Consider the following 72,089-nt stretch of genomic DNA (forward strand, 5'->3'; position numbering starts at 1 on the left):
GGAGCTCCTGAATCCAGCTGATCTTGAAGCTAGAGAGTGATGCCAGGACTCCTCAGACACAGGAGCCACCAACTTCTGTTAGAAGTTAGTGAGAATGCAGACAAACGCTTTTCTCATCCAGGTTCACAGACCATTGTCCTGGTTCCTACCTGTATGTAGTGTAACTGCCTCCTAGGGCTTTTTAGGGCTTGGATTCACATCTGAATTCTGCTGCCGATGATCTGGGTGACACAGGGTGAGTCGGTTTTCCCCTCTGAGACTGAGTTTACTCATTTGCAAATTGAGAGAATTGGTCCACAGCCTCCCCAGATTCAGGGGTTCCATAGTCCTGGGCAGACTCAATAAATGAAGGGGCTAATCTGCTACAATGGCAGGAATGAGCACTAAGGGAAAGGACACATGGCCATTCACAGCTGATGCTCCATAGAGGGACCAGCAGACCTGGCACGGCCTTCTCAGCCAGCCTCTTCCCAGCACACCCTGCCCCAGCCCCAGGGTCAACCATTCAAAGCACATGATTTTGGCCAGCAGCAGCTGCAGGAGCTCTGACTGATGGCGGTAGAAATTCAGAGCCTGCTACCGGTTACAGAGGGCCAGGATCTCTTCCTATGTCCTCCAGGAAGGCTTCTTCTCTGTAATCTGAATGGCCTTTGGAGGTAAGTGACTCTGGGGAGAGAGGGTGAGAGTGACCCAGAGGACCCAACAGTTTCTTCCAGGGCCCAGCTGGGCAACTCCCTACACACCTGCTTTTATGCTTTTCCACTCCCCATACAGCAGTGGCGGACATGTAAGGAGGGCTTACTTTGTGCCCATCATTAGCATACACATCGTAAACACATCATCTCCCTGCATCTCCCTTGCCCCAGCCCAAGAAGCAAGGCACTATTACTATTCCCATTTGACAGAACTATAACCTGGATCTGCCTGCCACAGGCCAAGGCCTGTATCCCCAACTACTGACCATGCTGCCTCTGCCATTCACAGATATACAAACCCCAGTCAATGTGGGACCCTCATATGCAGTGTGGAGACCTCCCCTGCCTCAGCCTATTCTCTGGCATGCTACAAGAGACTAAGGTATGAAGAGAACCAACAGAGACTGCTAGATAACCCTCACGAACCAGGACTCCTGGACCAGTGGGCAGGCTAATGTGCCCAATCACCCTCTGTTCCCACATGCTAGGGAACTAGGACTGGAGTGGTTAACACCACCACTGGGTGCCCACTCCACTTAGGATAAAGTATTAAGTCCATGTCACAGCCAAGGGGCCCCGTGTGGTCTGATACCCTACCCTCCTACCACTGTGCAACCTTAGTTTTCTGTCACAATCCCAGTGCTGTTCTGAGAGGCATGTTGTCTGTGTGTGTGTGTGTTTATCAGTTTGATTGAGATACAACTCGCATACCATGTGATTCCTCTTTTAAAGTACACAATTCAATGATTTTTTTTTGTATTCTCAGAGTTGTACAAACATCCTCATGACTGATTTTAGAACCATTGCAGCATGACAATGAGAAACCAAAGAGAAACCTGGTACCCATTAGCAGTCACTCAAAGGTCAGGTTTTTTAACTTGGGTCTCCACCCTTCACCTCTGGGTTGTAGCCAGGATCAGACACAACTCATACAAGAGGCTGAGAGGTTTGCCTGTATGATGGATTTTCCTTCATGACTGATGCTGGACCTGTCTCTAGAGTTCTATGGTTCTAGTTCATCCTGTCTGAAGGCAAAACTTGCGTAACCATCAATGTCCAGTGTCAGACAACAGCCAGTCTTGAAAGATGAAAAAACCAAGAATTTGAACAACTTCACTCTGTGTTATACACGATGGGGCACAAGGAGTTACATCATGCCCAGGAGAGGTGGACAACAGGCCACACCTTCATGGTCCAGGGTGGCATAGACAGTCCTGGTACCACTTACAAAGCTCTGTTCTCCCTCCTTTCCTGGGAAGAAAAACGAATATGGCTACTCTGGGCTATAGTTAAGTCAGGTCTACACTGGTAAGAACTTCAGATCTTCCCCATAAATAGGTAAGTACCTAGAAAATGAAATTAAATTTCAAATATTAATTTAAAACCCACGATTTGGTATCCAGGAGAAGATAGGAAGATAACAATGATTATTGAAATTCAAAGAGGAAGTTACACAGGCCAAAGTCTCACGCAAATATAGGGAATTCCTCAGCCAAACATCAGACTGGCCATCCAACACCCAGGTAGGGGACAGGTATACAGAGTTTCTCAGAGAGTTTGGGGCACAGCCAGATACTGGTGCAGGCCAGGGATTTCCACATCACCCTGCTTAATTACTCCTGTGTGGAGCTCTCATATCCTTTGCTTTGCCTTCTGCTGTTGGCACAAGGATCTAGTGTAACAGATCTCCCCTGCCACTTCTGCTCAGCTATAAAGCAACAATAGGTTCAGGGGGCTACAGGCTTGTAATGCCAGGACAGGAAGTGATCACTGAGATCAGCGATTTTATAGATGAGGAAACTAAGTAGCTAGCTCAGGGTGACACACTGGGTTGGTGGCAGGACCCATACTGATGAACCCAGCTGTTCGAGGCCCCAAATGGAACTTCTTCTAGGCCATGATGCAGAAAGAAAATTCCAAGTAGCAAGGTCATAGCTATGCATACCTCTTCTGCAACAAAGTCCATGGAATCACATGTGATTCGGCCTTGCTTTCTATCCTGAAAACCCAAGAAATGGGGGAGAGGAAGGAGAATCAGCAAGACTGCTCCTGCGATTCTGTATTTGAAGCCTCCTGCATACCTGGACCACTGGGAGAGGCAAGAAGATATAGAAGCCTCCTGCCAGCGGGCCCCTCATGTCCACCTCTGCTCTAAAGCTCAAACCCAGCATGATACTTGGGAACAGCATTGACAATGGCCGAGAGAGCTGGGGGTGGGGAGGGGAAGGAGAGGATGAAGAGTGGAGAGAGAAAAGAGAGAGGGAAAGGAAGACAACAAATGGGCAAGTATAGAGCAAAAAAAAAGATGGATAAAGGGAATGAATAGCTGAAGCCAGGCTTTATTACGTGCCTCTAAGACGACACACATGGTGAATCTTCCTTATCTTACTGCATTTCAATATCAAGACAAAGGAGGCATTATTAGGCCTCATTGGAACTTGAGGGGTTAAGAACTTGCTCAAGATCCTTGCCTAAAGTCTGGAAGGAGGAGATGTTAAGAGGTCTTAGAAGTGAACTAATCTTCCCTGTCTTTAACAGATGCAGGAGGGATGTGAAGAAAGCGGACATAAAGGGACAGGGAGAAGGGAAATATATGTAGGGGCAAAGGAAAGGGACAAACAAGGTCCTGCCACCATGCCACCATCCTGGGTCACACCAGGATCCCTCTATTTATCTCTCCAGGTGTACGTCATATCCTTCCCTAGCGCCAACTCAGATCCCCGTCCTCTCTTCCAATGTACAGTTTGTGCATTGTGTGTGCTTCTCAGGAAGGCCAATGAAGGAAAGCAGTGGTGCTCAGAAAGATCCAGATTCACATACTCTGATGACAACTGGTGTGTGGCTCTCCCCCGCAACCCTACACAACAGACACCCAGCTCTCTGCCTGGTGGCCATCTGACCTGTGCAGGCTGCCTCTAGGGGCTCTGGTGTCCTGAAGTCCACCCTGACTGGGCAATATCATTAGGCCTAGCCTCACATGCCACAGCTGGTAAGCCTCACTCTGGTCTTCAGCTTCCAGCTGCCTGCGCACCAAACCCAAGTCTGGTAACCAAAGATTCCTGGCCACCAGGGTCCATCGCTTCTTCATCACATGACACCATGAGTCAGAATATCCTTCCTGAGAGTTAACCCTAGGTTACAACTCTACTCCATCGCTTCCCACCTCATGGCCCAACCAAGGGCAGAATCTGCTGCAGGCATGTTTGCTTTGGCCAGCACAGTGTCTTTCAAACATATTAATTTCAATGTCTTTAGATACGGCATAACCTTCCTTTCCTTGGGCCCTCAGGCAGAATCTACTCCTTGCTGTATCTTAAACTCAGCCATACATAGTTAAATTACCTGCTGGTCCATCACAAACCAATCTAAGACCAATTTCCCTTCCTCCATCCCCACCCCCATTCCCCTCTACTTCAGAAACAACTTAGGGAAATTTCATGGAGAGAATCACTGGATGCAGGGGGAGTGGGAGGCAGGGGTTGTATCTAGGCCCTCTTGGTGCAATAGAAAAATGAGCAGAGACTGTCCAGGTATTGGCTGGGCAACCTATGGAGCCCTGAACAGCAATGAAGACACTTTTGATGATCTAGAATAAGTTAACATAATGGTGATCAACTTTTCTGAGCTACAAGGGCTTTGTGATCTACCGTTGGAATAAAATATTTGAAACTGGCATCTTCTAAAAAATCTATAAAGCATGGTCACCAGAGTAGGTAGGACCCTGAAAATATTCTTTTCTGCTTAAGTTTTTTAGGGGACAGGAAATAAGGTGGAGAAGATGAAAGTGCTACGTATTCAGAACCCCCTGTATGTTGTGATGCCTGGATTTGTCTGTTTTGATCACCGTTGGAAGGGAAATGGCTTTTTCCCCACTCCTGCCATTGCTTTTCACATGGAGGTAATTTGCTAGAAGAACACTGCCTAGCTCCTCTCCTTCCACACTGAGGAGTGACTGAAACACCTTCATGAATTTGGAAGGAGAAATTGGCCATGAACATCTCTTCTTCTTCACTCTGAGCCCACCTTCTGCTCTGCCCTCCTCTGCCATGGGTTTAGGGCAGAAAGGCCTGATACTGCAGTGGAGACCTGCCCTGGTCTGCCACTGTCTGCAACTGTGTGTGTAAAGATGTCTAATTCTGGGCTTCAGTATTAGTTAACCCTCTTGTTGGATGACACTCGTCACCTCCAGTATATTCTCATCATTAATAAAAGTGGCATTTGGGTCTCCCATCTGCTTTATCTTTGGTCTTCTCAGTTAGTTCAGAACTCGGAATGGGAAGTAGGTTGTATATTTGGGCCCCCTTAAACCCTCAAAGTCCTGCTAAACCCTGCTGCTTACATCCCAGATGGAGAAGTTGGGTGCTTTCTGTGAGCAGTCTCAATGATCTGGTATTTCCAGAATCCCCTGAGGCCTTGGTGGAACATTTTACACACTCGGATCATCACAGTGATATCCACTGTGAGCTTGTGAAGTCCCAGGGGAAAGAGAGCAAACAAGCTAAGTGGAAACTCTGTTTTCAACAGTCAACAGCAAGCTGGGTGGAGCTGAACAAGGTGATACATAACAGGACTAAATGCAGTGGTATGCTGGAACAGTGGTAACATGTTCAGGAAGTTTGTATTTTCAAGCCTGTTAAAATCATGGCGGCAGCTTGATCTTGCCATTGTGGGAGTGCTTGTGCCATGGAAACTGGCAGCTACTACAAACGGGGCACCTCCCCAGGAGGCAGTTAAAACATTCACCGGAGCAGGTCTAGTTAAAAGTCAAGGCCTTCACTTCAGTTCACAAAGTAAGGTGCCCAAAGAATGGCAGGCAGTGAGGGGCGATGTAGAGGGCCTGAATTTTAGAGTCGGATGGACCTGAGGGAAAAATGGTCAGAGAGATCATCGTTGCTGGCTTCGAAATGAGAGGAAGGCGGCTGTTAGCCAAGCAACGTGGGTGGTCTCTAGAAGCTAGAAAAGCCAAAGCAATGGACTATTCTCAGGACCCTAAAGAAAGAAATGCAGTCCTGCTGATGCCCGGTTTTAGCCCACAGAGACCCTTGCCAGATTTCTCCCTTCCCTAAGATTAATAAATTTGTTTTGTTTTGAACCACTGAATCGCAGCAATATGTTAAAGTAGCACTAGCATCCTAAAAGAATACCTAATCCAAGATGGGCCATCCAATCTTTTCCCTCGGAATTTGGAATTAGGCCTGAGAGCAAATCAGCCTCTCCCAGGGCTCCTGACACTCGTCAGCAGTTCCTTCTTCAGGACCTGCCAAGAATAAGACACCTTATATCTGTTCATGGTTCTCGATTTGGCAAATGGCACAACTTGCCCCTTTGTCTTTCAAGGGTAAGACCATAAATCCTTTTCCAATCATTCAGTTATATTAACAATGAATAGCTTCCTCAGAGGCAAGGTAAGAGCTCCTCTCCACTTCTCATAGCCTACACAGCCACTGCTGGAAACCTGGTTCTGATAAAAACTCATCCTCAGGATCTCCCGTGTCACAATGGATGATTCTACATGGAAGGGTCTCTGCTCACAAGCAGTTCATAATATGGCAGAGAAGGAAAGTATTTTCACAGCTATAGGAGAAAGTCTTACTATAAAAAAGCTATAAAGATGTACAAAGAAAGGGCAGGACCAGTTCAGAGAGCCCAAGATGTGGCTGAAACGTGAAATGCACAGGAGATGTGGTTGGAAATGAGGATGGGCTGGCAGAGGTAATAAACACTTCCCCCATGAGCCAAACTGAGCTTGAAGACTGCTTTATTTTACCCACATGGTATCTGGTTTAAAATATTGTTAAAACTTAATTGTCTTCTCTTTACATGGGGAATGGACTCTCCAACTCACTAAAGTCCTGACCTCACAGAATTCTGTTACCTGTCTGCCATGTTACCTATTTGCAACACCCAGTACTGAATCTATATGGCCTCTTCTAGGTATAAAATACTTTAACTATCATCACTGGTTACAAAATGGTGGCCCACCGGCCATATCTAGCAAGGAGAACTGAGAGAAATTATAATAATCTGCTTTTTCCACTTGTAAGCATTTTACTGATATTCAGAGACACCACTCATAACTAACTACTCTGCTATAGAACTTTATTTTAGAAATCTATGTTAAAAAGTGACTCACATATGACCCAGCAATTCCATTTCTGGGAATTGACCTGCAGAAAACAAAATCACTAATTTGCAAGACGAGGGCACTCTTCTGCTTATCATAGCACTATTTACAATAATAGCCAGGTTATGGAAGCACCTAAGTGTACATCCATAGCTGAGTGGATAAAGAAGATGCGGGACATATACAATGGAACATTACTCAGCCATAGAAAAGAGTGAAATCTTGCCATTTGTGACAACATGGACAGACCTAGGGGATATTATGTTAAGTGAAGTAAGGCAGACAGAGAAAAGCAAATACTGCAAGCTCAGTTATATATGGAATCTGAAAAACAAGAGAGATGAGCAAACAAAACAGAAATAGACTCAGACACGGAGAACATACTGCTGGTTGCCACAGGGGAGAGACTTGAGGGGGCGGAGCATGAAATAAGTGAAGGGGGAAAGTATCAGTGAGCATGTTTGATATCTTGATCTGCATTCTGTGTAGACTTCACTTGGAGAAATGTATTTGCTAATCGTTTTCCAATCACTTTGGTGGGCTCTGTGGTGGATGGTTACATGAATATATACACATGTCAAATTTCAGCATGCTGTACACTAAGATTTGTGAATTTTATTCTATGAACCTCAGTGAAAAATGAACTTCAGTAAAAAAATGTATTTAAGAAGTGACTCTATTGAAGCTCCCTTCCCGATAACCAGGAAAGGTTTTTGGGACTTGCTGGGCCTCACCACAAAAGCAGTGACCTGAGTCACATGAGTGGACAAGAATTAAAGGTCTCAAGTGAGTCATCCTCTGATCATGAGGACGATACTGATATTGTTTATTGACTGCCCATATTTGTGTTTATGACAAGATCTGGTAAATAGAGATATTTCATTTAGGTCAGTACAATCATATTCATAGGCATCACTGGGAATTTTGAAGCATAAACAGGAAGATCATTCAATTAAAAGAAAAAAAATCATGTCAACCAATGTTTTACTGTAATGAGCACATGAACAGCATGGTAGTGAAATATTCTTCTTAGTATAATTAAAATTTATCTTCATCATATTTAACCTTACTTGCTCCGAGTTGATATTAAGTAATTCTGTTTATTCAAGTGCATGTTTCTGTGTAGACTCCACTTGGAGAAATATATTTTCTAATCATTTTCCAATCACTTTGGCAGGCACTGTGGACCGTAAGATAACATGATCTTAATGAGAACAAACTTGAAATACCACCTATAAAACAAACTTGGAAGCCCAAGTGTACAGAAACAGGAACAGTAGTGAAGACAGAGATACACAAGAGAATGAGGTACACAAGAGTGAAAAACCATGGTCTCATATTTGCTGTTGTCATGAAATTATATACATAGCTTGCTTGTCAAAACCAGGTTTTTCCATATGAATAATACAATTGCATGACTGTTGTTCCAGCAAAAAATGATGAAAGAAAATAAATGGAGGGGAGGGAGAGAGGGAGGGGTGTGATAGAAGGAAGGAGAAAAGAAAAATCACTTGGGAAGATCTGTTTCATTGAGAGGAAATCCATTTCACCCCATGAAATAAATGGGAACTTCCAAATAACTTGGAATTTGGGCCCAGCTTTCACCAAGTAAGAAATGGATAAAGGGAATATGGTCTATATGTATAAGACAGAGAAGAAAGCTTTTACAATTGAGTAACTTAAATTGCACAGAGAAGTTGAAGTCAGAGAAATGAAAATTCAGGAATTATATAGATCCTAGGCATTTTTGGCAGAACGGGGAGGGAAGATGGAGGAAGTTGATGTATCCATACATGCGTGAAATCCTGTGAGCTGTGGCAATGTTATGCTCTAAGGTGTATCCATAAATTTCACATGGAGAATGTACAGAGCATCATGTACAGTGGATTCCCACTCATGAAAATAGAGAAAGAAACAAGCATTACAATTGTGTTATACTCTGTTATTCATGAAGAAGAACAGAGGAAAACTGATGAGAAATGGAATCTGCCTCCCTTGCTTGCAGAACTTTGCAGATCCTCTTCCTGTGTTCTCAATTTCTTGCATATTCTAATCAGATATTCAAATGCAATTTTTTAAATTTTGGTATCATTAATCTACAATTACATGAATAACATTATGTTTACTAGACTCCCCCCATCACCAAGTCCCCCCGACAAACCCCACTACAGTCAGTGTCCATCTGCATACTAAGATGCTGTAAAATCACTGCTTGTCTTCTCTGTGTTGCACAGCCCTCCCCGTACCTCCCACATTATACATGCTAATTGTAATGCCCTCTTTCTTTTTCCCCACTCTTATCCCTCCCTTTCCACCCATAGTCCCTTTCCCTTTGGTAACTGTTAGTCCATTCTTGGGTTCTGTGATTCTGCTGCTGTTTTGTTCCTTCAGTTTTCCTTTGTTCTTATACTCCACATATGAGTGAAATCATTTTGTACTTGTCTTTCTCTGCATGGCTTATTTCACTGAGCATAATACCTTCTAGCTCCATCCATGTTGTTGCAAATGGTAGGATCTGCTTTTCTTTCTTATGACTGAGTTCACACACCTCAACAAACAAAAAGCAAATAATCCAATTAAAAAATGGGCAGAGGAGCTGAATAGACAGTTCTCTAAAGAAGAAATTCAGATGGTCAACAGACACATGAAAAGATGCTCCACATCGCTTGTCATCAGAGAAAGGCAAATTAAAATCACAATGAGATATCACCTCACACCAGTAGGGCTCGCCATCATCAAAAAGACAAACAACAACAAATGTTGGTGAGATTGTGGAGAAAGGGGAACCCTCCTATACTGCTGGTGGGAATGCAAATTAGTTCAACCATTGTGGAAAGCAGTATGGAGGTTCCTCAAAAAGCTCAAAATAGAAATACCATTTGACCCAGGAATTCCACTTCTAGGAATTTACCCCAAGAATGCAGCACTCCAGTTTGAAAAAGACAGATGCACCCCTATGTTTAGCACTGCAGTACTTACAATAGCCAAGATATGGAAGCAACTTAGTGTCCATCAGTAGATGAATGGATAAAGAATGCAATTTTTGTACCAATTCTGCTATTCTTTATTTACTTTCCCCTTAGCAACAGTCCTGGGAATGATGATCAAGGGATGGGTTTAAAATGTAAATCATCAGCTAGAACATATTCCATTGTTTGAAAATATCATCAAAGCCACATCAGAACATATATGTTCTTTTAAACCCACGTGGTTTTATTTATTGTTTCTGTTTTGTTTTCAGAAATCAAGATTGGATCACATTTGCATTCCCATTTCACTCTGACTCACACTGAATCACATTTCACGTTGGCAAGTGAAAATGGAATGGGGGATATTGTTGACTCAGGACCAAACACATCCTCACTCCAAAACAACTTAAACTTTACACTCTGCTAACGCACGATCTCTCCAGCAGCTGTGTAACTGAATTCTGATGACTGCAGCATTGCAGGTTCTCAAAAACCCAGCAGCATTTGTGACTGTGATTTCCCTTTAGCAATCCCCATGAACAAGCACCGTTACTCCTTGACAGCACCAATCACAATTTTTGACAAATAAGTTGGCTGTCCTTAGCCTTGCGGGTTTGTCTTCACAGGCCCCCTGCACTGTGGAGCCCTGTGGAACAGAAGTTCAGTGTATCCTGAACCTGCACCTCTCCTAACACATCTTGAACAAAAGCTTGTTTAACCTGACCAGGACCTTTGCTTCATTTCTTTGTGAAGCAAGGCTTCTCCTGGGGCTCACGACTGGGTCATGTCTCCGCAGGGGTGCCCTGAAGTCTGTCCAGGCTGGAGCGCTGCTGGACAGCAGCGGAGGTCAGGGAGCGTCATCGCCGATAAGGGAGCCACGCTGCCCTTGGCAGCCCATCCACTGGATTAGGGCCCGTGCGCGGCCCTCGCGAGCCCATGGCAAAGCACGGGAGGCTCTGGCTCAGAGAAGGGGGCCTTGGGAGCGGCTGCACACAAAGGGAAAGTCAGCTGGCGACTAGGCCAACTGGGTTCATGAGTCAGACTGGGCTGCACGACCAGGCCTAACCTGTCCCTTACACCCCAGTGGGGGAGCCCAGGGATGGCCCATCACAGGCCCCACACAGGGGATGCGCCGGGGTGGCCCCTGGGCCCAAGGCCTTCTGCATGGTTTCCTCTCATTTTTCCCCAGAGACAATACATATGCTCTTAAGATCTTTGCAGGCACCGAAAGCGCCAAACAGGTCCATCAGAAAATTTCCCTCCCGTTTACAAAAAGTACTAAAACCGTTATTGTTTTTAGGCAGACTACGCCTCCCAGAAGACCTTGTATGGTAGAAGAGTGGCAGGAGGATAAGGTGGAGTTGCCATTCCAGCTAGGAGGAAGTCAGGTAGTTGCACGGGTCAAACCTGCTCTGGGAGATCCTCACTGGCTTGGAACCAGTAGATCTCAGCTGGTCTGGCCATACGCCAGGCACGGTCGCAGAGGTAGATTAGGAAAGTACAGAGCCAAGTGACTGACGGTAAGGCCTCAGACTAGACTACCAAGAAAGACCACATGAGGATCCATGCTAGCAGGGGAAACAGCAGGCCTTGCTGAGTTACAGCCTAAAAAATTGCCCCCTTAACATTTCTGGTGTAGACAGTCACTGAAGTAGGGGATTTGGCTTCCTGGACAGGAAGCCTGGCCCTCTCTTCTCCCCTTTGTAGGCGCCCCCCACCTCGACCCATGTGCTGAGTGAGTGTGGCTGACCAGATCTGACCCCAGGGCCTGACCTAACCTCCCTCCGATCAGGTAAGCTCATGTTTCCTCCCCCTGGCACTATAAAGGAAGCAGGAGCTGGGGTAGCTGGGGATGAGGAATTCCCAACAAACGCTTAAAATCAAATACTGAAAATTCCTTCTCCACTGGCAGATGCAAAACCAGAGAGCCCAGTATCCGATGGAGCCAGAATGTCTTCAAACATAAGTCTCACAACTCCAGATTTCAGAACATATTGCAAGGTTACAGAAATCAAAAAGCAAGTTGCTGTTATCGTAAATACAGACAATGGAACACGAGAACATAATAGCAAGTTCAAATAAACCCTCACAAATATGGCCAGATTATGTTCCTCCAAGGTGATAAGACCATTCAATGGTGGAAAGAAATTAACAGTCTACTCAGCAAATAGTCTAAAAGAATGGTGCTGGGCCTACTCTTACACCACATGCAAAAATCATGTCAAATCGGATCAATGACCTACATGGAAGAGTTGAAACTGTAAAACTCCTGGAAAAAGGCAGGGGAAAAATTCTTGGTGATACTGGATTTGGCAACAGTTTTCTGCATATGAGATAAAAGGTATTGGCAAGAAATGCAAAAATATACAAAACGGCACTATTATCATGCTCAAAAACTTGAGTACATCAAAAATCATAATAAACAGTGAAATGACAACCTGAAGAATGGGAGAAAATACTCGCAAATCATAAATCTGGTAAGGTGTTAATATCCAGATTATATAAATAATTCTGACAGCTCAACAAGAACAAATAAAACAACTTAAAAAACAGGCAAAGACCCAAACAGAAATACCTTCAAAGATGACATTTTAAAAAATCAAAACACAGAAAGTGGTTCCTTCTCAACAATCATTAGGGAAATATAAACCAGAACTATGTGGAGATATCGACTCATGTTAGGATGCCTATCACTTAATAAAGAGGAAGAATATAGTTGGCAAGGATATGGCAAAATTGGAACCCTCCTACACTGCTGGTGGGAATGTCATATGGTGCAGCTGCTGGGGAAAACAGTATGACAGCTGAAAATAGAATAATCATATAATACAGCAATTTCACTTCCTGTCCAAAAGGACTGAAGGCAGGTTTTGAGGTGATATTTGTTCAGCCATGTTCATTGCAGTATTACTCACGGTGTGTGTGTGTGTGTTTGTATTGTGGAAAGGAAATTCTGAAATATGGTGCAATATGAATGAACCTTAGCACATTATACTAAATGAAGTAAAACACACACACACACAGTATGATTCCCCTTGCATGTGGTACTTAGAGTAATCAAAATCATAGAGACAGAGAGTAAAAGAGTGGTCACCAGGGAATGCAGGGAAAGGGAATGGAGAGTTATTCTGTAATGGGTATAGAGTTTCTTTGTAAACAAGGTGAAAAGAGTTCTAGAAATCCATAGTGGTAGTGACAGCTCATTATCAACATATTTAATAACTATGAATGTACATTTGAATTTTCTGTGCATTAAAAAAATTAAATTATTTTGAATAATAAGTCTTATTTTGTATTTTTAAAATGTTGGGTGTTGTTTTACCACAATAGGAAGTTGGAAAAATAGATAAATGTTTATGAAAACTATGCAAATATGTACACAGACCTATGAGTTGAGATTTTGGAAGAGACCTCCTGATGATATTTTGAGTCTAATTCCTCTGAAGCCTTCAATTTGCTTTAAGGAGACTTTTATGAAGTTTTGGAGATTAGTTATGACACACACACACACGCGCGTGCGCAGAAAAATGAGTTTGCAAAAGGAGAAAAGGTTAGGTGTTTGTTTTTAAAAATTGAGATCACACAGTGCCACAAATGGGGTGGTGACTGACACAAACTCCAGACTCATTTTCCAGGCCCAGATCACCTGCTGAAAAACCAGGACTTCTAGGGGAAGAACAGAGAGAGAAGTGCAGGCAGAATGTGTGGAAGGCGTATGTCTCTATACATGACAGGCAAAAAAGCCACGAGTTTCCACCAATTTCTGCTCTCAGTGAAGCTCTTCGCATGTGCTCTCTTACCCCTAAATTCAGGATAGGCACCAGGTATCTAGCAACAGGTATCTAGTCACCAGGAGCTAGCAACAAAGGCGAGGAATCAGGGTGTAGCCGATGCTGAAGAAATGAATCTCAAGACCACAGACTGGTTGCCTCACAGACCACTGTGCCAAGGAAAAGGCTACATAGTATTAATATCTCTGACTCCAGAAATCTCTACCTGGAGGGTCTTGGCAAACATAACAGGTGAACTTCTCAGGGACATTTTCTTCCAGAAATCCCATGCAGACCCCATGCTGCCAGCACTGACATTCTTCACACAGGTAGAATTAAAGAAGCAATAAAAATTAAATTCAGAACGTATCCTCCATCCAAATATAAGTCCTACCTGTGAGGAGAGGGAACAGTGGAGAATTACCACTCCCAGCTGACTTACCATGAGCTGAGAAGCGAATCCTCGCCTACAACTGTGATGGCCAGTGACAGCCACTAGGCACGTGTGACTCTACATTCAAATTAGTGAATTAAATTAGAAAGACTTTAGAAGAAGATTAACAGACCTGAGTTTGAATTCTGGCTCACAATATTAGCTGTGGGGGTTTGCACAGATCATTTCTCAACCTGGGTTTAGGTGTTGCTTTCTGCATAATGGAATACTAGTCCAAGGATCATGTGGGATGCCTGAAAAGAACAATGGGTCATGTATAAAAGCTCCTACCTCAGAGCCTGGCACATAGCTTTCACATATTAAGAGGCTACCACACTACGAACAGGCAAGCTAATTCCCTCTGATGTTGTTGTCCTGCAGTAACCATGTGCTAGCACTTTGCATTTATTCTCCCAAAACCTTAACACTGGTCACGCAGCTGAAGAGAGGCAAAGGTAGTTCAGAACACAAGCCTGGCTATGTGCAAAGCTAGTTCTTTAACCCCTAGGCTCCACTGCCTTCCCTGGTTAAGGGGATGGGGAGAAGAGGGGCAGGTGCCAGAGAGAAAAAGAAAGGAGCGGACACGAGGGGGCACTGGGAGACATGTATGGATGGCCTGAGGATAGTAAGCCTCAGGGCAAAGAGTGCAAAGCACCCTTGCTTTAACCCACATGCAGTAGAGAATGGAGAGGAAAAGCAGATAAAGGAGATACTGGGTTACTTCAAGCAATTCCAAACTAGGGCCCTAAAATGGTGTCTCTGGAAGGTGCACAGTGAGCTTCCCAACATGGCCCTGAGGGTAGACCAGCAGCCTCGCCACAAAAGATTAAAAGTCCAAAGCTCACACAGTCCTTAGCCACTTGGAGTCAGGCCCTGCTGGCACCAAGAGGGTTTGTGTGGCAGGTATTAACCCTCAAGGAGGCTAATCACATCAGACCCAGTAAGGACAGAGCTGCTGGAGAGACTTCTGATAAAATCTGATCCAAATTCCTTAATACACAGATGAGGAAAATAAGACTCAGAAGGAGAGTAAAAGGCGCATACCAACAAAGGCAGCTGGCAGCAAAACAATGCCCTGAGAATTAAGAATGAAAGTCTGTCTCATGAATGAATCTGTGTCCGGAGAACTGGGATTCACCAAAATTGAACCAAATACAGGTAAATTGAAAATTTTAAAGTAATTAATTTTCATGCGGGTCTGGCTAAAATGCACAGATCATTTTTAAAGAGTTTAAATTCAGAAAAGTCCAGAAATGATAAAATATCTAAGGGCAAATCTAAGACTATCTAAGCATAAAATATCTAATACAAAAGAACGAAGAGTAAGAATGAAACATACAAGACCTCTATGAAGAAAATATTAAAACACTATTTGAAGGAAATAGAAACTTGAGTCTTTTGGTAAATGTACCTTATTCCTGGACAGCTAAGAGACATTATAAGGATGTTGTTTTTCCTTAGGTTAACATATAAAAATAGCACAGTTCCAATAAAATAAAAAATAGCTTTAGAACTAAACAGAAGTTGATTCTTTAATAGCCAGGAAAGAGGTCTAAGTACATGTGAGTATAAAGTAAATAATGGTGGAAATAAGTTAATAAAGGTGACATGTCAATAGGGGGGTAGAGTATTGGGACAGCTGGGTAGCCATAGTGCTCACCTTGTTCCAGGATAAATTTCAAATGGATCAGATATTTGTCTACTTTACAAAACATAAAGAAACTGCAAAAGTACAGAAGTAGCCATAAGAGAATTTTAAAGTAAATATTTATGAATTCCAAAGAGGAAACATCTGTTATTCAAGTCCAAGAATCTATTAAAGTATTTGAAACTTTGATAAATTTGATATCATAAAAAGCAGTAAAACAATTCAAAATACAGATGACAAAGTGGGTCAAATATTTGTAACTGCTCTCACAAGCAATATGAAACATATCTCCAAAAAGCCTTTATAAATGAAGAGGAATGACAAACTATCCCACATAAAAATTAATAAAAGTCATGAACAGGCAGGTTGAAGGAAATACACTAATTCTTAAAAGATCTTCACATCAACCACCAAAAGAATCAATTGATGTAAAGTTACCTGAATTAAGATAAATTAATGTGAAATGAAACCAGGTTAATAATCTGTATACACATTCTCTAGGTTTTAGAATTCCATGTTAAGTACCAATGCTTTATACTTACACGGATTCTCTGGTTTTATAATAAAAGTGTAATTATATTTTTTACCATGAGAGTATTATTGCCATAAAAATCTGTTAACAGAACGTAATTCATTTATATATGCATGTACATATATTAATCCCAAAGTATTAGTAGAGGTTATACCCAGGTGAAATAATCTGGCTAACTCTTGTTTTGTTCTTTGTGATTTTCTGCATTTCCCAAGTACTACAATAATTAAAACTTTTTCGTTGATTAAAGAGCAAATTAGAAAATAGCAATATTAATAGGCTATTTTTTCATTTATCTGAAGAGAAAAGGTAAAAGTGGTTGCTGTTACCCCCTTCATGCTGACAAGGGTGCCCGTAAGGGTATTCCTTAGTGCAGCCTGCACTGAGGGATTCCAGAATGTCTACGAAAAACAGCTATTCTTGTCAAATATAAATGCACATATCCTGTGACCAAGAAATTTCACTTCCAAAGGTCGGTCCTGCAGGTATTCTTACATAAAATTATTCAATACATTACTGTTAAGATTAGAAAAGATCTGCATGTCCACCTGCAGGGGAAAGGTTAAATAAATGATGATCCACCTATTATTCAGCCAGAAAGAAAAGAACAGGGAAGAGTGTTTGAAAATGAGATGGGTTTCAAGTTATATATTTTTAAATGAAGAAAACTCATTGAAAATAGTACATATAAAAGAACATTTTTTTAAGATGGTTGCACAGCACTGTGAATGTACTCCATGTCAATAGACTTAAAAAATGGTTATTAAAGTGGTGAATTTTACATTATGTACATTTTACCAAAACACCAGGAAAACAATGGAGAGAATATATATATATATATATATATTTTTTTTTTTCCCTATGACACTAACCTGAGTCCTTTTCTTCACAACATACTGAAGACCGTCAGTGGGCTTCTCTCATCTAAGAATGACTGCAAACCCTAAACATCAGGAGAACCTTAATAATCACAACTCACAGGAATATGAAGAAAAGCAGGCAAATCCATGCTGAATATACTAAAAACATCTCATGCAGGAATAATTTAAAATCTAAGCTAAGCAAGCCTACGAGTTATACACATCAACAAAATACTGAGTCCCAATTTTTAAAAAAATTCAAAACTTATTGAGGACAAAACATTGCCATGATGAGAGGCTGGCAAACCAACTTCTTAGTCTCAAAAATCCAACTTTAGAACTTTGTGACTCCAGAACTTTAATGCAACCCAAATTTAAAAGACACATATGAAATGTCATATATAAAATGAGCATTTGCTGATAGTCAATTTTTATTTTGGGTGAGGACACGGTGAATATAAATGTGGAAAGAAAAGAAAATGGAACATCAAGTTAGACATGAACCTGTAATTTCCAAACTTTAAAATAAATTAACTTGCTGCAACAATTTTAAACAGTATAATATGATGGACTGGAACATCACATATTTTAATCATAATATTGGATCACCTTCCAAGCAAGACAAAAAGGCAGAGGATATGAGCTGAAGTTTGCTGTTTCATTACAGAAATAAAAGTAAAAGACTAACATGCAATAATACTGATCTCTGCGTGTGTGTGTGTGTGTTTGTGCACACATGTGTGTGAATAAACTTCAGAATTGGAAATACTGTGTAGCACACTGGCAGGGCTGCCTGTTTCCAGGGTAACAGTGAGTGTGGGATCAGCCACAGGGAGGACCCCACCTGCCTCTGGCATGAGTCCTGGGCTGTACACCAGGTCACCACTGAGGATGGTGAGGCAGCAACAGGAAGCCTTGTTCAGGAGCTGCTTGGCCCTGGGGAAGCAAATTTCAGAACCCAGAAGAGGAACCAGTGAGGCTGGCGACCCTCCAGCTGCCCGGAATCCATGCCCGATCACCACAGCCTGCAGCTGAGAACCATTCCTGTGGCAGCAGAGGTATGTGAAAATTCAAAGAAGTACCTAAAAGCAGCCATAATAGTTAGCTAAATGGGACATGTCATTTTACAAATGCAGGTGTATAAAGTAAGGCTGTTTATTAAGTCTGACAATAGTCAGTGAAATGAAAATAACAAAGTCTCATCATTTTTTCCATCTCTGAAACTAAACAGCACCAAATCCCAGTTAAAGCAGGGAGAAAGCTCCAGCGTTGGTGGTAGATAAGAATTTCTTTGCAGCTGGAAGGGGGCATCATGCTAGAATTTTAAACAGTAGAATATGATGGACTGGAACATCATGTATTTTAATCATAATATTGGGACACCTTCCAAGCAAGACAAAAAGGCAGAGGATATTAGTTGAACTTTGATGTTTTATTACAGAAATAAAAGTAATATCAAAATTACTGTTTCAAAGCCATATAAGTACTTAATAAGCTCATTAAACTTTAAGTACATTACAAAACTGTATAAAATATTTTACTTTATCAGTCTTCTTTTCTTGGACTTCCTACTTATCCTGAAAATTAATTCTCCATTTATATGTGCAGTTCCTTTATTCCTGGCCTACAGTGAGCTGACAGCACACTCAGGCAGTCATCACCTCTTGCTGCCTCATGTACACCCTGAGGCCTGCTCCCTGTCTCTCATCTGTCCACCTGCAGCCTGACAAGCCAAAAACTCTAGAGACCAAGTCATCTCTGAAATGAAAGGGCTTCTGGAGACTTTACAGATGCAGTCAGATAAGGACAGTCCCAGGCTGAATGTTCAGCTTCACCAGCAGGAACACAAGGTAACAGAATCATACATACCACATTGGGAACTGCTCCCACCTCCCCATTAAATGAGGAAACCATACAAGGAAGAAAGGGAACAGTTAACTATTAGACAAGTGAATGAAGCAGATGTGACTGTTCTTATAAAAATTATTCAACATCTTAAGTGCTCATTGAAACAAGCTAAATTTATTTCCTAAGGAACCATATGATAAGGAAAATTCTGACATGTTGTAACTGCAGGGGAAAATCCCAGGGAAAAATGCCATTGAAACTGAAATCAGTCAAAAGGAGAAATAAAATGGGAGAAACTCATTTATTTCTTACAAGGTGTTCACTTCGGCTCCCCTGTGTCTCTCATGATGGGTCTGCAGGAGAAGACCCCACCCAACCTCTTTAGTGCAGATAAGCCCTCTCTTGCCCTTGTAAATTACCTATTCATAAGGAAGTGGACTTCTTCTCTCCACCCCTTGGAAACCCCTATTGTATGGATATGCATTAAAGCCAGGAAGAGATTCTGGAAATATTGCAATTGTGCCCTCAGCCCACCCTTCCAGAAATCTCTCCTTTCAATCTACTCATTCCCCATCTTCTGCAATGTCCTCTGTGTGAGAAACTGTAGCAGTGTAACCAGACCAATAACATACAATAGCAACCGAAAAAAATCATAATTCTCAAGTCAGAGCACTCAGCTAGGTTCCAAGTCCATAAGGGCATAGCTCACCCACTCCATAGGCAGTCAGCAGATTAACAGCTAGGGAGTTCAGAGCAATCATCATGCAGCAGGTGCATTGAGGGGGTGTATCCAGGCCTCAGGGACTATAGAATAAAATAACCTTTGGGGCACTAAGATACATAGTTTAATGACACCAGCATACCCAAGTCTTTCCCATCAGGTAGGGTGCATGCAAGAGAGTTGTCCCATGAGAGGACAGTTGGCAGGAATGGATCTCGTCCTGGTCCAGTATATTTGACATTCGCTCACCTACCGTGGGAGTTACAGATGGATCAATATGTAGTGCTACAGGAGTTGCATGCACTGGCCATAAAGATAAAACATAATTTCCCTGTAGGATGTTCTTACCTCCTGTACAGTGTGGTTAGACTGCTGTGATCTTTGGGGGCCTCTCTGCTGTTACTCCAGGAACACACGTGAGGCCAGCTTCCAGGTCATTTCTCCAAGGTGACAGAAGGGCCAGCCACTGCTGGTCTATGTGGCAAAATGTTCACGGCCACATCCACTTAACAGTGACTCCGGGGTTTACTTCATGTTGTGATGGCAACAGGAAGTTGCTCTGCTGGCCATATCGTGGGCTCAGTAACTCTTCTTTAGTTTGCACATACAGCTGTACAGGAGATTCCTAACAACCATGCTCACAAAACAGTAGGCAAAGTCAAGACTTCTTTAAGCATTTTTTCTTGAAATATTTAACAGATAACATTAACTTCAATGACTTTAGGTAATCTTAGGCAGCTGATAACCATAAGAACATGTCCATTTCACATTAATTTCAATTAGCATTAATGCTTAATATCTTTTATTAAAATTTTCTAGAAGTTTTAGAATGCCCAATTTTTACAAGCACTTGTCTTTAAATCCATTTTTATTAATACCATCCGGAGGTAAAAAAATATTTCTCATTCACACACTTAGACCCACAAACATACAGATTGAGACACAATGCCTACAGTTAGCAACACTTACACAAAAGAACATATACACAGATAGACAAACTGACACAAAGTTTTGAGTTGTTAATATTCAACTGCCTTCTTTCCTTTTAGCTTACTTGTTTAGAGATACCTTAAAATCTGGAGGCTTTTAAACTAGTTGAGCAGCACCTATTCTAAAAGGATTATATTGGGCTGCATTTTCTCCAAGTCCTCTTCTCTGCCTGGAGTTAATCTTTCATCATAATGGGAGGCAGAGGCCAGCGTCACTCGAGATTTTGTTACAGAGATTAGCAGTGTCATCTGTCTATTAGATATGGCATCTAACAATGTCAAAGTGTAAGGTGTCAAGCGACCATAGTCTTTGCAAACAGTCTTTAATTCTTTTAATACTTTATATGGGATGGGCTCCCATGATACACTTTCATCATCAAATTCTCTTCCAAAAATAAATGGGTAACATAAATTCTATGTCTTCTTCTTGTTCTGCTTCCTTTTAAGGCAGCCCTTACTCCAGTAGGAGTCTTCTGATCAAATCTGTGCTGTTTAACTTCTAAAACCTCTTTGATTAAATTCCACAATACAATGGCTTCTGTAGGGATCTTCTCACATCCGTGGCTTGCGTAATGTTCCCTTATATCTTCCCCAACCGTCTGCCAGGTTGTGAGACTCACTGTGCCTTGGTCAGGAAACCAAGGACAACATTCTTGGACAAAATCTAAGAATGTTGCTAATTGTCCATTGCTGACTTTTATTCCTCTACCTACAAGCATGTGCATTAAAACTTCAATAAAGAGTCCTCTTTCTTTAGGCTCTGTATGGCCCATATCTTGTGGATTTCTTTCCTGTTGCACTGAAACTTCAACAGAGTCCTCTTTCTTTAAACTCAGTATGGCCCGTAGCTTCCGAGTTCCTTGCCCTTTCTCACTTTGTCTCATTGTACAAAGGGGTGTGCAGCACCCTTGCACAAGATCCTATCCATCACCGTAATGAATCTCACTTCTCGAGCCCCACGTTGGGCACCAATTGCCGGAGGCCAGCTCCAGTGAAGGGGTGTGAAGCCCAAAAGAATGAGACAGGTTCGGCGCCTGGAAAGACAGGACACAGAGTCAGATGGACGTTTTCTCTCAACAAAGTGCCTATGACAACTTTATTTATACCATTTTGCACAATGATATGTTAACTTTTTATTATTCTGTTGATTAATTAGTATAGGCAGTTGGTTAATAAGTATAGGCAAGCTATTTTCTTTCTTCTAATTCTAATCTGGTCATGACTGGACAAGCGTTAGACAGGTAATTGTTTTACTGTTCTTTGAATGAAACTTTTCCTATCAACATGCACTCTATCGTGTTTTACGTTTCTATGCAGCGCAGTTTCTAAGTAGTGCATGTGACTTTAGGGGAGTGAAGTATGTAGCAGCGACTATGGAGTCTATCAGCTCGGGGTGAAATACAGGTCACCTAGTGCCACAGTTAGCTAGGATTCTTTCTCACAAAAATATTCTTAGAGGTTTTAATAAATTTATAGCCAATCTAAATTCATAAACTCATATTTTCACCTTATACCCCTTTATAGGGCACAGTAGGCAGCAAACTAAATTTCCCCTTCTACATTGCTATTCTGTGTGGATACCGAAATCTCCCTGACATATGCTACCCAGGTCTCCATGACTCCACTCCTGCGTGGTGAACAATGCAAGGGCGTTCATATCATAGAGACTGTTTCTGTTTTAACTACAGATCTTAAAACTATGGATGATTATTCATTTCAGTTTTATACTTTATATGTGTATCTAATAAAATGTGATTGTATTAGGCAAATGCAAGGTATAGATAGAAAGCATGATTTAGAACTGTAAGAAGGCACGTGTAGATGAACAAAGTTTGTGCCTGCAGACCAGGTCTTAATCCAAGCTGAACAAGGGCAACAAAACATCCACAGGTGTAGAAGATTTCTCTCAAAACTTGGGGGTGGTGGTGAGGTTCTAAGCCTCACCTCTGTTGGTCCCCAATTTCTCACCTGATGGTTCCCCTGCGACTGTGCCTATCTTCGGTTGTTCCTCCCTTGAGGAATCTTACCTGTCTCTTTCTAACTAGCCCTCTTACGTGGCCATACAGGGAAATGTTAAGCTGGTAAGTGACAGAGAAGTAATATTCTTTGAAAATGTTAGTTTTTCATTCTTTGCAAATTCATGTTCTCTGGCTTCTATGCCCAGCAGTTGTTCTGAAGTATCTTTACTTCCTGGAAAATTACAGTATTTGAGTATCTCACATATAAGGCACAAAGCTTAGTAAATGGCTGTAATTAAGAAAGGAGAAAAACAAGCTGTAGGAGTGGCAGAGGGAAGAAAACATGAGAGGATTAATTAAGTGTCAACAGGGTTATTCCATTCAACATTATCTCGTAACTCTATTTCTAGGAAACTTTCCATCACTAGTTTCACTAGCATTGTAAATAAGGGGGGCATTCTCAGTGGAAATGGGGTGGACAATGTTTGACTAACTGACAGCAGGTTTCGGTACTTTATGCTAAGATCACCATTTGGCCCCTGCGCATTCCATTCTTCAGGAGCTCGGTCCTGAAAAGCTCCTGGGAAACTTATGTTCTCATCCTTTCCACACTGCTCAGCAAAGGTTAGTTAACCCTTTGCAACAATGCAAGCAACACACAAAGCCAATAGTATAATGGAGAAAAACAAAATCAAGGTGGGTAATAGGGGGAGATAGCTGCGAAGGCCCCTGCCTTATGGGGGTCTTCTTCCAGCCTGAGTTTTGCTATGCAGCTTGAGTAGCATGGCTCCCGGCAGTCTCTGCGTCATTTTTGCCAATTATTATAAACACCTCAGTATGAATTCCCGGAGTTGGATGTGCTGGACTATGCTAGGCCCATTTCAACTCTTTAAAGTCATTGTCAAATTATGTTCCATTAATGATTTGCAAATTAATATGCTCAAAATAATCAGGGATTCTAGGCATCTTATTCTTACATAAAATTTTTAGAACACCAGTTAGCACCCAATGCATTCACAGAACGCTTAAATGTACCTTTTAGACCAGGACAGTGTTTAAATACTAGCCCTTCATAAACCGCGTCTCTTCCCATCTGTTTATTTTTTACTCTCTGGTGTTCCTGGGGTGTCTTCATGATGCCTCTATGCCGTTCTCAGTAAAGCTGAGCGTAAGCACTTCTTCGTCAAAATGACGGGCCTCCTTATTAGTATTTGGGTATGGTCTCTGGGCATATTCCTAGCCAGAAGCAGATTCTGGCGCGTGTGGGAATTTGACAGCACCATTGCTCCCGTTGTGTTCATTGGATTCGGGATGCTATTTTCAAAATGCAAACATCGTTTAGCTGTGCATGGAGAGCAGTCTCAATGGGAGCTGCATCCTTTCGGGTGAAATTCGGTATGGGTGGGACCCGATACTGGGTGGCGAATAGCATGGTGTCACTCGCCCTTACTTTGTTCTCTGAGGCATTTTGGGTGCACCGATCAGTGACACACACCCAGAATTCAGCCAATTTTATTACAAAATCACCACCTCCTTTCTTTTCTTCAGCGGCAGTGGTGGATATCACTGCAGTGACCTGGAATTTCTATGTGGATTTTTATGGTCAAACCACCCTTGACTTTCCACCTAGTTTTCCAGTTAAAAAAGAAATGCTAGTAAATAAACTCTTCACCTATGTGCTCCTACTAAGAATCACAATGGTCATCCTCTCACTAAAAGTGCCACCTATTCTTGTGTAACAAATGTTCAGCAAAATGGTCAAATCGAGTGAACCCATGACTAACCCGAATGTTCAGAGGAAGTCTGAATGGGCTGCTCTTCGCAGTTGCTGGCATTTGTTTTTGTGAAGGAACTCCTTATGTACACATCACACTGTATCATCTGCTCATTGAAAATAAAACGTATTTGGGTTTCCACGGTACATCTGAAGCTTATTGTCTCCTCTGCTGTTCTATTCAGAAACCAATTCCTTTCCTTGAAGCTTTTCAGTTCCTGAAATCTAGGCAGATATGTCATGTACATACACTGTCAAAAATCAAAGGCAGAAAAAAAACACTGCTATGGCACAAGCACACATGTACAGCATCAGTGAGCGTGGCCAACTCTAAGCTGAGCCAGTGGCTATCAGAGAGCTCAGATGTGTGCACAGGAAGCCAATATGCTTAAAGCTTAGAGATCTTGAAGATAATAATTGGTTGGTTACAGCAGGGTTTCCTCACTCAGCAGTATTGATGTTTTGGGCTGGGTTCTGTGGGGAGGGGGGCTGCGCTGGGCACCATAGAATGGTAAGTGGCATCTGCGGGCTCTTATCCTCAAATGCCAGTGGGGGTTCTCTACCCCAGTTGAGACTGAAAAATGTCTCCAGAAATTTTCCAGTGTCCATGGGTACATGTGCAACCAGTAGGTCAGAGGTAGGTACCAACGCTCGCTGACAGATGCCATGGCATGTTGAGACAATTTTAAGGCAGAAGATTTATAAAATAAAACTGCACACTCAACAGACCCTAGCATCCATCTGCCTGCGACTTTGGATTCTTTGAACTCAAATGTCTATTGGGGTGATTTGCCTGCCTTTCCCTGGGCACCTTTGGCAAGATCAGTAAAAATGAAATTGCTGAGATCTAAAATGCCATGACAGTACTGGATATCTAGACAAGACTGTGCTGTTGAGAGACTTAGGAAAGTTGGAGGATAAATCTGCAAAAATTGCCTGAAAAACAGCACAAAGGCAAACGGCATGAAGGAAACAGTGGTATAGCCCTGAGGAGGCAAGGAGATGAATGTGAGAAGGCCCCATATGAGTCTCAAGGCATTTCAGTGGCATAAAAATAGATTGTGAAGAAGGCAGTACTGAAAGGAGGTTGAAAAATTTCAATAATTAGGGAAAGTCTTAGATGGAAATAGTACATTGAGTCTTGAGCAGGATAAATAAAAATAGAATCACACCTAGACATATGATACTGAAAAGGCAGAAATTTCAGACACAAATTCCTAAAAGAGTCCAGGGAGAAAACTGAAATTAATGATGAAGGATGTACATTCAACCAGTGAGCCCCAGCCTTTTAAACAAAGAGCAAAAACAGTTAAATAGGATCCTCAACATACTGACCGAAAGTAGTGGTCATCCAGTAGTTTTCTATCCACAAAACCATCAGTCAAGAACGATGACAAAATGAACATAAAGAGCTTATGAAAGGAGAGTCTTTAGGAACAAAGTAATTGGACCCAGAAAGGAGGACTTGGATTGAGAATCAGTAATAAACAAAGAAATTGGTAGACACATGGGTCATCTACCTTTGCATTGATTAGAGCTCTGAACTCTGTCTATACCCTGGAGTTCACAGACATGTAAGGTAAGGGATGAAAATTTTGGGCTAGAACTTTTTAATGTCCTTGTGTATTCTGAGTCATTGATTAACTTTGGATTATAAGCGTGTTCTATATGTTAGAATGTTAAGGGTAGCCACTAAAAAAAAAAGGCCAGAAGGTGAAAAATGAGAGGAAGGACTGCATACAAAGAAACAAAAGTGAAAATTTTCAGAGGTAACATGATTATGTAGAATATCCAAGAAAAGACTACATGGTCATGATTCCATGTATAGGGATTTTTCTAGGGAGGGCAACAGTATGGAGAAAGAAATAAAGCAGTGGTTTTCTTGTGCTGAGGCAGGAGTGGAAATGCTGGCAAGTGGGCAATGGGGAACATTGTGGGCAGACAGGTATGTTCCAAAACTGCGTTGTGGTCATGGTACTACAATTACATACATTTACTAAAAATGCTTCAAACTCTATACCTTAAATGAGTGAATATTATGGTATACAAAGTGTATCTCAGCAGAGATGTTTAAAAATAAATCCAACTGCATTCCTATATACCAGGGACAACTTTTTAAAAATGTGATTTAAAATAAATGCTATTTACAAGACTTATAAACAAACTCCAAGAAGGAACAAGTGGTTACCAAAGGGGAGAGGTGGGAAGGATGGGTGGGGAGGAAGGGAGAAGGGGATTGAGGGGCATTATGATTGGCACACATGGTGTGGGGGGGAAACCATGGGGAAGACAGTGTAGCACAGAGAGACAAGTAGTGACTCAGTGGTGTCTTACTACACTGATGGATGGTGACAGCAATGGGGTATGGGGAGACTTGATATGTGTGAATGTAGTAACGACGTTGTTTTTTCATGTGGAAACTTTATAATAGTGCATATCGGTGATACCTTAATTTAAAAAATTCATTACAACAAAAAATATGCTATTTACAATGGTAAGAAAACCAACAGTGGTCAAAGGAATAAATCTGAGTGGAAGATGTGCGAGACTCTCAAGGGGAAAGAAAAGAATTTCATTTAAGACTTTTAAAATGAGATTAACTTTGTGAAAGACAAGTAAGTTAATAAAGACATAGACACTGTTCATGGATGAGATGACTCAATATTATTAAGTCGGCAATTCTCCATTTAATGTACTGCCATCCAGAAATGCTCAGGAGTTTTCTGTTCTTTGGGGAGCATGAGTTGCTGTAACAAAAGATGAAACGACAGTGACTTCCCACAGTGTAGTTGTATTTCTGCCTCAGGTTGTGTCCTGCAAGCTATGACTCGGAGACTCCAGTCCCTTCCATTTTGTAGCCACTTTTCCTCAACAGGTAGATGGTGAGTTGTCAGGGCCTGTTTGTCTCAATCTGAAGTGAAAGGCATGTGGAACATCACTCAGGGGGCACTTCAGAGGCTGGCCAGGCAGTGGGGTGCAGTACGTCTGCTCTCTTAACAGTGACTAGTCCCAGCCACATGGCTGGGAAATTTGGCTCTGGGACATGCGTAGGAGAGAAGAAAACCAGATCGTGGGGGACACACAGCCGTGTCCGCTGCACTTTCTCATGAACCTTGATGAGCTGCTATTCCCAGGCTCCTCCTGAGCTGTGCAGTATGGACTTCTTCTGGACAGTCATTCCATGAGAACTTCAGAGCTCAGGGAATATAGACTTCCACTCCAGAAGTCACAAAAATCAGTCAGGGCTCATATGTATAGTTTGTGGTAGAAAATGGAAGTCACACCTTAATGTTACCAATGAGGTGTATCGATCAGAGCCATCATTATATACACTCTGTAGGCCTTTGTGTGACTTACAAACTCCTCAACCTGCCTGCACGGCCACCGCACCCCAGGCCAGAATCTAACGTGTTGCCTGCTGGCAGGTGCCTGAAATGGGAAAGGTAGCAGAGCCAACAGTGTGACACTCAGCATCTTCAACAGCCCCTTACAGTTTGACCTCGGCTTGGTATTTACCTCAGTCCCCCAGGCACTCCACCTGTAAACGTGGAGCAGTACCTGAGGAGGAGTAGTTGTCCTCAGCACGTCGACACTAAGAGGCATAAACCGGGCTAGGTTCTTCAACATGCCCAGTAAACACTCCGTGCATGGTAGTCATGTGGCCGCCTATTCCTTCAGCTCTGTTACTGGAACTTACACACGGGCCCCACTTGATAGATGCCTGGCAGTTCTCACTGATTCTCTCTTAAGAACAATGGTACCCAAACATGCTTTTCTTTCACTTTGTGGCCCACTCATAGGTGCCTTGCTGGGTCACAGGACTCTATTCTACAAGTCTAAATGGGTTCCAGCCCAGGGCGTGGGCCACAATACCTTTTTTTGTCACTTCTAAGAAAATGTTGACAGGCCATCAGCTGAAGGCAGAGAAGTGTCAAGTTGGTTTTCAGAAAGATAAAGAAGCAAATCCTTAAATCTGAGAACCGGTAAGCTTAATGTCAATAACTATAAAATTCCAGGAAATGACAAAGGTATAATTTGTGAATTCATAGGATGATGGCAATCTTCAGTGGCCAGCACGAATTTCCTAGGAACAATCTAGCTAATCCAGTGTCCCCTTTCCCTCAGGTTAAGGGCTGCTCAGGTTGTCATGACAGACAGAATGGGCTGCAAGGCCTTCTGACATGTGTGACTGAACCTTTGGGGAGAAGGAGGGAGGTCCGGCTCTCACAGAGCAAAGGCTAAGAACTTCGGGTGGCGTCACAAAGTGTACCCCAGGTGGACCAATGCAGGTCAGGGAGGTCGTTCTTCACCCTACAAACCAGGCTGCCAGCTGGGCCCAAAGAAAGCCCCCACGGTCAGAGCTGAGGGAGGCATGATGAAGGCTGTGAAGTGGGTGTCCATGGCTGTGAGGCTGATTCTAGAGCCTCCTTGCTTCAGACAGAACCTTCCCATTTGGGGGCATGTTTCCCTGGTTTCTCCTTGAGAGCCCTTTGGATCCTTGACAGGAATGGGTCTGACTGAAGCCACTGAAATAAAGCTGGGTTTGTACAGATGCTAAAGTCACTGCTCTTCCAACTTTGGATCCTGCGAGCAGGAGGGTGGGATCATCCCAAAATGGTGAGGTATGGGAGAGATGTCTAGACTCTCCTTGCAGAGAAGAGAAAGCAGCTTGAGTTTGTCTGAGTGGCAGTTTTCAACTAGGATCATTCTGTCCCCCAGGGGACATCTGGAAATGTCTGGGCACATTTTAGGTTGTCACAACTTAGGGAGTACAGTCCTGCTGCCATTAGTGAGTAGCAGCCAGCGATGTTGCTAAACAGCCTACTGTGTGCATGTTTGCCTGAGCACAAAGAATCATGCAGCCCCAAATGTGCACAGTGCCCATCTGACAAACACCTCTCACCTCTGTAAGCATAGCATGGGAACACTGTCTCACACTTACATTTTCAAGTTAAAAACAAAAACTATTTTACTTGGTTTTGAAATGGGAAAAGGGTGGAGGGATGAATTTTTTTCAGCTGCTCTTTAATAGTGAGCATCAACAATTTAACTGGTGAGGCCAGTCTGTGGTGGGAAAACAAAGGGGACAGGAGAGACAGAAGTGCAGTTTTGCAAAGAAGAGGAAAACTACTCCTGTGCTGCAAACATTCTTAAGAAAGCTGGAGGTTCACGGTCATTTCGAAACACGTCTACTTTACCCACAGGCTCTTTTCTGGAAAGTCCGGCTTTGAAGGAAGGGAGGCTGGTTTTCTAGCCAGTCTGTTCGCATAAGGTTGCCACACGATCACAAGAGACCTCTGGGCAAGAGGAAATACCGCCCACCCACCCCTGAAGGTGGCACCGCCCTATTCCCAGCTGCGGATATGGGCTGGGGGCCGGTTTCCCATTGCAGAGTTGAGGACTCGGGCCGCAGCCCTCTGCACGGGGGCAAGGGCCACGTGGGCACGGGCATCAAGGTGCTGAGCCCACGAGGCATTTGCGCTTGTCTCCTCCGGGGCTTCCCTGGCCGAGGCTTGGTCCACAGGGCTGGCTGCGAGCCCCAGAGAGCCGGCCACACGGCCATGTGCGGGGAGGCGGGCCGCCAGATCGGCGGACCACACGGGGCCAGGCACATGCGGCCACCCGTGTCTATGATAAGGAAAGCATTTAACAGTTACAGGGTCAGCGATCCAGTCCGGTGGTCCCCTCTGCTTCTCAAAAGAAACACTCAAACAACTCCCAGTCCCTTCTCCTTCATCCTGAAACTCCTTTTTCACACTGCTTGCTGCCTGTGTCATAGAAATGTTACAGATACGGAAGCAGAAAAGTATCAGTTGCTCCCCTTGTCTTTGTTTGGGGCTCAGACCTTGGAGATTACTCCCCTCTGAGCCTGCTGGTGTGAAATAAAACTCAGCTCTGAAAGACTTCTGAGTGCCGCTAAGTTCTTCCCTCAGGGATCCAGTCCAGGTTTTCAGGTTTTCCTTCATATTTGGCTCCCTAACCAGGAATCCCAACCATGCTGGCCCATTGTTGCCACCGGCTTGGGGCAAACGTGGGCCGGTGATGGAACAGGGGACTGCAATGGAGAAGGCGCACCCTACCTGATCTTTTCTCAGTCCCCCACCCGGTCGCCATGGGCCAGCCCCACTCTGCTGTTCCTGCTGGACTCAAGCAGGCTTGGCATGTGGGGACCTGGTTCTGACATCAAATCCGGGAAGGCCCCAGGGCCCTTGAGCCAGCCAGTCCCACCCACTGGGGTGGAAGGGGAGCCTGATCACCTCCCTGGAGACTTCTCCGAAGTCTAACAGGTAGACTTTCCAAGGGGGTCAATGTTTAAACTAGTGTGTGTGTGCGTGTGTGCATGTGTGTGTGTGTGTGTGTGTGTGTGTTTGCAGACCCCTGAAGTCATTCAGTGTGCACTGAATCTGTGATTCCATGGTCTGCACTACAGCCTCTGAATGGGCCCTCATCCACATTCATGGTCGGCCATCACAGCATTTTGGTGACTCAGCTTCAGCTGACCTGGCCTGGGACTTATACTGTTCAAGGCTGACCAAAGTTTCCAAAAAGAAACTTTCTGATTGGTCTCCTTCCTAGAGGAGGCACCTGTCCTCTGTCTGCTGTTGTGGTACCATTACACTGACGTGTCTTGGGGTCAGAGTACAGCCAACCCACAGTTCTTGACACCATGATCAAAATTTCAGGAAGGGATTTTCAGGAGACTTCGCAGTAAAATTAACTCCTGGAACGTTAAAAACCCTGTGTGAATCCAAATGACCCACTTTTAGTGTGGGGTCTCCTCCAGAAGGAACCCTAGATGTCCCAATAATCTGCTGAGTGAGGTGGGTCATCACTGGAGACCTAGGTCATCCTGACCAGTTCCCACATAACGACTCCTGGTTAGGAGTTGCCCAGACTCTTCCCCCTTGGTTGCAATTCTCTTGCAAAAGGCAGAGACAAGGTACGGTCTTAGTCACCTCAACAAAGCAGCACACAAAGGATCAACAAAAGCCTGAGCCTCTGCAAATTCCTGCTGGTGATCCAGAGGAAGAGCTAATGTTGCTCCCACCTTATACACCACCAACTCTGGCAGCACTCAGTACCCAGTTCTGTATATTCCACCCCTTCTGTCTCCATGCCAACTCCAGAATCAGTGGACCCACTCACCCTGGAACTGCAGCCAGCTGAACCCTTGACTGGGAGCAGGCACCCTACAGATGCCAGTGCAAGAGATGAGGGATCCTGAGAGGTGAGATAAGAATGGGACCACTGAGCCAGGCCAGTCCATGCTTTACTATCAACCCTTTTCCATGACAGACCTCCTCAGCTGGGAACACAACATCCTGTCATCCTTGGAGAAGCCATAAGCCCTGGTTGATCTCATGGAATCCCTCTTCCAAACTCATCAGCTGATCTGGGAAGACTGCCAGCAGCTTTCCCGCACCCTGTACAACATGGAAGAGAGGAGACAGATTACAAAAGGGGCTCACCAAAACCTGAATTAGCACACACCAGCCAGGGGCCTAGATCAAGCTGCATGGGCTGAAATTGCTGTCCCTGAGGAGCGCCCTGAGTGGGACTTCACCACCCATGACAGGCAGCACCAGATCTACTGATATTGGGACGCCCTCCTCCAGAGGATCAAAGCCAGGCCCAAAAAGCCTATGAATATGACCAAAGTATTTTCAAGTCAGTCAAGAACCAGGAGAGATTCCTGGGGACTATTTTTAAGACTGTGTGAAGCTTATCGCATCTACACCCCTTTTGGCTGTGAGGCACAAGAGAGCCAGCAGATGGTCAACACCTCATTCGTGGCCCAAGATTCCCAGAGATCAAATGAAAGCTTCAGAAACTTGAGGGCTTTGCCAGGATGAATATCACTCAGCTGATTGAAATTGCCCACAAACTATATCAAAAAAGAGAATTTGAGGCTGACAGAGAGGCTGAAAGAAGAATGAAGAAAAATGCAGCCTCCTAGTAGCTACCCTAAAAGGAAGAGATGACCAAAAGTCAGAGAAAAGCTGGCTTCCAAGAGTGGGGAAGCCTAGGACATTCCTAGCCAGGGGCCAGTGTGCTTACTGTAAAGAGAAGGGGCATTGGAAGAACGAATGCCCCAACTGTGGCAAAGCCCCGAAGCCCGGTCGCTACCGAAATGAGCCTCAAGGAGAAAGGATCACTTGCCTGGCAGGAGCAGTCGCAGACTGACAAGCACCGGGCTCTCTCGCACTCAGCCCCCATGAGCCCACGGTCAAAAAGAAGGTTGGGGGGCAAAACATGACTTTAATACTTAACACAGGAGCAGAACACTCTGTGGTCACCCTCCCTGTAACTAACTACAGTGAAAAAGACTGCAACTATTCTAGGAGCCACCAGGACAAAAGCAGTCCAGCAACACTTTTGCCAAGCCTACAATGTGAACTTGGAGGCCACAAGGGCTGACATGAGTTTCTCTACCTGCCTGAGAGCTCCATACCCCTCCTCAGCTGAGATATACTCTCAAAGCTCACAGCCCAAATAACTTTTGAACCCTCTGGGTGCACCAGCCTCAAACAAAACCCATGCCAAGAAGAGCCAGGGTCCCTTGTACTGGCATTAACTGCACCTAGGGAAGAGGATTGCAGGCTATTCTGTCCCCAGGACCCTTCAAGTGTCCCACCTGAATTCAGAGCTAAGTATGGTCTGAAGACAACTCACCTGGCCTTGCTCATAACTGAGCCCTCCTTGTCATTGTGGAATTAACTCCGGGGCCCCAGCAACAAAGACAGTGGCAGTACCCCCTCTCACAAGAGGCAAGAGCAGGCATCCAGAAACACCTGCTCAGACTCCAAAAGGCAGGCACACTAATTGAGGGTCAGTCACTCTGGAACACCCCACTTCTACCAATAAAAAGGCCAGAAGGAGGGTACTCGCTGGTTTAAGACCTGCAAACCATCAGTAAAGTGACTGTTTCTTTACACCCAGTGGTCCCAAATCCATACACACTCCTCAGCCAGATCCCAGGGTATGCCAAATTGTTCACTTGCCTAGACATAAAGGATGCCTTCTTCTGCCTCTGGCTGGTCCCCCAAAGCCAGCCCTTCTTTGCCTTCAAATTGACTGAACTGGATACCAGGCAGCATATGAAGTTAACATGGATGCGGCTTCCACAAGGGCTCAAGAACTCACCCACTCTCTTTGGAGAGGGGTTGGCTTCACATCGTGCCAGCTTTCTGAGAGAAGCCATGCACTTCACCCTCCTCCAGTATGTAGATGACCTCCTCCTTGACAACGACACCCAGGAAAATTATGCAAAAGGCACAAAGGCCCTCTTGCAACTCCTGTCAGACTCAGAATACCAAGTCTAATGGTAAAAGGCACAAATATGCCAGCTGCAAATCCTGGACTTGGGCTTTATTCTCACCTAGGGAAAAACGGCACTAAGGCCAGAAAGGAAAAGACCATTACCTCCTTATCCCAGCCCCATACGAAAAAGGGCATATAAGAATTCCTGGGGGCTGTTGGGTTCTGTCAAATCTGGATTCCTGGATTCTCAGCAATGGCGAGACTCCTCTATGGCCTCTTGGGGAGCCAGACCAAGAGCTCCCTGTCTGGACAGAAGAGGCAAAACTCACCTTCCTGGAAATACAGGCTGCTTTAGGACAGACACCAGCCCTAGGCCCATTAGACATGGAAAAGCCCTTCAGTCTCTTCATAAATGAAAAGGAAAATGTGGCCCTCAGGGTTATAGCACAGATTGCTAGGCCCTGGCAGTGACCAGTTGCATATCTGTCAAAAAGCCTGACCCATCTCCTGGACATAAACATGAATGACTTATTCATGAATATTTCTCCCCAGGCAAGGGAAACAAAAGCAAAAATGAAAAAGTGGGACTACTTCAAATTGGAAAGTTTCTGTACAGCAAAGGATGCCACCAAAAGAACAAAGAGGCATCCTACAGTATGGGAGAAATATTCATAAATGACAGATCTGATAAAGGCTTGACATCCAAATTATATAAAGAGTTCATGCACCTCAACAAACAAAAAGCAAATAATCCAATTAAAAAATGGTTACAGGAGCTAAACAGACAATTCTCCAAGAAATTCAGATGGCCAAGAGACACATGAAAAGATGCTCACATCACTGGTCATCAGAGAAATGCAAACTAAAACCACAAAGAGAAATCACCTCATAACAGTAAGGATCACCACCATCCAAAAGACAAACAACAAATGTTGGTGAGGATGTGGAGAAAGGGGAGACCTCCTCCATTGCTGGTGGGAATGTAAATTAGATCTGCCATTGTGGAAAGCAATATGGAGGTTCCTCAAAAAGCTCAAAATAGAAATACCATTTGACCCAGGAATTCTACTCTTAGAAATTTACCCTAAGAATACAGCAGCCCAGTTTAAAAAAGATAGATGCACCCTATGTTTATCATAGCAGCATTTACAATAGCCAAGAAATGGAAGCAACCTAAGTTTCCATCAGTAGATGAATGGATAAAGAAGATGTGGTACATATACACAATGGAATATTATTCAGCCATAAGGAGAAAACAAATCCTACCATTTGCAACAACAAGGATGGAGCTAGAGGGTATTATGCTCAGTGAAATACACCATGCAGAGACAGACAAGTACCAAATGATTTCATTCTTCTGTGGAGTATAAGAACAAAGGAAAAACTGAAAGAGCAAAACAGCAGCCAACTCACAGAACCCAAGAATGGACTAACAGTTACCAAAGGGTAAGGGACTGGGGAGGATGGGTGGGAAGGGAGGGATAAGATGTGGGATTAAGAAAGGGGGCATTATGATTAGCATGTCCAATGTGGGAGGGATACAGGGAGGGCTGTACAACACAGAGAAGACAAGTAGTGATTCTACAACATTGTACTACACTGATGGACAATGACTGCAATGGGGAATGTGGGGGAACTTGGTGATGGGGGGAGTCTAGTAAACAAAATGTTCCTCATGTAATTATAGAGTAATGATTCCAAAATAAAAATAAAAAATGAAAGAACAACAACACAATAACAAAAAAGACTGGATCCAGTTGAAGCAGGGTGGTCACCCTGCCTCAGGGTGCTGGCAGCCACAGTTCTACTCGTTAAAGAAGCAGATAAACTCACCCTGGGACAACTAAATGTCAAGGTCCCCCATGCTGTTGTGTTCCTCATGAACACAAATGGACACAGCTTCCTCTCCAAATCCCGGTTGGCACAAATACCAGTGGCTCCCCTCTGAAAACCAATGGGTCACTCTTAAAACAGTACAGACACTGAATTCATTCTACCCACCAAAAAGGAGAAACCAGATCATGACTTCTCTGAAGTAACTGATGAATGTCTATGGAAGTCATCCAGATTTGCAAGACCAAGCAGTAAAAAATCCAGAACTCATACTGTTCAGTTATGGCAGCAGTTACCTACAAGAGGGTATGTGGGGAGTAGGTTATGCAGTAACTATGGCCACTGAGGTCTTATAAGTAAAAGCCTTGCCAGCTAGACGGTTAGCACAATGAGCTGAACTGCATGCCTTGATTCATGAATCACCATCAGTGAGAGCAAGTGAACCAACATCTACACTGACTCCCAATATGCCTTTGCCACTGTACACATACATGGGGCAACCTACAAGGAAAGATATCTTCTCACAGCAGCAGGAAAAACAGTCAAGATAAAGGAACAAATACTAAAACTCCTTGAGGTTCTCTGGCTCCTCAAAGAACTAGAAATTCTCTATTACCAAGGACACCAAAAGGGAAACAACCCTCTAACACAGGGGAATCAGCTGGCAGGTGAAGCAGCTAGAGCAGAGGTAGTAAGGACGCAGGTGAAGCTCCTTCCTTCACTATGGCCCTAACATCCTGCATGGAGGCACCTACACCCAAGTGCACTGAGAAGGAGAAGGACTGGGCCACGGCTGAAGGAGCCACTCTAACTGAAAAAGGATGGTGGATGCTGCCAGCAGGTACATCTTTGTCCGAACTGCAACCAGAAGACATTTAGGCAGCAAGTACCATCAGCTCACCCACCTAGGAAAAACTGTACTGGGAGCCCTCCTCAAAAAGCAATACTACATCAGCCAGCTGCCAGCATTTATGCCATGCAATAAGTGGGCAGTGCATGACTTGCACCAGAAACAATGCTTGATCTGCACCGTAACCCCTGCCAGGTGTCCAAAGGGCAGGAGTTGTCCCCTTTGAAGACTGAGATAGATTTCACAGATGTCCAGCCAAGTAGAGGACTCAGATACCTTCTAGTGATAGTGTGTAAATACTCTGGGTGGGTCAAAATCTTCCTGAGCAGGAAAGAATGAAGCCAAGAGGTAGACAAAGTCCTCCTGAGAGAAATTGTGCCCTGGTTTGGCCTACCATCTACAAGTCACAGTGACAATGCACCTGGATTTGTAGCAGACATAGTAAAAATTTTAGCTAAACCTCTCAACATTAACTAGAAACTCCATACTGCATACAGGCCACAAAGTTCAGGGAAAGTAGAGCAAATGAATCGCACCCTCAGGGGAACCCTAGCTAAGTTTTGCCAAGAAAGTGGATTCCTGTGGCCGGACCTACTGCCCTCTGGCCCTCCAGCATGCACGATGCACACCTGGGACTCAAGGCTTTATTCCCCTCTGAATTAGTGTATGGATGCCTCCCACCCCGTGCCTAGGAAGCGTCTCAGAAAACCTACACCAGTTGGGATATAAGGGAGCAGGAGAACAGCTCCAAGCCTTGAGAGCCACCCTAAATAATCTGCAACAATACACCACAGAAGGAGCCCAGATCTCCTTAGGGACTCCAGTACATTCCTTCCAGGCTGGAGAGTCTGTCTGGGCCAAAGGTTGGAAAAGGGACCCCCTCAAATCTCAGTGGACTGAGCCCCACATTGTTGATCAGACCACTCCTACTGCCCTCTAAATGGCTGGTATTGCTCCGTGGGTCCATCATTCTAGAGTGAGAAAGGCCCATGATTCAGACAAAGATATACATCAGTGGAGGCCCAGCTAGGCCTCCAGAATCCTCTCCACCTCCGAATCTGATGATTATCCTCTGACTAATGAACACCTGCATGCTGTGGATCCAGGCCCTCGCTGGAGTGGTATCTCTCATCCTGGGCATTGGACTCTCTGCTGTTGCCCCTCGGACTGGACTGTTCCTCAAAAAGTTGCCCTTTCTATTGTCCATTGGGTAATAGTAGCTTGTTTTGCTGTGTTTACCTGTCTTTCCTAACTATACTCAAGCCTCAGTCGGCATATCCCTAGGACCTCTCTATGATGTTATTTATATGCCTTCTTTCTCTTCCCTTCCTCCCCAGGACTTCTGGGGAACCTCAGTGTGGTTTCATAAAGTCAGACAAATGAGGGACCAGGTTCAGTGCCTGATCAGTTGATTAGAGCAGGGTCACCCTTTGCCTTAAGGATGGGAAAAAGTACTGGACTGGAACAATAAGTAAACAGGACTCAGACTGTGCAATTAGGTGAAGAAAGGGATCCACTGTCTGCTGGGCCCAGCTCACACACATTGGAATGTCTGATGGTGGGGAGTCCAGGTTCAGGTACGAAGTGACAGGGATGAAAAGGTCAAGCAGACCCTAAGGCCACTGACTAAAGGGCCACCAGCTTACTGCAATATTGATTTCTCAGAAATCTGACAACTAACTAAGACTCTAGTGGGTCAACCAGGTCATTACAGCAGCCTATGAGCTGATTTGAAACATCAGCAACTAGATACAAACCTGCTGGCTTTGATTGCCCTTAACCCACAGGGCATATATTGGAACCCCAGTGCCCTCATACTGGAGCTCCACTCAGGCAGCCAAAAATAATACATCGCAGAAAAAGAGAGAACTAATTGGTCTGGTAGCCTACAACATCCAGCTGTAACCCACCTCAGACAGCATCATGTGCCTGACCAACTCGAAGGCAGGCAACATTAGCTGTGGCTCCACCCCAACCCGGTTGTGTTCCAAAACCTACACTGTCAATCAATCAAACACTACTGTCTTCCCTGGGAATTTTTGTCCTGTGTGGAAGTACTGCCTTCTGATGCCTCCAGATGAGCTGGTCCAGTTTATGTACGCTGGTCCTCCTCACCTCTGACATGTCTGTCAGGTCTGACCAAGAGGTTGCACCAGTATTGGTCCCTTTCCGAGGATACAAAAATGGACAGTTCTAAGCATGACTTTGTTGGGTGTGGGAACACTTGCAGGAAGTGGACCAGGAGCAGCTAGCTTAGGCTCTTTGCTGCACTTTGATCACAAACTTTCTCAAGAACTAAATGAGGATGTGGAAAAGGTTGCAGACTCCCTCTTTTCCCTGCAAGGTCAGATTAATTCACTTGCAGCAGTCCCGCTCCAAAACCAATGAGCCCTAGACCTGCTCATGGCGGAAAAGGGAGGAACCTGTGTATTCTTAGGCTAGGAGTGCTGTTATTATGTGAACCAGTCAGAAATAGCAACCACAAAAATCAAAGAACTGAAAGAAAGAATATTAGAAAGGAGAAAGGAATTAGAGACAGGGGTGATGTGGGGACTCAGCCAGTGGTCCTCCTGGTTACTTCCACTGGCTGGGCTCCTCATCTCTAGCCTCCTCCTCATCACTATCAGCCCCTGTGTACTAAATACCCTCACAAAGTTCATAGAAAACACTATTACAAATTGAGTCACCATGACCACTCATATACTGGCTGTGCAAGGCTATTGGTCAGTCATAGATCAGGATGCTGCTCCGTAAAATGAAATGTTTGAGGGGACATCAGAGGGGGTAGTGACAAGGGGAACATTTAAGATTTACAAGGTCAGCAATTGTGTCCAGGTGCCCCTCCACTCCTCAAAAGAAACACTCAAACACTCCTGGCCCCTTCTCCTTCATCCTCACTCCCCCAAACTCCTTTTTCACCTGCTTGCTGCCTGCTTGCTATGCATGTAGAAATGTTACAGATACAGAAGCAGAAAGATACAAATTTCTCTCCTTGTCTTTGTTCAAGGCCCAGACCTTGGGAGATTACTCCCCTCTGAGCCTGTAGTGTAAAACAAAACTCAACTCTCCAAAACCTTCAATTGCCACTTGACTGTCAGTGATCCAGTCCAGATTTTCTGGTTTTTCCATAACATCTTGAGTCACACCCATTCCCACAGGCCCCAGAACTTACATCTCACTCTCCAGTAAACCCAGGGAGACAGGCAACCACTGAGGAAGCTAACTTGGCCTGCTACCGAGCCCAGGATTCCCAGGGTCTGTGGAGCGCCCCACTCATCTTGCTCTCCAGCCAAGTAAGTGCTGGTGCACCTGTGCGTCCTGGTAGAAGAGGCTTCCTGGTTGGGCAGAAATCTTGAAGAATTTTCAGTAACTTGTGTCAGCAAAATTGAAAACATGAAGTCACTCTGGTAACCAAGAATGTGACTGCACATTAAATCTAGTTACTTTGTAAATGGGATTCAGTTGTTCACCCTGAATTAATGCAGATGAGTACCTACCATTAAAATCAGTCCACATGATCAATATTGTAGTTGCTTATTATTGTGCCATTTTATCCCTTACTCGCTTACCTCCTGCACCCATGCCAAGCCCCCCAACCCCTGCCACACTTTGTAACCACCTGTCATTTCTCAATGACTTTGCACCTATTGTTGTTGTGTTCCGTCTATTTTTCTCTGTTTTTAGATTCTACAATGAAGTGAGATTATATGCTGTTTGTCATTCTTCTCCTGTCTTGATTCACTGAGAACAATACCATCTAGATCCATTTGTACTGCTGCAAATGGCAGGATTTGTTTTCTTCTTATAGTGTTCAATAATGTTCCATTTGTGTTTATGTACTCTTTATCCATTCATTTCTGGATGGACACTTTGTTTCTGTATCTTGGCTATTGTAAACACTTTGGTGATAAACATAGGGGTGCATATATCTTTCAAACCAGGGACTTTGTTTTCTTTGGGTAGTTTCTCAGGAATATAATTCATGGAAATATGGCATTTCTATTTTTTGCTTTTTGAGGAAGTTCTGTACTGCTTTCCACAGTGGTTGTCCAGATTTGAAGATCCACCAATAGTGTTTGAGTGTTCCTATTTCTCCTCATCCTGGCCAGTACTTGTTATTTCTTACTTTCTGGGCAGTGGCCATTATAATCCAAGGGAGGTGCTATCTCCTTGTCAATTTTTTTTGCATTTACCTGATGATTAATGTTGTCCATCTTCAAATTTCCTGTTGGCAATCTGTATTTCTTCTTTAGAGAAATGTCTGTTCAAGTCCTCCATCCATTATGTTATTTGTTTTTTTTGGATGTCGAGGCATGAGTTCTTATAATTCGGTGTTAACCCCTTATCAAATCAGTCATGTACCAATATGTTCTCCCATAATGTGACAGGACCTTTTTTTTCTGCTTATGGTGTTCTTAGCTGTACAGAATGTTTTTAGTTTAATGTAGTCCCATTGTTCATTTTTACTTTTGTTTCCCTTGCCCAAGGAGATGTGTTCAGAAAAAAGTTGTTCATGTTATATTCAACAGATATTTGTTTGTTTTCTTCTAAGAGTTTTATGGCATCATGACTTGCATTCAGGTCTTTGATTCATTTCAAGTTTACTTTTCTGTATGGAGTTTGTCAACAATCCAGTTTCATTCTTTTACATGTAGCTGTCCAGTTATTCCAATTGTTGAAGAGGCTGTCATTTCCCCATTGTATGTCCATGGCTCCTTTATCATATATTAATTGACTATGTATGTGTGGGTTTGTTTATATCTGGGCTCTCTATTCTGTTCCATTGGTCTATGGGTCTGTTCTTTTGCCAGTACCAAATTGTTCTGATTACTGTGGCTTTATAGTAGAGCTTGAAGTTGGGAAGCATAATACACTCAGATTTGTTTTTCCTTCTCAGGATTGCTTTGGATATTTAGGGTCTTTCGTGGTTCCATATGAATTTTAGTACTTGTTCTAGTTCATTGAAAAATGCTATTGGTATTTTGGTAGGGATTGCATTGAAGCTGTATATTGCTTTGAGCTTAATTTCCATTTTGACAATTCTTTCTATCCATAAGCACAGGATAGGTGTCCTCTTTAAATTGCTGGTGTCCTCTTTAATTTCTCTCATGAGTGTCTTGTGGGTTTCAGAGTAGAGGTGTGGGGTAAATTTCAAAATTTCCAGAATCTTCCACCTAGCCCTAGTTCATTTACATATCAATGGGTGTTTCACAATGCAGAGCCTCCTCTCTGTCTGGGAAAGGGCTGGAGAGATAATAGCCATTTGCTTTTCCGCTCTGTTCCTGGTATGTATTTGGCTGGGCATCTGCCAGTCACCAAAGACCTGCTAATGGAGTTCCTCCTAGAAGTGATGGGTGGGAAGTGGAGAGCAAGGTGAGGGGGAAAAGTGTGAGTGATGGCTGGGGAAGTTGGACAGGGCTTGGCCTAGTTAGTGAATTTGAACAAGCTGTGAGCAATAAAAAATGATTTTTCCCAAACTACCCTTCCCCTTATTTCAGTTTCCCTGGTCTCATATGGGATTCACCAGGTCTGGTAACACCCTTCCATCTGGCTATACTAGGTCTTTCATCTCCTTGGATAGGTTTATTCCTAGGTATTTTCTTTTGGGTGCAATTGTAAATGGAGTTGTTTTCCTGATTTCTCTTTCTACTAGTTGTTAGTATATGAGAATGTGATGGATTTGTGTTTTGATTTTGTATCTTGAAACTTTGCTGGATTCAGTTATTAGTTCTAGTATTTTGGTGAATTCTTTAGGGTTTTCTGTGTATAATAGCATGTCATCTGTAAAGAGTGACAGTTTAATTTCTTTCTTTCTTACCAATTTGGACGCTTTTTATCTATCTGTGTTGCCTGACTAATGTGGCTGGGACCTCCAGTAACTATATTGAATAAGAGTGGTGACAGTGGACATCCTTGTCTTGTTCTTGATCTTAGATGAAAAGCTTTCAGTTCTTGCTATTAAGTATTGGGCTTTTATTATACTGAAGTAATGCCCAGTTAGTTGTGACTTTTTATCATGAATGGATGGTGAATTCTGTCAAATGCTTTTTTTTGTTTCTAATGAGATGATTGTGTAGTTTTCATTATTCTTTTTGTGAATGTGATGTATGATATTGATTGGTTGATCGACGAATATTGTACCATCCTTGCATCCTTGGACTAAATCCCACTTGATCATGATCATGAAGGATGATATTTTTTATGTATTTTTGAATTCAGTTTGCTAATATTTTGTTGAGGATTTTTGTGCCTATGTTCATCAGGAATATTGTTCTGTAATGTTCTTTTCATTGGTCTATTATCTGATTTTTGTATTAGAGTGATGCTGGCCTCACAGAATGAGTTTGGAAGTATTCTTTCCTCTTCTGCTTTTTTGGATTTCTTTAAGAATTGTGGATATTAGCTGTACTTTAAATGTTTGAAAGAATTTGTGATGCCCTCTGGTTCTGGGATTTAGATTCTTGGGGGATTTTTGATCACCAATTCAATTTCATTGCTGGTGATTAGATTCTTCAGACTTTTTGTTTCTTCCTAAGGCTTGAAAGGTTGCACTTTTCCAGTAAGTTCTGCATTTCCTTATAGGTTGTCCAATTTGCATATAATTTTTTATAGTATTCTTTAATAATTCTTTGTAATAATTCTTGGTGATACATGTAGTAATTATTCCTTCTTCATTTCTGATTTTTTTATGTGTGTACATTCTTTTTTCCTGTTAAGTCTGCCTAGGGTTTTATCTAATCTATTTTCTTGAAGAACCAGCTCTGGTTTCATTGAATTTTATTCTTATCAATTTCATTTATTTCTGTTCTCATCTTTATTATGTCCTTCTTTCTACTGACTTCAGATCATTTATCCTCTTTTCCTACTTTGTAATTTTAGACTGTTTATTTGGGATTTTTTTTTTTCCTGTTTCTTGAGGTAAACCTATATTGCTTTCTATTTTCCTCTAAGAACTGTCTTTACTGCCTCACACAGATTTGGGCTGGTGTTTTTTTATGTATCTGCTTGTATTGCTTGATCTCTGTTTTAACTTATTCACAGATCCACTTATTATTAAACAATCTTATTGTTTCAAATACACAAAACAGTGATTTAACATTTCACACATACCTCTTACCTCCTACATTGCAGTCTCTATCAATGTAGCAAGATGTTACCATCATTATTTGTATTCTCTGTGCTATACTACCATCCCTGTGCTCCATGCATATTGTGTTTGTGAAATGTGCCCCCAATCCCCTTCAGCAGCCCCCACACCTTCCCCAGCACCTCTATTTGGTAACCATTAGTCCCTTCTCAGAATCTATGACTCTATATCTTTTTTGTTCCTGAGTTTTGAATTGTTATTTTACTCCACAACAGAGTGAAATTATTTGGCATTTGTCTTTCTCTACCTGGATTATTTCACTGAACATAATACTCTCTAGATCCATCAATGTTATTGCAAATAGCAGGATTTTTCTTTTAATGGTTGAATAATATCCCATTGTTCACATGTACTCCCTCTTCTTTATCCATTCATCTGTGATGTACACTTAAGTTTCTTCCATATCTTGGCTAATGTAAATACTGCAGTGATAAACATAAGGGTGCATATGTCTTTTTGAATCAGAGATCTTGTTTGGTTCAGGTAAATTCATAGGAATGAAATTCCTGGGTCAAATGGTATTTCTATTTTTGGCTTTTTGAGAAACCTCCTTATCACTTTCCACATTCATTACACCAACCTACATTCGCTCCAACAGTATAGAAGTGTTCCCCTAACTCCACATCCATACCAGCATTTGTTACTTCTCTTTCGTATAGGTAGTTTCCTAACTGGTGTGTGGTGATATATCCTTGAGGTTCTAATTTGCATTTCCCTAGTGATTAGTCATGTGAAACATCCTTTTGTGTCCCTCTTGGTCATCTGTATTTGTTCTTTGCAGAAGTGTGTGTTCATGTCATTTGCCCATTTCTTAGTTGGGTTGTTTTTTGGGTGTTGAGGCATATTAGATTTTTATATATATTTTGGGTATAAACCCCTTACTGAATGAATCATTTAAGAATATATTCTCCTGTTCTGTAGATTGCATTTTGTTCTGCTAATGGAGTCCTTTGATGAACAGAAGCTTTTTGATGTACTCCCAATTGTTCATTTTTTGTATCCCTTGTCCAAGGAGATGTTTTCAGGAAAAAATTGCACTTGTTTATGTTTAAGACATTTTTGTCTGTTTTTGTCCAAGAATTTTAAGATTTCATGACTTACATTCAGATTTTTTATTCATTTCAAGTTTACTTTTGTGTATGGAGTTAGAAAATAACCCAGTTTCATTCTCTTACATGTAGCTCTCCAGTTTTCCCTACATCAGCAGTTGAAGAGGCTAGTTTCCCCACTGTATCTTAATAGCTCCTTTGTTGTATATTAATAGACCATGTACGTGTAGGTTTATATCTGGACTCTCTATTCTGTTCCACTGATCTATGGCTCTGTTCATGTGCCAGTACCAAATTGTTTTGATTACAGTGTCTTTGCAGTTGTGCTTGAAGTTATGGAGCTTAGTAATCCGTCATCTTTGCTCTTTCTCAGGATTGCTTTGACTATTTGAAATCTTTTGTAGTTCCATATGTATTTTAGAACTGTTTGTTCTATTTCATTAAAGAATGTCGCTGGTATTTTGATGGGGATTTCTCTGAATGTGTAGATTGCTTTAGGAAGGATTGCCACTTTGACAATAATAATGCTTCCTATCCATGAGAGCCAGATAGATTTCCATTTATTGGTGTCCTCTAATTTCTCTTGAGTCTTTTGTTTTCAGAATAAAGTTCTTTCACCTCCTTGGTTAGTTTTATTCCTACGTATTTTATTCTCTTAGGTAGGTTGTTTTCTGAGAGTACTTGTAAATGGGGTTTTCCTGATTTCTCTTTCTGCTACTTTGTTTTTAGTATATAAGAATGGAGCCATTATTGTGTATTACTTTTGTATCCTTCAAACTTAACTGAATTCAGTTCTTAGTTCCAAAGTTTTTTGGTGCAGTCATTAGGGCTTTCTATGTACAGTGTCATGTCATCTGCAAATAGTGACAGTTTGAATTCTTCCTTACCAATCTGGATGCCTTTAATTTCTTTGTGTTGTCTGATTGCTGTGGCTAACAGCTCCATAACTCCTGAAAAAGTGGGGAGAGTGAGCATCCTTGTCTTTTCCCTATCTAAAAGGAAAAGTGTTCAGATCCTCACTGTTAAATATGATGTTGGCTGTGTGTTTGTCATACATGGCCTTTATTACATTGAGGTACTGGTCCTTGATACCCATTTTTCTTTACTTTTTATCACAAATGGATGCTGAATTTTGTTGAATGCTTTCTCAGAACCTATGAAGACAATCATATCCTTGTTTTCCTTTTGGTTGATGTGGTGTATGATGTTGATGGACTTTAGAATATGGTTCCATCCTTGCATCCCAGGAATAAATCCTACTTCATCATGACAGACGATGTTTCTGACATATTTTTGAATTCAGTTTGCTAGTATTTTGTTGAGTATTTTTGTATGTATGTTCATAAGGGATAGTGGCATGTAATTTTCTTTTTCTGTGGTGTCATTTCCTGGTTTTGGTATTAGAGTGTTGATGCCTCATAGAATGAGTTTGGAAGTATTCCCTCTACTTCTAATTTATGGAAAACTTTAAGGAGGATGGTTTTAGGTCTTCACTAAATGTTTTATAAAATTTAGCAGTGAAGTCAACTGGTCCTGGAATTCTGTTCTTAGGTAGTTTTTGATTATGAATTCAATTTTGTTGCTTGTTAATTGGTCTGTTCAGATTTTCTGTTTCTTCCTGGGTCAGCGTTGGAAGATTGTATTTTTCTAGAAAGTTGTCCATTTCTTCTGGTTATCCAGTTTGTCAGCACGTAATTTTTTAATAGTACTTCCTAATAATTCTTTACATTAAAGGAGTGTCTGTAGAGATGTTTCCTCTCATTTCTATTCTGTTTATGTGTGTAGACTCTTTTTTTATTGATAAGTCAGTGCATGTCCTGAGCCTATCACAAGCAGGTGGGAAACAAGCACATACAAAAATGGAATCTTCATCCCAAACAAGTATACAACAATAACTGTGTATATATCATAGAAATGGGGTGAATGAGGTGGGGCAGAGATATGGGGCAAGCATCATGATTAACTTTTCCCAACTATGATGAAAACTGCTGAGACATAAACAGTATAGCAAGAACAGGAGGAACTCCATCTTAATGCTTAGATTCCATTTTGAAAAGTAGCGTGGAAATACCTAGGAATAAACCTAACCAAGGACGTAAAAGACCTATACCCTGAAAACTACAAGACACTCTTAAGAGAAATTAAAGAGAACACTAACAGACAGAAACTCATCCCATGCTCTTGGCTAGGAATAATTAATTTTGACAAAATGGACATCCTGCCTAAAGAAATCTACAAATTCAATGCAATTTCTATCACAATACCAACAGCATTCTTCAACGAACTGGAACAGATAGTTTTAAAATCATATGGAAGCACAAAAGACCCCAAATATCCAAAGCAATCCTGAGAAGGAAGAATAAAGCAGGGGCATCTCGCTTCCCAACTGCAAGATATACTACAAAGCCACAGTAATTAAGACTATTTGGTACTGGCACAAGAACAGACCCACACACCAGTGGAACACAATAGAGTACAGATATTAACCCAAACGTATATAGTCAATTAATATATGATAAAGGAGCCATAGACGTACAATGGGGAAATGACAGCCTCTTCAACAGCTGATTTTGGCAAAACTGGACAGCTACATGTAAGAAAATGAAACTGGTTCATTGTCCAACACCATACACAAACATAAATTCGAACTATATTAAAGACCTGAATTTAAGTCATGAAACCATAAAACTCTTAGAAAAAAAAAGCAAAAATGTCTTGGACATAAACATGAGTAAAGTCTTCATGAACATATGTCCCCAAGAAAGGGAAACAGAGGCAAAAATAAACAAGTGGGGCTATATCAAGCTGAAAACCTTCTTTACAGCAAAGGACACCACCAATAAAACAAAAAGGTATCCTACGGCATGGGAGAATATATTCATAAATGACAGATCTGATAAAGGGTTGATATCCAAAATATATAAAGAGCTCACGCACCTCAACAAAGAAAAAGCAAATAATCCAATTAAAAATAGGCACAGTTTAATTATTTAATATGGTCTTAGCCTTCATGACATAGTATTGGTCATGTAGTTCAACGTTTTGATACTTTTCTTCCTGTAGTCTACTGATTGAGAATAGGAGGCACAGAAGGCTTACTCATTTCCTTCATCAAAGGAAGTAATAATAAATCACATTACACCCCATTTAATGGTGCAAAACTACATAATGGCATCATGTTTTCTGCATTATGTGAAATCTAACATAACTGCAAATATGTAGCTCTCTAGCAAAAGCACAATTTTCTTAAATTATTTGCTCATCTTGTGGAAGCTCTTCAATATTTTGCAGTATAAATCAGCATCAAAAATGAGAGAAGCACAGTATTGCTGAGTAGTGTTTTTACTACAACATAAGCATTAAACACAAATGATAACTCAAATAAATATATGTGGCCATTACCAATGGCTGAAAGAAAAAATTATGCCAACAGCTCTACTTTGCATCATAAAGCCAAATTATTTCTAAAATCTTATGATGCTGAAAACAACTACAATCTTGAATAGTGACTTTTCACTTAAAAGAATAATCACAAACTTGTGACATAAACATTATATATATTTTCAAGGATACTGTAGCTTCTCCCATAACACATTTCTCTGACAAACTATTTCTTGCACTGTAGAGAAATACCACAGACAATATTCAGTGATAATTTATATAATACAAGGTAGGATTTCTGTCATAACTACATCTGATTCATTTTGCTTTTCTCATTTTTCTCCTCCAGCATGACTCAGAAACTTTATTGCATTAAAATCCCACATATATTCAAGTCCTAAGATGTAGAATTCCCCCTTATGGTATTCTTTGGCTAACTTCTCATATAAGAAATTCATGATTTTTCTCCTAAACCATATATTTTCCTTTGCAAATCCTGCTCTCCATGTCCCCTTTAAATCCTAAAATATAGTGACAGTAACAGACTTGCTGGAAAAATACCCCATTCTAGGTTGTGTGTAACATTAATGTGATGTCAGTTGGACAGCCTTGTAAAAATATGTGAAATAAAATATGAGTTTAATGGACAAATTTGAGGTCCCAGGTCAGAGAACTCTAGCATTCTTTACCTCCAGTAGAGTATAAGAAGAAAAAGCTGACACAAAGTTGGAAATAAATGTTCAAGATGGATTAAGTCAAGTTTTCCTAATAAACTGGAAAAGCTGTTTACCATGAAGCACATAAATGATCTGAATTTGATACTCTCTTGGGAGTTCAGGCATTTTTGTTTACATTAGGAATATTATAGTAAAAGATTATCCTGGACGTACTATGTCCAGGCACTCAAACCATTTCTATTGCTTCCCTGTAGAAGTACAGACCATAGCCATCCTCACATCATCCTTCAACAAAACTAGCCTTTTTTTCTGTTTGTAGTGTGAGCCTCAAGAAAAATGAAGTGTGTCTTCATTATACACAATAATTTTTACTATTTCCTGAAAATTAAATTTTTAACAAGTTTGAAATACCATTTCTAGACAGTGCAAAAAGGACAGGAAAATATACACATTCACGCAGACATCTAATCTCTTTCCCTATCCCTATACGTATCTGTACTCTTTCACGTAAAGAACTGAGAGCAGGAGTGGATTAGGATAAGTATTGAATCTGAGCTGTGCTAACTTTCCTCCCTATAACCAGACAGAACCTCAGATTCAGAATTGGATGAAATCATTTTTTAGATAATAAGCTTTGCAATGCAGAACTTTACTATTAACAAATTATACAAATAAGGGTAAAATTTATGCAGTTTTAACACACATAACCAAATAACATAATTTGAATTCATTCTTGTAATAAAAGCTCTGAATTTTCTAACTCTGTTCAATTGAATTTGCAAATTTGATGTTGCATTAACTTTACTTAAGCTAATTCTTACCTCATTTTCCCACTTGTATTTTTTTATTTTGTTACCATTAATCTACAATTACATGAACATTATGTTTACTAGGCTCTACACTTCATCAAGTCCTCCCCACAAACCCCATTACAGTCACTGTCCATCAGTGTAGTAAGATGCTGTAGAATCACTACTTGTCTTCTCTGTTTTGTACAGCCACCCCATGCCCCCTACCCACATTATAAATGCTAATTGTAATGCCTCCTTTCTTCTTCCCCACCCTTATCTCTCCCTTACCACCCACCCCGCCTAAGTCCCTTTCCCTTTGGTAACTATTGTCCATTCTTGTGTTCTGTGATTCTGATGCTGGTTTGTTCCTTCAGTTTTTCTTTTTTCTTATACTCCACATATGAGTGAAATCATTTGGTACTTATCCTCTCTGTCTGGCTTACTTCAATTTGCATAATACCCTCTATCTCCATCCATGTTGTTGCAAATGGTAGGATTTGTTTTCTTCTTATGGCTGAATAATATGCCATTGTGTATATGTACCACGTCTTCTTTATCCATTCATCTACTGATATACACTTTTAAAAAGCTCTTATTGATGAAATTCTATCTCTATTTAAGAAAATCTGTCCCAATATTTGGAATTGGATTGTTTCCTGAATTGGAAATATGAATAAATACATATAAATATAAAATGGGCACAGGATCTGAACAGACACTTCTCCAAAGAAGAAATTCAGATGGCGAAGAGACAAGTGAAAAGATGGTCCGCATCACTAATCATCAGAGAGATGCAAATTAAAACCACAATGATATATCACCTCACATCAATAAGGATGGCCACCATCCACAACACAAACAGCAATAAATGTTGGTAAGGTTTTAGAGAAAGGGGAACCCTTCTTCACTTCATTGAGGGGCTTCAGAGCTGCACTGCTGCCCAGGGGTCTGGAGCACCTATAGCTCCTAAGAATACCCAGCATCCTGGGCTGACTGTGCCAGGATGCTTCCATCTAGCTGCAAGGCCACTGTCCCTTTAAGACTTTCAAAAAGCACTTGCGTTTCTTTTGTCCCAGGGTGCTGTCTGCGGGGATCTGCTTGCAGATTTTACTGTTCCTTTTCCCTAATATCCAGCACACCATGCAATGTATGTCTGTGCTCCCAGTGCGGATGACTAGGGCTGGGTATTTAGCAGTCCTAGGTTCCCACTCCCTCCCTGCTCTGACTCTTCTCCTCCCACTGGGGAGCTGGGGTGGGGGCACTCTAGGGACCTGCTAGGCTATGGCTTGTATCTTACCCACTTCGTGTGATGCTGAGTTCTCACAGGTGTAAATGTAGCCTGGCTGTTGTACTGTATTCACTGGTCTCTATTTTGGGAATAGTTGTATTTGTTGTATTTTCAAAAATATATATATGGTTTTAGGAGGAAATTTCCACTGCTTATTCATGCTGTGATCTGGGCTCCTCTTTTCTCAAGTATCTTTGATGAGCCCAATTTATTTTTTACCTTTACCTATATGCTGTTTTTATTCTCCTCCACTTCCTAATCAAGTAATATACAACCTGGGCAATTAATAAGGAAAGGAACCCCAGCCATTAACAACAGCAAAACTAAGAAGGATTCCATCTAGAAGATAAGATTGCATTTTCAAAGCCAATTAAGTAAGTTTCTTAACATACTCATTAGCAAACAGACAATAGCTCAGCCCAAATCAGGGGCTTTGAGCGTGGAGTCTGGGCAGATAGTCTTGTTTGAAAGCTCCCAGACCAAGCCTATTGTATCTCAGAGTGGAGTCAACATATTACATTTCTTCTGTTAAGTTAGTTTTAAACATTCAGGGACCACTTACACCCACAAGCCCTTTGTCATAATACACAAAAATTCTTAAAAATGGGAGACCCCCAACCTTTCATGGCACTCCTCTTTCTGAGGTCACCTACACTTTCTAAGTGCATAGACTTTCTCTCTTTCAATAAAATTTGGGTCAAGGTGACTCTCTGCCCTAAGGTCGACTGCTGCATCTATTCTCTCTTTAAGTAACTTTAAATAAAACTTTTACTCTGATTCACTACTCTGTCTCTGCCCTTTAATTCTTTGTCGCAGTGGGACGAGAACCAAGGAAAATAGTCAATGCTCCCTGCAACATCCCCACGTCTTTGACCAAGCACTACCAAACTAAAAATAGAAATACCTTTTGACTCGGGAATTCCACTTCTAGGAATTTACCCTAAGAATGCATCAGACCAGTTTGAAAGACACATATGCACCCGTATGTTTATCGCAGCACTATTTACAATAACCAAGAAATGGAAATAACCTGTGTCTTTCAGTAGATGAATGGATAAAGAAGATATGTACATATACACAATGGAATATAATTCAGCCATAAGAAGAAAACAAATTCTACCATTTCCAACAACATGGATGGAGCTAGAGGGTACTATGATCAGTGAAATAAGCTGGAGGAGAAAGACAAGTATCAAATGACTTATCTCATCTATGGAGTATAGGGACAAAGCAAAAACTGAAGGAACAAGAAAAGAGCAGCAGAGTCACAGAACCCAAAAATGGACTATCAGTTACTAAAGGGAAAGGGACTGGGGAGGATGGATGGAAAGGGAGGGATAAGGGGGGAAAAGGAGGGCCATTAAGATTAGCACATATAATGTATGTGGGGGACATGGGGAAGGCAGTATAACAGAGAGAAGTAGTGATTCTATGGCATCTTACTACACTGATGGACAGTGACTTTAATGGGGTATGTGGTGGGGCTTCATAATAGGGGAGTCTAGTAACCATAATGTTGTTCATTTAATTGTACATTAATGATAGTAAAATAAAATAAATAATTACATAATTTTTTAAAAACTAAGTTGATGGTCATTTAATAATAACACATTCCTCTCCTTAATCCCTAATTTCAACGACAAGTGCAAATGCTTGCTGCCCAAGTAAAGCAATTGCAAATCCAGTGACCCCAGTTCCTCCCCTCACCTCAACCATCCAATTGTCCAATATCTACCCTATTTTATCTTCTGTATTTCGGCTCTACCTCTCCTGTAGCAATTACCTTTCAAATCATATGTATATTCTTCCTATCTCCTTTCAATACAATTCAACTGATCTAATTTGAACATTTGGTATTATCACATCTAACATTAAAATTCTGTCTCATTAGCAACTGTTTTCTAATGTGACAACTGAAAATTTTAGCCAAGAAGTTTATATGGACTTCCATTTTAAACAAGGACAGCATAAATGGAAGACATAATCTTTTTTCCCACGATTTTAAGCATTTAAAAAATGAAGATATGATTGATAACCACTCTTATGAAGTTTTCACAAGGAAAACAATATGGTTATTGCATTCACCCTTATTATTGAGTAGCCACCATGCCCCATTGCAGTCACTGCCCATCAGTGTAGTCAGATGCCACAGAATCCCTATTTGTCTTCCCTAAGCTATACTGTCTTCCCCATGACCCCCCACACACCATGTGTAACAATCAAGACACCTCACAATCCCCTTTCTGCCACCCTCTCCACCTGGCCTCTCACACCCCTCCCCTTTGGTAACCACAAGTCCCTTCTTGGAGTCTGTTAGTGTGCTGCTATTTTGTTCATTTAGTTTTGCTTCGTTGTTATACTCCACAAATGAGGGAAATCATTTGGTATTTGTCTTTCAATGCCTGACTTATTTCACTGAGAATAATACCCTCTAGTTCCATCCATGTTGTTGCAAATGGAAGGACTTGTTTCTTTCTTATGGCTGAACAGTATTCCATTGTGTAAATATACCACCTCTCCTTTATCCATTCATCTACTGAAGGACACTTAGGTTGCTTCCATATCTCGGCTAGTGTAAACAGTGCTGTGATAAACATAATGGTGCATATATCTTTTTGAATCTGAGAGGTTGTTTTTTTCGGTAAATTCTTAGCAGTAGAATTCCTGCATCAAACCATATTTCTATTTTTAGTTTTTAGAGGTACCTACATATGGCTTTCCAGAATGGTTGAGTTAATTTACATTCCCACCAGCAGTGCAGGAGAGTGCCACTTTCTCTGCAACCCTGCCAGCATTTGTTGTTCCTAGTCTTTACTATGTTGACCATCCTTACAGGTGGGAAGTGATATCTCATTGTGGGTTTTAATCTGCATTTCCCTAATAATTAGCCATGTGTAACATCTTTTCGTGTGCATCTTGGCCATCTTGATTTCTTCTTTGGAGAAATGTCTGTTCAGCTCCTCCACTCATTTTTTAAAAGAGTTATGTGCTCTTTGCTTGTTGAGGTGTGTGAATTCTTTATATATTTTGAATGTTAACCCCTTGTCAGATATGTCATTTACAAATACATTCTCCCATACTGTAAGATGCCATTTGGTTCTGCAGATGGTGTCCATTGCTGTACAGAAGATGCAGTCCCATTTGTTCATTTTTTATTTAGTTTCCCTTGCCTGAGGAGATGTGTTCAGGAAAAAGTTGCTCATGTTTATATTCAAGAGATTTTTGCCTATGTTTTCTTCTAAGTTTTATGGTTTCAAGACTTACATTCAGGTCTTTGATCCATTTTGAATTTACTTTTGTGTATGGGGTTAGACAATAATCCCGACTCCTTCTCTTGCATGTAGCTGTCCATTTTGCCAACACCAGCTGCTGAAGAGGCTGTAATTTCTCCATTTTTTATCCATGGCTCCTTTATCATGTATTAATTGACCATATATGCTTGGGTTTATATCTGGGCTCTGTAGTATGTTCCACTGGTCTGTGGGTCAGTTCTTGTGCCAGTACCAAATTGTCTGGATTACTGTAGCTTTGTAATAGAGCTTGAATTTGGGGACTGTAATCCCTCATGCTTTATTCTTCCTTCTCAGGATTCCTTTGGCCATTTGGGATCTTTTGTGGTACCATATGAATTATAGAACTATTTGCTCTAGTTCATTGAAGAATGCTTCTGGTGTTTTGATAAGGGGTGCATTGAATCTGTAGAGTCCTTTAAGCAGAATAGCTATTTTGATAATATTAATTCTTCCTATCCATGAACTCAGGATCTTTCCATTTGTCAGTATCTTCTTTAATTTCTATCTCGAGTTTCTTCTAGTTTTTAGAGTATAAGTCTTTCGCTTTCTTAGTTACATTTATTCCTAGGTATTTTATTCTTTTTGATGCAATCGTGCATCGAATTGTTTACCTGATTTCTCTTTCTGCTAGTTCATCTATAGCAGTGCAACATATTTTTGTGTATTAATATTGAATCCTGCATCTTTGCTGAATTCACATATCAGATCGAGTAGTTTTGGAGTGGATTCTTTACAGTTTTTATGTACAATATCATGTCATCTGAAAACAGGGACAGTTTAATTTCTTCCTTGCCTATCTGGATGCCTTTTACTTCTTTGTGTTTTCTGATTGCCATGTCTAGGCCTTCAGAACTATGTTGGACAAAAGTGTGCAGAGTGAGCAACCTTGTCCTGTTCCCCATCTTAAAGGAAAAGCTTTCAGCTTCTTGCTCTTAAGTATGATGTTGGCTGTGGGCTTGTCATTTATGGCCTTTATTATGTTGAGGTATACTTGCCGTCTATGCCCATTTTGTTGAGAATTTTTTTTATCATAAATGGATGTTGAATTTTGTAGAATGCTTTTTCAGCATCTATGGAGATGATCTTGTGGTTTTGTCCTTCTTTTGGTTGATGTGGGGGATGATGTTGAAGGATTTTTTAATGTTTTATCAGCCTTGCTTCCTTGGAATAAATCCTACTTGATATGATGGATGAGCTTTTTGATGTATTTTTAATTCAGTTTGCTAATGTTTTGCTGAGTATTTTTGCATCTATGTTCATCAGGGGTATTGGTCTGTAGTTTTCTTTTTTTTGTTTTGTCATTGACTGCTTTTGGTATTAGAGTGATGTTGGCCTCATAGAATGAGTTTGGGAGTATCCCTCCTCTTCTACTTTTGGAAAATTTTAAGGAGGATGGGTACTAGGTCTACATTAAGTGTTTGATGAATGCAGCAGTGAAACCATCTGGTCCAGGAATTTCGTTCTTAGGTAGGTTTTTGATTACCAATTGAATTTCCTTGATGGTAATTGGTCTATTCAGATTTTCTGTTTCTTCCTGGGTCAGCCTTGGAAGGTTGTATTTTTCTAGAAAGTTGTCCATTTTTTCTAGTTTACCCAATTAGTATATAATTTTTCATATTATCCTCTAATAATTCTTTGTATTTCTGTGGTATCCACCATGATTTTTACTATCTCATTTCTGATTCTGTTTATGTGTGTAGACTCCCATTTTTTCTTGGTAAGTCTGCCTAGCGGTTTATCTATTTTGTTTATTTTCTCAAAGAACCAGGTCATCCTTTCATTATTTCTATTGTTTCATTCCTCTCAATTTTATGCATGTCTGCTCTAACCTTTATTATGTTCCTCCTTCTACTGACTTTGTGCCTTATTTGTTCTGAAGACATAAGCTTTCACTTTTAGTTTGATATCAGAAGAAATGAACTTCATTTATAACATAAGGAGTGTGTGGTGAAAAGTTCTACAACTAGGTCAAAAAATAAACTTAAAAACTGAGATGAATTATTACAAAAAGTGATTTTTCAGGACTCAGAATGAAAATATTTTATATGAAGTCCATTGCCTTCTAAAATGGCAGACAAAAATCAACATATTTAAGTATGCTTTTCACTCTAGAATTTGCAAATTGTTACTTTAAGGGATATTTGAACTACAGCATTAATGAAGATCAGTATATATTTGTAAAACTGCTCATTGTAGAAAGTAAAAATTGTACTTAATGACTAATTGGGACAAATAGCTTATATAGAATTAGCCCTGATACCATACTTGAAACACTACAGAGAAAAACAAAACAGGTGTAGTAAATAGACTAGTTGAGGAAGGAAAGAAAGTCAGTCTTAAAGCCATAATGAATCTATAAATTCACAAGAGGAAATATCATTTGCCATTATTAAATCACCCAGTGCCAATATAAAGTGCCAATCACTTATTTATACCTACAAATTTTCCTGTTTGTAAAATTTTTTGGTGTTAAAATCAGGCTATTTGTAGTTAGAATGTGTGTATAAGATTGCTTCCCTAGACACTGTGAGTAGGGGAAAAAATATCATAAAAATCTCTAAAACCAAGAAAAATCTGAATTTGAAAATACATCTGACCCAAAGATTTAAGAAAAAGAACTACATAACTTTAAGTCCTTTCTTGGAAGGATCTTATTCTGTGCCCCTTTATTGTTCTATATCAAGTTTTTAAATAATGCAAAGGTCATATAATTTAATGGTCTGTTTCTGATTAAATGTTAACACCTTAGAACTGATCATTCTTTTTAAGAACACTGCAGAGTGCCTAGGCACCAAGTTGGTTTATAATAAACACCCACTGAATTAAAGAATTAAAAGGTTCTCATTATACCTCAGTAGATAAGTGGAAGATCAAAAGATATCTTTTCATTTACTTTTTGTTGGTGTAATTTCTGTACTTTAAGTATAAACGAACTATGAAGATATAAAAAGCACTATACACATGGTCAACACACTCCGTAGATTCAGAATAATTAAGAACTAGGGAGAAAGGTAAGAAAGAATACCACCTGTGCATATCTTTTTCATTACACTTCTTACAACTAGCTGATTTCCAATTGTTTTAAAATTATATATAATTTATATACTTAAAAATACATAACTTTTACTTATGATATGTTTTAATGTAATTCAAATGAAATTTTAAATGGTAAATAAAAGCAATAAAAATAATAAAAAATCAAGTTCACATATCAAGAGAGAAATGGATATTAAGATCAATGAAGGATGTGAGTTTCAGGCTTTTAAATAATTAGTATGCTTCACTTAGAAATGCAGATTCTAAGAAAGTCCACAATTGGGTTATTTTATGTTTGAAACAGTGTGGATGGAGGCGTGAAGATTAACATCAAATGAATCAAAGCAGAGGAAAAATAATTCAAGGAAAAGACTGTTTTTAAAGGATCAAAAGAGGTCACAAAACATGTTAAATTAATACCACTTCCTTTTTAACAAAGTACTGGATTTGAGGACTGTGGGATTCACATATAAATCCAGTATAAAAATCAAATGAATAAGCATATATTACTTGATTGTTTATAGTTCATGATGTGTGATCAAAACCGAAAGAGTTCCTTGCATTTTTCACCATGTAAGAACTTGTTTGTTATGCTTCCGATGATTGGAGACTGTTGAGTTAGGCTTGGGGATGATCAATGATTGTCTATTAAGTCCCCTATACAGAATTTTATTGTTGTTAACAACCATTAGATCAACAAATGAGAGGTGCCCTCTAAGCACCAGTCTTGCACGGTTAAGCCTCGAGACCCCTGGCTGTCCCTTTCAGATCTTCAATATTTCATCGTATCTCCTCCCTTGACTGTGGGTCAGAGGCAGGGAGGGACCAACAAGTGGTGCCTGAACAGGGACCCTGAAACTCAGAGTGGGGAAGCTCCAAAGATCGTCGATTCAGCAAGACTCCCAGGAAAGCTTATGTAGGGATAGGGTTGAGACATCAGGGACACCACAATGGGCCAAAATGAAACTAAAGCACCTAAACCAGATTATTTAAAATTACCCAATACCCTCCTAAAAACATCAGGAGTGAAAACTTCTAAAAACGGGTTGCTCAATTTCACAAAGATATTAAAAATTATTGTGACTTGTTGCCACCACAGGGAACCCTTAAACAAGTTGATTGGGATAATGTATTAGGAGACTTTAAAAGGCTCTAGACAGGGAAATGTCATCCCTGTGCCTGTTTGGTCTTTATGTAATTTGATCACTCTCTCCTTGCAGCTTTTGCAAACCCCCCACTTTCTGAAACCAAGTCAGATACACAGGAGTGTAAGAGAGAGCTCTTGGATGATGTGGTGAAATCAAGTAAGCGATCTTCATCCCCACATCTGTCTGACTCCTCGTCGTCCTCCTCTTCCTCTATTTCAGAGACTGATGGTGAGAGTCCCATTCTTTCCTCTCATCGTAAGGAACACTCAGCTCCTGTTCCTGCTGCGTCTGCCCTCACGGCATGAATACATAAAGCCCAGAGGGAGGGTGATATAGATGCTTACCTGACACCCTTAGTGGCACCAGTTTATTGGACTCCTTTTGAGCCAAATGAGGATCGTGATTTTCCACAAGGAGGGGTCAAAGCACTTTATACACCTTACCTTACAAGACATTAAAAGACTTTAAGCAGGCGATTTCCTCTTATGGTACTAATTCTCCATATGTTGTTCGTCTCTTGAAGGTGTTGGCAGAACAGGAAAGGACAATTCTTCACGATTGGGATTTTTTGGCTTGTACTTGTCTAGACTCTTCTGATTTTTAACAGTTTAAAATGTGGTGGTATGAGGAAGCAAAATCACAAGCTTTGAGAAATAAGCATGCCAATCCTCCAATTCTTATAACTGCTGAACAACTAGCAGGACAAGAAGATTGGATGCAATTACAATCTTTGTACAAGCTGGGTACAAAGACACGGCAGTAACACAAGTACGTCTGTGCTGCCTAAAAGCTTGGAAAAATATACAAGCAGCTGGAAAGCCTGCCTTCCCATTTAGTAAACTTAACAGGGCTCTTCAGCCTATATGTAAAAAATGGCCCTCAATTCATAACATTCATTATATGGATGATATTCTCATAGCTCTACCTAAACATCTACCTCTTACTACTATTCTCAGTGAGACTGGAGTTGAATTAAAACAACAGGGCTTAGCAATAGCCCCTGATAAAATACAAATACAAAAATACAAATACAAATACAATTAATTGTTTTGGGAATAAAATTCAATAAAATTCAATAATCCCTCAGAAAATTCAGATAAGGAAAGACCATCTAAAAACTTTAAATGATTTTCAAAAGCCCTTAGTAGATAACAATTGGATCCAACCGTTATTAGGTATTCCTGCTTATAAACGACATCTTTTCAATACCTCGAAGGGACCCCTAGATATTAACAGTCCTAGAGACTTAATCTCAAAGGCTGAAGGAGAACACAAGCAGATAGAACAACACATTAAAATCCTCAATTATCAAAAATTGACTTACACAGACCCTTACTTTTATTAATTTACTTTACTCCCCATTCTCCCACAGGATTGCTCTGTCAATGTGATGGATCATTAGAATGGATATTTTTGCAGTATCAAACTAAACCCTCATTACAACCTCACATTGACAAAGTAACCTCCATTATCCTTAAAGGATGACAGAGATTAACACACATGATTGGTCAAGATCCTCACCCCATTATTCTTCCATTATCTAAACAAAATATTATGCAGGTATTTCAAGAAAATATTCATTGGCAAATTGCACTTTCTGATTATTTGGGAAATATTAACTGTCATTACCCTAAGAATAAATAATTTTCCTTTTCTCAGTGCCATCAATGGATCCTTCCTCAAAAAAAAACCTCCCTTAATTCATTATCAAGTACTGTTACTGTTTTAAATGTGGTACAAAATCTTTTAAAGTAGCCTATACAACTTGTTCTGGTTTGTCAAAAACTTTTCAAATGTCTTTTACTTCTGCACAACAACGAAAAAAAACGTATCAAGCCCTCTCTTCATATTATCGAGGTGTTTGTGGTGTAGGATGCATTCTTCCTGCCCTAATACATCATCCTGGATATAAGCACAGAAGACTTCTCCGAGCTGTGCCACCTGATTGTGATGACAACTTGAAGTTGTTAGGTCCTGTTGCTGTGACTGTTGCTGCTGCATCAATCTTGCCAGTTCCTGGACTTGTCTTAGAAATGCAGAAAGAAATATTCAAGCTGCCTTGTGTGTACAGTAAAACAACGAATTTGACTGCATCTATATTGTTGGAACTTAACCAAGAATTTGTAGAAGTACCAGTCGCAGTACTTCAAAATCGCACTGCTATAGATTATCTGCTGTTAAAACAACATATGAGATGTGAAGTGTCCTGGATGTGTTGTTTTAATTTATCTGATTTTTCTCAAACAATTCAAAACCAATTAGACAATATCCATCATATTATTGATGTTTTCACAAATGCCTGGGTTACCTAACTGGTTTTCTTGGTTTCATTGGATATAATCAGTAATTGTAGGTCTGCTTTTGTTATGTGTCTGCATTCCTATTCTGTTAATGTGTGTCCACAATTTAATTAATAGTTTGTTAAAACGTATTCATGCTTACATTACTCTACAAGAAGCATGTCAAAGAAATAATACATTTTCTCATGTTTTCTTCCATCTGCTGCTTCTATAGCTTTCCTTCTTCCTTCCTAATTAAAGACCTTTATCAGAATTCATGCCTCATACTTGAAATTACCGAGTATCATAATTCTTCCAAGTGGTAAAGATACCTCAAGACAAGTGCTGGGCATAGAAGCCACAGGGCATAAATCTGCAAAGAAGTAAAAGGCTAACCTTTTCAAAGAATATTGATTCTCTCTCACTTACCTACTTTACATCTGCCTGTCTGGCCCAGAAGATGGCTGGTTAGCGTGAGACAGGTAAGATTCCTCAAGGGAGGAACAACCTAAAACAGGCACAGTCACAGGGGAGCCATCAGGTGAGAAATTCTAGGTCAACATAGGTGTGGTTTAGAACCCCCTCCCAGTTTTCAGAGAAATCTTCTGCACCCATTGATGTTTTGTTGCCCTTGCCTAGCTTAGATTAATACCTAGTCTATAGGCACAGACCTGATCATCTACACTTGCCTCCTTAAAGCACTAAGTTATGCTTTCTATCTTTATCTTACATCTACCTACTACTTCAGCAGTTTATTAAAAATAATAAGGGAGAAATGTGGGATTCACATATAAATCAAGTATAAAATCAAATGAGTAATCATATCTGACTTTATTGTTTATGGTTCATGATGCGTGATCACAACCAAAATAGCTTTTGTGATATGACTACCCTTGCATTGTTCACCATGTAAGAACTTCTTCACTATGTAAGAACTTGTTCATTATGCTTCAGAATATTTGAGACTGTTGAGAGTTAGGCTTGAGGTTGATTAATGATTGTGTATTGAGTCCCCTACACAGAATTTTATTGTCGTTAACAACCATTTGTTGAATAAATATGAGAGGGGCTCTCTCAGCATCACTCTTGCTCTGTTAAATCTTGAATCCCCTGGCTGGTCCTTTCAGACCTTCAATATCTCATCACGTCTCCTCTTATCTGTGGGTCAGAGGCTGGCAGGGACCAACAGAGGACCAAAGCAATGATGTGGATACAATAATTACACAGCTGATCTGTGCTTATGGGAAAACAACAATAAATCCTATGAGTCTGCAACAGTACTTTCTTCTGTACCTTTGGTTCATTTACTTTTCTTATTTTCCCTGTTCTTAAAACAGAAGTATTCTCTGAGGTTCTATTTGTCACTGCTTTCATTCTCTGATGGAAATGACAATTACTAGGTGGAATATTCCCCAGTTAGTTACTTTTCCGATGGCTCTCTGAAGTCTTGCATTTTCAGCAGCTTTTAATAAAATCTGCATCCATCTTCTCGATCCTGCTACTCTGTCAAACTGATGATGTATCATAATTATAACCCAATGCTTTCCTCTTGAACAGATAGGTGTTTTAAAATGCTGACTCTAACTAGATGGGTGACCTACAACTGTTATAACTGTAGTTAATCACTTATTACAGAACTCACTAAGCTTACTAAGTACTGGACAATGAGAACCTATGTGACATAAAAACCCAAAGGGTTAATGTACTCACTCTTTTCCCAAGTCAGGTTCTCTCTATTCTGTGCTTTCCTCCTCTATACTTTTGTCCTTCATACATACTACTTTCTTGAGAAAAAAAGAGCTCCTCCCAAAGATTCCTGATTTCTGTAGAATCCAAAGGATATATATTAACTTTTTTGATTGAACATTAATGTTAAAATTGAGATATAATGGTTACATGTAAAAATACACAGATTTCAATCTATGCATTTACATGCAGTGTCTTGCCCATGTACACCACCACTGTCTCTCTCTATTTTCCCTACTGGCACAATACAAAACAGGAATATGTACAAAATATTTCTAAATCTACAGGCCTTAGCCAAGAGCCCTTCTATTCAATCAGTACTAAAATATTCATTAATAAAGACACTATAAATAAGCATTCTTAGCTGGTGAAAGTACATTGACAAAGGTTGCTGAATTTAGTTAATAATTTGAATCAGAGTGATGAGAAAAAGCAGTACTAATTAAACATTAGACAACTAAAGTTCGGAGTAGAATTCTGAAATTACAATTAGGATATCAATATTTAAAATGATTTTATATTTTGTAATCAAGTATTCAAAAACCAACCGTCCCACACACCAAAACAGAAATTCCAGGTGAAACAGATTCCAGTTAAATAAGTAAGATTCATCTAGGTTTTTAAAAAATGCATAAGGAAACTATGGATAAAACTGTTTTCAATAATTCAAGGGGAATATAACTCCTAACTTTTTATATTGAAGGTTAATGGTACCATTGCCACAACAAAAACAATACATTTAAGCTTTCACCATAGAGCATGGGAACATCCCACGTAATGGAAAGTCAGGTCTTAATGTGCCACCTGTCAAATACTGAGAAAGACCCTGCCAAACTGGAAGGGTCTAGAGGAACATTAAGCAGAGAGAATGAAAATACAGAAGGGAGACATATTTTATGTTAATCAATAAGTTAAGAATAACACAAGTTGATAATCCCCTTTTCTTGATTCCTTTTTCATCCTTATCTCACACTCTCTTATCAATGCATAAACCCTTGAGCTCTAGCTTCATAATACTCTGTAGTGTGATCCCTCTATTCACTTCTACAGTCTCAACTGAAGTAGTGTGGATTGCTGTAATTATTTTGTTGCATTGCTAATCTTACACCCTTCAATCCACTTTCCGAAAATTTAAGATTCTTATTTCAAAAGTATAGAACAGAATTAATCCCTTTACTTGTTTGAATCCTCTAGTAGTAACCTACACCATTCAGAATTACCCCTACCTACAAGGCCATCTATTATTTGGTACCTGGTCACATGCATGAACTCATCACCAAAGCTATTATTCCCTTCATTCTGAAATAGTCATATTGACTTTTCTGTCACACAAATACGCCAAAGTTGTTCTCATTTAAATTTTTCACTTATTTTCAAGCCTGAAATGTTCTATTTCTAGCTTTTCTTACAGTTGTCTTCTTTCATTATATAGGTCCAAGCACAGAAATCATGCTTTCAGAACTTTGGCAAAATCAGCATTCTCTGATCCTTTAACAAAAATTCAAATAGTTGTCTGTTTTATTTTACTCATATTACTCTAACAGTAATTTATTGATTTTATTGGGAATTTGTTTCTAGTTCCACTAGCATTTAAACTACACAAAGGCATAGATTTTGTGTTATATGTTACAGAATATACCCCCATTGTCAAGAACAGTGTTTCACATACTCAACGGTTGTTGAGTATGATTCACTTTGCATAAATCCTTAAAAAATTTATGCATTAGGAACAAACAGTACATTTTCTCTGATCATAATGTTATTTTCAAGAATTTGAGTTTACAATTAGTATCATGAAGAAGTTCCCAAATGACCACAAACTGTGGATTTTAAATAGAAATTGCTACATTATGTATGGGTTTTCACTAAATGCTCTTTCAAATCTTACTAATTTTATATTTCAAACATGTATCAAAAATAGATGAAGCCACTCAATCAAATAGTGCCCAGAACCATTACCTAGGTCTCACAATCGTTATTTGGATGTATCTGTTAAAACAAAATTTTGAATATAGAATTTGAAACTGTTTATCATAAGCCAGTATTAAAAAAAATACTGGTCTAGTAAGTTTGCGACACTAAATCTTCCTCTCCCATTCAAAATGTACATGAAATTACACAGGCCCTTAAAAGACTTATCAAGAACAATAACTTCCACCCATTCTGAAACAATCACATTGTTTCAATAACAAAAAAAGCACAGTAGCTTAAATGTTTAGTGTATAATTTCCCAATATTTGACCAGAATTACTTTTCAGTGGTAAGAGAAGAGGGTAAGGAGCAAGAAAAGCATGTAAATCACAATCTGCAGAAACACTGCTAGGTGGCACGGTCTTAAAAAATGTACTCTAACTGCACTTACTAAAAAAATTAACAGAAACAAGGCTACTAAATGAGAAGTTACCAAAATAGATATTCAAATTATTAATAAAATTTGCAGTGAATCAAGAACCTAAAGGATTTAATTACAAAGAACATTTTACTTTTAGTTAAATCACTATTTTAGATGCAAGTTCTTTATGGGAAATTTACATCTTTCTTCCTTCCTATTGGTGCAGGTAGACTTGTTATATTAAAACTAAAGATATCCTTGGAAAGCGCTTGGTCGCAGGGCAAGAGAAAGCACAAATCCATGAATTTACCCATTCAGAATCATATATATATTTATCACTCTCTGTGTCATAATAGCCATACTCTGATTGTTTGGAAAGGAAGAAAATACTTTTAACATGTGAATTTAAAAGTGAAGTAGAGAACTTCAGACTATTTTGTAATGATGTGAACTAATATAGTTCTCTGGGGAAAAAAAAAATCAGTGAAACAATACCTGTTTATCTTTTCTGCCCTCCTCTCCAAAGATGCACCACTACAACAATTTTGGAAAGCACTCCACTTACTTAATCATTTCAAAAAGCTTGGGATCTGAGACTTTGATATTTCATGCCATATTCTAGGTAAGATGAACCATGGGTATTACCGACTTCACACTTTGAAATTTGTTCCACTCTTACCGTTTCACTGCTAATTTTTATTGCCAGGCTAAAGGGAGAAAAAGAATTTTTTTGTTTATAAAATAGCAACCTGATGTAACAAAAGCATTATCACCTTTCAGATGATAAATTTAACATGAATTCTGAAAACCTAAAAACATTATGTCTTAGGAAAATTCAGGTTTAAAAATACTTCTCATTTAAAGAGAAGTTAACAAAAGGCTAGGTGTTATTCTGGACTCTTCTTATACCTTATCTCCTTTCATCCTTTCAAACCTTTACTGATACCATAATTTTCATGATCTGGAGAGAATCAAAACCTTTCCCCCAAAGTCACTAATTTAGCAAAAGTAGAGCCAAGGACTCGCTCATGTATTTTTTTTCTTCAAAGAGCAGATTATTCAGCATATATATTAAGAAGATTTTGTCATACATAAGGCTTCTCATATGACATACCAGATGAATAAAAATTTGAAAGAAAAACTATTCTGCTTAGCATTCCTCCATAAAATCTCCTTTTATATAAACACATAATACCTGAAAATATCAGAAGTATATACTCTCTGTCTACCAAAGGACTCATTTGGTATTTGACAAAGTATCTGTTTTTGGATATCTATTTCTTAACTTGAATTTACTCTTGGTATTAACAATTAAGAATTTTTGAGAAAGTTTCCTTTAAAATGTAAAATCTGTTAATGTAATATTTAAGAAGATTATTAGTAAGGTGGAACTAAAATACTGCTAGTGCAGGTCCACTCAGATTCATGCAGCCCATTCTTCTTCTGTCCCTAGTACCACTACTATATAGCACCACTATGTGGACTCTGTTCACCTGGGGAAACCCTGCCAGCAGAGCTCCTGGCCATTTCCCTGTAGCCCCATCACAATAGAACCCTGGTCCACACTCTAAGAGCCCTAGATGGCTAGCCAAAACCACCAAACTTAAGACTACTCAGAGTACACTCCCACACTCGGCCACACCTTCAAGAGTGAGTGAGAGAGCACTTTCATTTCATCCATACAAACACAGAAAACTCAAACAAAATAAAGAGAGGAATATGCTTGAAGCAAAGAAGAAAAATTTCAGAAAAAGGACAAGATGAGAGTTAAGCTGTTTACCAACAGAATTCAAAGTAATGGTTATAAATATGCTCATTGGGCTTAAGAGAACAGTGGAGGAACTTTGAGAGGACTTGAAAACGAGATGGAAAATGCAAAAAAGCACCAATCAGAAGTGCAAAGTACAATAAAGGAAATGAAAAATGCAATAGAAGATTAGAGGATTCAGAAGAAGAGATCAGTGATTTGGAAGAGACAGTAAGAAAGTATTTAAGCTGAACACTAGAAACAAAAAGAAGAAAGAAATGAGACTAGAGTAAGGGACCACTGGGACCACAAAAAACATGTGAACATTCCATTCAAGAGTCCCAGAAGGAGAAGAAGGCACACATAAAATTTTCAGTCATAGTATCAGTTGGTCACAGTGATGGTACTACAGAATGGAGAAAATAGCCAATGATTCTGTAATGTCTTTTATGTTGACACACAGTCACTACACAGTGGAGGTGAGGATGTAATAATGTGGGTAACTGTTGAGTGGATAAGTTGTAAAATTGAAACAATATAAGAGTGTATACCAATGATACTTCAATTAAAAATAAATTTAAAAATCAATACCTGTTGAAAATAAACAAATATATAAGAAGACGTGGTACATAAAATGGAATACTACTAAACAATAAAAAAGAATGAAATCTTCCCATTTATTATAACATTGATGGACCTCAAGAGTATTATACTAAGTGGAAAGACAAATATCAATTGAATTCACTTTTATATAGGATCTAAAAAATGAAATAATCAAACCAGAAATAAACTCACAGACACAGAGAACAGACTGGTGGAGTAGATTTTGGGAAATGGATGAAACATGTTAGAAGGGAAAAAAATTAGTAAGAATGTTTGCTATCTTGATGGGTGTGATGGTTATATGGGTATATTCACATGTGAAAATTCAATGAACTACACAGTAAAATTTTTGCTTTTTACTCAATGTACCTTAATTTAAAAAAACTACGAGTTAGGTAGGGGACTAACATTCCAAGCCATATTGTTGCACCAGCCAACAGCCTGAACCTAATGCACAGTGCCTGCATTTATCCAGACCAAATCTCCCAGTCTTCAAATAAACCTATGTATGGGAACACTTGCTTCATAAAGATTTTCAAGGTTGGACCACCAAGAAATCATTAGAAAATTTAAATTATTTATGGAAAAATTATGTAATGTATAAGACTTTTAATATCTCAGGAAAGATGGGGAAATAATTTCAAATATTAAAAGATACTCTGTATACTTCATTAAAACATATGGAATAAGAACTGCACCTTTCAAAAGTTGCAGCTTTAAAATGAAAGGGGCAACTCTGCAAAAATCAAGAGCAGGTGAGAATAGGTAGATTTATTCAGGATGTGTACTAAGTGTTTGAACTTAGTTTTCAAAAGTCCAAATGTTACAATTTTAAATTACACTTAAACAGAATTTAAATTTTCCTTCAAAAGGAGTATTTTGATTTATTCACTCAAAATAATCATTGCTGGAGAACATCTTAATGTCTCAGAATTCTTATAAAAAGAAACGTTAGAAAACAATTTGGAGAGGGGGACTGTACCAAACCACTTAACTTCTGGAAGATGGACAATGAAAGATGTTCTCTTGATTCAGCAATGGGGGAAATTTCTTTTATTTTCTTCCAGAAACTGAGAGAAGGTTCCTATTCTTGCAAACACCCATTCACAGCCCAAAGGCAAAAAAATAAATTATTACACTTTAATTTTAAATTCTGTTATTTTATCACTCGCCTCTACAATATTATGTATCTTAATGTAGTTACATTAATAACATTTTTATAAAGAATTTAGTAAGGGTCCTTCAGCGTTTCAATTATTTAATTTTCTGAGGAAACATATTCTGGTGGAATTACTCAATTATGAAGATCTAAGAAAAGCTTTTGCTTTATTTCTATTTATTCTCTTAACATATAGAATAATGGATTGTTCTGAGTTGTCTAATATTTACTTCCATCTTAGGAGGAAAAAGGAGGAGCAGAAGTTTCCATACAGACAACTCAAAGACATCTTTTATCATATTTTTTAGTTGCTACTCAGAATAATAAATAAGTCAAGGCACAGTATAGATTTCACAAATGACAATTCTCTCTTCCCTGAATGAACTGCCATTTCACTGGTACATACAAGCTCAAATAAAAGTGGATTACTCATTTTTTCTGATACATTTAAAACTTTTAAATAGGTCACCTTTCTTACCCTGAGAAAATCTTATACATGAAGCTGATAAAAAGTGATTCCTAGCCAGTAAATAAAACTTTATAGTTGTGGTTTTATTAACCGTGACACTTTTTCTTAACAAGACATATTCACTGAAGACTCTCCAAAATGATAAATAAGAAACAGTATATGAAATATGTGTGCTGACTTTAAAATAATCTCATATGTGAATTATAAGTGAGAATTTCATCCATTTTTAAGCACACATTGTAGTAAGTGATGCATAATTTACATTACACCACACCACTATCATTACTACCTCTGAAAATGGGTGTTTGCTTGCCAGAGACATTGACAATTTTAGACTGATTTACAAAGATACACAGCTTAAGTAATTAACAAGGTATAAACTTGCTTAATTTTGTCCTACTTGCCATTTATAAAATTAGTGATAATAAGTCTAATTTTCTTTTAAAGTACATTTATCAAATAAATGTGGCTTCATGAATCAATTAAAAAATCTAAGAGAAACAATACACATCCTTCCATACAATATGAATCCTCTGAATTATACCTGTTAGTAGTGCATTAACTAGTTTAATGTACCATCATTCAGTATTCCAGATAATATATAAAAGATTTCAAATAAAATCACTCAAACGAAAATTTCTGCTAAATGATAGCTAGAAGCCTAGAATCATATTATGTCATTTAAAAATTTGTCTTCTCACAATTCCTTTAAACCAAAACCTAGAAACAAAATATAGTTAATTAATACAACAAACCCTAAAAGAGCAACAGGAAAGTCTGATCAGACTGCATACAGACCTCAGGAATAGAGCATACCTCATGAAACAGGGTAACATATGAAAGACCTAATCCAGTGTGACCAGGCCCTTTCACCACCCAGCTCACTGGCATGAAGAAGAAAAATGAAACAGGGAAAAGGGGATTAAAGATGGCAGCATGAGAGGAGAGACAGAGGCTTCCTCCTAAAACTGAATACAATTAGAAAATAGAGTTGGTGCAACTAATCCTGACAGAGAATCAGGAAAGAGGATGGATGGTGTCAGACTGCACACATCTGGAGAAAAGAGCAGACCTCACCAAATGGGGTAACGTACCAGAGCTGTGGCTCCACAGGACCTGAGCCCCTCCCCAACCCCAGCTCACTGGTGTGAAGAAGAGAAACGGAGCAGGGAGGGAGTGGAAGGCTTGGGACTGCTGAATACCTAGCTCTAGAGATCTGCTCTGGGAGCACAAACCTACATTTCATGGTGCTTTCATGAGACTCGCATGACTACCGGGTTGGAAAGTTAATACAGGCAGAGTTCCTGGGGAGACTGGGACTCCGGCCACTTGTGGAAAGCAGGGATCCATATCCAGCTTCTCTGGGACAAAAGCTTATACCTGTGTGCCCGGCCCACTGGTTCAGGTGGTGGAGACAGGCACAGCAGCTGGGAGGTGGGGAACAGCTCTTTCCTCCCCCCAGGAACCAGTACCGATCCCCCGCGACCCCCGACATTGCTTCAGGGGCTGGGCAGGTGCAGAATAGAGCTTCTGGACACTAGAGGGCGCCATATACAAACATGAAACGCCAAGGGAACCTTGTCCAGAGTAAAATTGTTAATACAGTGCCCGAGAAAGATTCAAATGATGTGGACCTCATGACTCTTCCTGAAAGGGAGTTAAAATAAAACTCATTAACATGCTAATGGAGGTACAGAAAGACATCCAAGAATGCAGGAATGAATTCAGGTCAGAGATCCAATTGTTGAAGAGCACGATGGAGGGTATTAAAAGCAGGTTGGATGCAGTGGAGGAGACAATAAATGAAATAGAAACTAGAGAAGAGGAATGCAAAGAAGCTGAGGCACAGAGAGAGAAACGGATCTCTAAGAATGAAAGAATATTGTGAGAACTGTGTGACCAATCCAAGCGGAACAATATTTGCATTATAGGGATACCAGAAGAAGAAGAGAGAGAAAAGGGGATAGAAAGTGTCTTTGAGGAGGTAGTTGCTGAAAACTTCAGGGAAGGAGATAGTCTGTCAGGCCATGGAGAGCCACAGATCCCCCAACACAGGGGACCCAAGGAAGACAACAGCAAGACACATAGTAATTAAAATGGGAAAGATCAAGGCTAAGGACAGACTGTTAAAAGCACCAAGAGGCAGAAATAAGATCACATACAAAGGAAAGCCCATCAGACTAACATCAGACTTCTCAGCAGAAACCTTACAGGCCAGAAGGGAGTGGCATGATGTATTAAATGCCATGAAGCAGAAGGGCCTGGAACCAACCTTACTTTATCCAGCAAGGTAATCATTTAAATTTGAAGGAGGGATTAAACAATTTCCAGATAAGCAAAAGCTGAGAGAGTTTACCTCCCACAAACCATCTCTGCAGCCTATTTTGGAGGGCCTGCTATAGATGGAAGTGTTCCTAGGGTTGGATAGCTGTCACCAGAGGTAGTAAAACCACAGTAAAGAAAGTAGAACAGCTAATTACAGAGCAAATGCAAAATTAAATCAACTCTCCCAAAGTCAATCAAGGGATAGACAAAAAGTACAGAATTTGATACCTAATATATAAAGAATGAAGGAGGAATAAAAAGAAGGAGAAATAGAAAAGAACCTTTAAATTGTGTTTGTAACAGCATACTAAGTGAGTTAAGTAAGACTCTTAGATAGTAAGGAAAGTAACCTGGAACTTGTGGTAACCACAAATCTAAAGCCTGAAATGGCAATAAGTACATACCTGTCGATAATCACCCTAAATGTAAATGGACTGTATGCATCATTCAAGAGTCACTGAATGGATAAACAAATAAAACCCATTTATATGCTGCTTACAAGAGACTCACCTCAAACCCAGAGACATGCAGAGACTAAAAGTTAAGGGATGGAAAAAGATATTTCATGCAAACTATAGATAGAAAAATGCTGGTGTTACAGTACTAGTATGAGATAAAATGGACTTCAAAACAAAGAAAGGAAAAATAGATAAGGAAAGACATTATGTAATGATAAGTGGCTCAGTCCAACAAGAGGATATAACCATTATAAATATATGTGCACCCAACACAGGAGCACCGGCATATGTGAAACAAATACTAACAGAACTAAAGGAGGAAACAGAATGCAATGCATTCATTTTAGGTGACTTTAACACACCATTGATTCCAAAGGACAGATCCACCAGACAGAAAATGAGTAAGGACACGGAGGCACTAAACAACACACTAGAACAGATGGACCTATTAGACATCTACAGAACTCTACACCAAAAGCAACAGGATACACATTCTTCTCAAGTGCACATAGAACATTCTACAGAATAGACCACATACTAGGCCACAAAAAGAGCCTCAGTAAATTAAAAATGATTGAAATTCTAACAAACAACTTTTCAGACCACAAAGTTATAAAACTAGAAATAAATTATACAAAGAAAGCAAAAAGGCTCACAAAAACATGGAGGCTTTACAACATGCTCCTAAATAGTCAATGTATCAATGACTAAATTAAAATGGAGATCCAGCAATATTTGGAAATAAATGACAACAACAACACAAAATGCCAAATTCTGTGGGACTCAGTGAAAGCAGTCTTAAGAGGAAAGTATATAGCAATCCAGGCACACTTGAAGAAGGCAGAACAAACCCAAATGTATAGTCTAAAGTCACAATTATCAAAATTGGAGAAGGA

The sequence above is a fragment of the Manis pentadactyla genome, chromosome Y (genome assembly GCF_030020395.1).
Source record: "Manis pentadactyla isolate mManPen7 chromosome Y, mManPen7.hap1, whole genome shotgun sequence".
Taxonomy (NCBI): domain Eukaryota; kingdom Metazoa; phylum Chordata; class Mammalia; order Pholidota; family Manidae; genus Manis; species Manis pentadactyla.